This window comes from Osmerus mordax, chromosome 1, assembly GCF_038355195.1.
Source record: "Osmerus mordax isolate fOsmMor3 chromosome 1, fOsmMor3.pri, whole genome shotgun sequence".
In the NCBI taxonomy this organism is placed as follows: domain Eukaryota; kingdom Metazoa; phylum Chordata; class Actinopteri; order Osmeriformes; family Osmeridae; genus Osmerus; species Osmerus mordax.
In genome coordinates this window covers 12,127,034-12,195,134 of record NC_090050.1, presented here as the reverse complement: position 1 = coordinate 12,195,134, position 68,101 = coordinate 12,127,034, and the positions used below count along the sequence as shown (strand labels likewise).

The 68,101-nt window shown below is 44.7% G+C and overlaps 6 protein-coding genes across 7 annotated transcripts; 2 read left to right on the top strand and 4 right to left on the bottom strand.

The window, feature by feature from the left end:
- Positions 1-7,906: 7,906 nt before the first annotated feature.
- On the top strand, positions 7,907-19,809 carry mmel1 (membrane metallo-endopeptidase-like 1). Its single transcript, XM_067242151.1, has 24 exons — positions 7,907-8,005; positions 9,752-9,928; positions 10,194-10,238; positions 10,603-10,662; positions 10,960-11,121; positions 11,334-11,414; positions 11,611-11,706; positions 12,914-13,032; positions 14,051-14,116; positions 14,407-14,541; positions 14,862-14,951; positions 15,272-15,408; positions 15,601-15,694; positions 15,925-16,053; positions 16,395-16,493; positions 16,642-16,725; positions 17,073-17,176; positions 17,446-17,504; positions 17,971-18,090; positions 18,205-18,338; positions 18,450-18,515; positions 18,619-18,714; positions 19,315-19,391; positions 19,607-19,809. The coding sequence occupies exons 2-24, from the start codon at positions 9,772-9,774 to the stop codon at positions 19,704-19,706; spliced, it is 2,310 nt and encodes a 769-aa protein (XP_067098252.1). The 5' UTR covers positions 7,907-8,005; positions 9,752-9,771; the 3' UTR covers positions 19,707-19,809.
- A 3,426-nt stretch (positions 19,810-23,235) lies between these two features.
- Positions 23,236-30,383, bottom strand: prxl2b (peroxiredoxin like 2B). Its single transcript, XM_067238390.1, has 7 exons — positions 30,217-30,383; positions 29,316-29,520; positions 28,623-28,674; positions 26,797-26,860; positions 26,497-26,572; positions 25,596-25,714; positions 23,236-23,764 (listed from the first exon to the last, which is right to left on the bottom strand). The coding sequence occupies exons 1-7, from the start codon at positions 30,277-30,279 to the stop codon at positions 23,738-23,740; spliced, it is 606 nt and encodes a 201-aa protein (XP_067094491.1). The 5' UTR covers positions 30,280-30,383; the 3' UTR covers positions 23,236-23,737.
- A 1,581-nt stretch (positions 30,384-31,964) lies between these two features.
- On the top strand, positions 31,965-37,962 carry slc45a1 (solute carrier family 45 member 1). Of its 2 annotated transcripts, XM_067241948.1 has the most exons (9): positions 31,965-32,406; positions 32,607-32,699; positions 32,900-33,124; positions 33,397-34,277; positions 35,045-35,198; positions 35,506-35,682; positions 35,863-36,068; positions 36,393-36,618; positions 37,805-37,962. In XM_067241948.1, the coding sequence occupies exons 1-9, from the start codon at positions 31,965-31,967 to the stop codon at positions 37,831-37,833; spliced, it is 2,433 nt and encodes an 810-aa protein (XP_067098049.1). In that variant the 3' UTR covers positions 37,834-37,962. The 2 variants fall into 2 exon arrangements, with proteins under 2 accessions (XP_067098049.1, XP_067098039.1); XM_067241938.1 differs by lacking the exon at positions 37,805-37,962 and having other exon boundaries at positions 36,393-36,817.
- Positions 37,963-39,334: 1,372 nt separating this feature from the next.
- On the bottom strand, positions 39,335-42,698 carry si:ch211-222l21.1 (parathymosin). Its single transcript, XM_067240799.1, has 5 exons — positions 42,371-42,698; positions 41,688-41,777; positions 41,115-41,244; positions 40,692-40,840; positions 39,335-40,374 (listed from the first exon to the last, which is right to left on the bottom strand). Exons 1-5 carry the CDS (start codon positions 42,419-42,421, stop codon positions 40,300-40,302), a joined length of 495 nt encoding a protein of 164 aa, XP_067096900.1. The 5' UTR covers positions 42,422-42,698; the 3' UTR covers positions 39,335-40,299.
- An 8,820-nt stretch (positions 42,699-51,518) lies between these two features.
- odad1 (outer dynein arm docking complex subunit 1) lies at positions 51,519-55,984 on the bottom strand. Its single transcript, XM_067245788.1, has 14 exons — positions 55,918-55,984; positions 55,663-55,762; positions 55,322-55,511; positions 55,052-55,165; positions 54,716-54,829; positions 54,499-54,566; positions 53,856-54,043; positions 53,511-53,651; positions 53,300-53,382; positions 52,992-53,160; positions 52,319-52,482; positions 52,053-52,156; positions 51,855-51,945; positions 51,519-51,599 (listed from the first exon to the last, which is right to left on the bottom strand). Exons 1-14 carry the CDS (start codon positions 55,982-55,984, stop codon positions 51,519-51,521), a joined length of 1,674 nt encoding a protein of 557 aa, XP_067101889.1.
- A 1,200-nt stretch (positions 55,985-57,184) lies between these two features.
- tas1r3 (taste receptor, type 1, member 3) lies at positions 57,185-61,503 on the bottom strand. The gene is made up of 8 exons (XM_067244119.1): positions 61,298-61,503; positions 60,678-60,978; positions 60,149-60,505; positions 59,522-59,956; positions 59,185-59,388; positions 58,848-58,968; positions 58,028-58,398; positions 57,185-57,763 (listed from the first exon to the last, which is right to left on the bottom strand). The coding sequence occupies exons 1-8, from the start codon at positions 61,501-61,503 to the stop codon at positions 57,185-57,187; spliced, it is 2,574 nt and encodes an 857-aa protein (XP_067100220.1).
- Between the last annotated feature and the right edge of the window lie 6,598 nt (positions 61,504-68,101).

The following is a 68,101-nucleotide window of genomic DNA, read 5'->3' as shown; positions in this document are numbered from 1 at the left end:
GCACTGCAGGTGGCAGAGGGTCACAGTTATAATGATATGCCTGCTCCCCTGTCGAGCGGCACGGAGCGTAACAGATCAGTGTGGGCGAGCTGGTACTCTGTATTCCAGTCACGGCTGGTTTGCATTGAGAGGTGTCCCATCCAGTCCAGAGTGATTAGCTGACCACAGCACTGTGGAGTTGCACCCCATTATCATTAAATGGTGGCAGTCATGAAGTCATATACTCCTCTCTGTCCCTGTAATTACTCTCCCACGGTTGGGCTCCAGGCAATTACCGCCTGCTGCCGGAATGCCTCATCGTTCATTAGCTGCTGATAACGTACACTGAAACAACAAAAACAAAAAAACGCAATTACACAAGATTTACAAACATATCATTATTAGAGCCAAGCACAAAATGAACTGTTTGTTTAGAAAGCGCTGGTTCATTTGGTAATGGGATTTATTGTCATAAGAAAATGTAATGTCTAATTTGGCTGGGCTGGGCTGGATGGAGGGTAGCAATCTTACGGCTCATTGTGTATAGCTATGAGAGCCTGGCACTGAAAGCTAGGTGTTGTCCTCGCAAGTCTCACGTCTTTCACAATCCATTCAGACCCTGTAGAGGGCGATGTATGACTTTTAAAGCTACCTTTGTACTTATGGGGTACAAGTACGTTTTGGATGTCTCACTGGTTTAATAGTATTATTTTTATTAGGGTGAAAATGTTATGTGTTTTAGCCATATTCTGTCAGAAAAAAGCAACAATAGAATTCTTGAGGTAGCCTATATAACGTTCTCTCATGCATAAGCAAAAAGATCTCTGTGATCAACTCAGATTGAATTTATGATGTGTGGCAAGTGGTTCTACATGAATCCTATCCTGGACTAGATAATGACTGTCTTGACCTTGCAAGTCCAAGGGAGCAGATCCGGTTTTTAAATGTAGTTTTACATGATCTCTGTTGTTGTTTTACCTCTCTTCAGCCTTTTTCAGTTTCTCTGCTTGAGAGCTGCAGTCGTCACTGAGGGACTGTTGGGATCAACCCTCCTCACAGCCCATGCAAGAGAAAATAAACTCAAGCCTACATAAATACACCTCAAATATCTGTCAAAATCAAATACAAAATTTGCTGTCTAGATATATTCATATTTCAGATAAGCACAGGCCATTCTGGACCGTTGATTGTTCCAAAATCAACAAATATCAGGGGTTAAAAGTGTAACATTTCATACCTCAATACTTCTTTATGTGAGTCAAGACGATATGAAACAGATTGTACTTACAGCTTGATATTTGTAATATGTATTTCCAAAAGGAACCCTATTGAGGATAAATGTGTGCGTAGCAGACCACTAGCATGAGATTACCTGGACAGTAGTGAGGGATCATTGAAAGGTTCAAACAGAGAACAGGGGCACCTGTCAGAGGAGCTGGCAGTGTGGTATTGAAGAGGGGGTGGCTGTGCTGATAAAGAGACAGCAAGAGTCAATTGTTCCCGCGACGAGTGCGATAGCAGGGAGATGCCATTAAGATAAGGAGGATTAGGCCTGCTACAGGGATAGTGCTGTCCTGGCTGCCACCGACTGAGGGACAGGTGGAGAGATCACGCAGGCTGGGAAATGCCATAGACAGGAGGATGCACGGCGTCACTCTCAACCTTCACTGCACACGCCACGGGAGGTGTACGTACGACACAATCTGGCTGGATGGAGGGCAGCGCAACATCACGATGCTAAACAGTGGAAGGCGACTGTTAATGTATAGGTTACAAACACACGTATAGTATGTAGGGACTTCATTTGTCCTTATCACATGGACTGCGAGAGCAATATTCTTCTTGTTAAAATCCACGACCTAGCGTCGCAGTTCCAGTCCGTTCCTTTTACTGAATAGGAGGTTTGCATGGTGTACTTTACCAAAGACAGACAGAAAGAATGTAAAGCCCCTCGTTAAAGGAGTCACCAGAACACCAGGAGAAGAGAAATGGAACGTTCTGAGCCAGGTTTACTGTTGGTGTGATAAACACTGCTCTCCTCTCATAGCTTTCAACAGGTCATCCCCCCTGGTGGTGAAGTGAGTTTGCTATGCAGCTTTTGTTTTTTTTCATGAAGTTGACACTCAGTTCTCTAACTATCGTCACCAGGATAACAATGACAGAACGACTCCAGAGTACACGCACGAGAGACAAAATAAGGTGCTGCAGTACGGGCCCGTATAGATGAGTCATTCTAATGGCATATAGTTAGTAGAAACAGCATGGCTAAGAGTATACTGTAATCATATATTGTGTATGGATGTTGAACACTTAATTGTACATCATAATAGCCTTGCTTAACTCCCCAGATTAGCTGAATGGTAATTTACTGTCAGCAACACAGATGGAGCTCTTAAGGCAACATTTTTACACACACACACACAGACTTATGCACTCACTCGGCGAACATTATCATCGCTACCTCATATGCCCCACAAGTAGACTATTATTTTCTGTCTTTGAAAACGGCTTTTCTTTTTTAAGCAACTTATCACCAAAGCAATTATGCTCAGGGGCTTTGCATGAGTGCAGGTGGAGACACCAAAGACGTGCTGATACAGGGTGTCTATGAAGAGCCAGCTCCAACACAGTAAGAACTGTGCTTCACTAGCAGTCTGTCTCCACAGGAAGCCACCAATCTACCCCAGCGATGACAGCCAGATTAGAGACCAGGACACAGAAACAAATCATTCAGAACTGAGCGAAGAGGAAATCTGTTCCTTTAGCATTGAGCAGCTAATATACGAGGGTCTCTATAGTAGACGACATGTCCGTCTGCCCCTGGCTGTGTGTTTATTCAAATGGAGTTGTGAAACCAGGCGGTAAAACCAGGCGGTAAATCTAGGCAGTAGGCGCAGTTAATCTCAGCCAGTCACTGCTCCGTGTGTAAGGCCAGCCCATTAATCCACAGACTGCTGCAGAGCCGACAGCCAGTCTGTTGGGAAGACTAACGCTGTCACACTACACAGAAGGATGACCACGGCTGCCACTCCTATCTAACTAGAATCGATGCCTCGGTATTTCACCCAGAATCCCCCCCCCCCCAATCCCCATTTTGGGTTACATAACCTCAAACACTTGTTTTGGGTTCAAGCAGAAAAGATGCAGGGGCCCTATTGTTTTCCTACTGTGGAAGAAATTGGGATTTCTTGTGTGCTTACATTATTCACTAATCAATATAACTAGTCATTGGATACTAGTTAGTATGTTCTCATGTGAGCTTGCTATTAATACAAGTAGATTGTGTCTATTAATAGATGTTCGGGGTCAGGAGAAAGTACTGGGTAAACGTGCCTTCTCATGACTACAAGGAAAGCTCCAACTATAATTTGTATTTTATTTATCATTTAATTTTTATTGTAAAGCTCTGCCAGTATTTTGTTGTACATTTTATATTGTTTATTATGTTTACTGTATGCACCTGCCCACCAAAGTAAATTCCTTGTTTGTGACCACTTACTTGGCGATTAAACACTATTCTGATTCTGATGATCTCTCTCGTCTGAGAGTGGTCCTGGGTTGGGAGCTGTGAATCTCTTTCTCTGAGACTGTTGTAATGTCATTACTGCCTGACTGTCACTATCAATGTTTACATTCTTGTACCCTATAAAAGATGGTCCGCCGGCCTTCAGGGCGGTGAGAGACATGATTGAGACCTAAGGCTGGTGTTGTGTTGTCATTTATTGTCAGAGTTCTGGTTTTCTCTCCTAATCTGCAGATTGATAATACTTATTAAAATCCAGAACTCAACTCCCTCCGTTTATGAAGAGACGGACAAAACACTTTCTTCATCATTACATATTATTATTACTATAACAATTCATTTCCTTCTGACCAACTCAGTCCCTGAGCGGTCCATTTTCAACCTTTGGCTGGTATGTCCAAACTGATGAAGAAAGTGTTTTGTTTATTACATAAGTCATTACAAGCTCAATGGTTGAGCCAGTTGTCATAATTGTAGGCCTAATTTGCCATACAGTGCTGCATGTACAGTTCTGCCTAAGTGGTGTTTGCTATGTTTAAATTAACATTTGTGTTTTTCTCTTTGAGCTTTGCAAGACTGTAAAATGGTCTTGTATTTTCAGTATTTTCAAATAATGATGATATTCACCTCTTTTTGTTACCTGGGTCCACTTAAATCTCCCTCCCTTGGTGGATGTCCAAACACTCCAAATCAAGCTTAGTGTATTAAGGAAGGCCCCTGTCCTCCCAAGCCTCTTTGTGTCCTCCCCAGGGTCCTAAAGGTATACAAATGATCTGTTCTCCCTACCTGTTCTCCCTATATGTTCTCCCGTACTCTCCAGGCTAAAGGCATACCAGCTACACCCCTACTTTCCATATCCATAGTCCACATCCTTGATGCTCATATTGTCACGTCTGATCACATTGCTCACTTCAAAATATTTTCTTTTGAAGTCATTTTTGTATTACTTTAGTAACAGTAGCCTACAAGTTAATTTGGATTCACATGTTGTTTTTTCTGACTTTATGTGAATGAAAAGATACAAATGTGTGTTTTTTCATTGGAAATACACATTCAAAATATCAATGTCTTGGTCACAAAAGCAAAGTTTGTGAGAAATAATAACCATTTGATATACTTTTGAGGCATAAGCAATTAAGAAATAACATTACCCAGGAAAAGATTGGGTTACATAATGTAAGCAAATCATTTGGCTGTCATACTTATCTTCATAATTGGGTAGATTTAAAGAATAATATCATTTAAAATGGTCACTGCTCACAACTTTTGCAAAAAAAAGAAATGTATAAAGTAAAGCAACACAAAAGGTTATGGAACCACTGTTTAAAAAGTGAGCCTACTTCAGACACTGAGATCACCCAAAACCTCCAGGCTCTGATTGCTGGCAGCTTGTATTTATTTTGGAGAAAACCAAGTTTAAAAAGGTAGTTTGGATGAGATTTTGGAAATAAATTGTTCTCTTTGATGTGAGATGGTATCAGCTCATCAGTAGTGTTACGCAACGGGATTCATACACAAAATAATGCCAATTACCAAGTTATGCAATACTGAGACCCACATATGGTAACTTGTCTCAGAACTGAAATTAATTGAATCCATGAACATATTTGTAATGATGTATTAACAGTGTTAATTTAGTGGAAAATCTCACAATAACTCCAAATATGGAACTCAAGATTGGAGTCGTTTATATCAAAGAAAAACATTAACATTCATATAATTGAAGCCACAAAATATATGCTAGGACATGCTAGTGGTATTATTTAAAGTAAAAGTAGATAATCTGTATGCAACCAGGAATTGAATCCTTGACATTGAAAGTACACAATCACACATCTGAAGAACCTCTTCAGACCTCCAGCCCACAGACACTTTTCATGTTTCCTCTACAGAGACCTCTCAGTGTTTTCAGGGACTGTGCTTTCCAGAGATATTCTGGTACATGGCTTTTAGTAAGTAAGTAGTGTTCTTTTCATCAAAGACATGGACTCATCAGTAATAACATTATTAAAAAGCTTTCAAAGCTTGTTTTTCAAGCCTAATCATAAAGGCAGTAAAGTATTTCCTCCTGGTCTGAAAGAGTCTAAACACACACACAGACACACACACACACACACACACACATGGCACTGCTTTACAAGCATGCTGCACAACAAATACATCTCGAATGATTGTATTTGAACTCCTTCACTTAAACAATTAGACATGTTCTTGGCGAGCACAGGGGTGCCGTAAGAGTTGAGCACCCAGGTGTTTGACAGCGTTCAGACATCAAGCCACATGGAATAACAAATGTGTAGAGACAAGTCAGTAAACATTTCTGTCTCAGTCGCAGCAAGAGAGAAGGAGACCACAGGATAGAACATGTGGGATAACAAGCCGAGGCATCTGGCTTCAGTGACGCCAAAGGCGCGGTCCAAAGCAGTTAAGAGATCTTGAAGAGTTTGTTCTGAAGTTCTCCTTTATGGTTCATTGTAATCGACTGTGTAGCAACACGTTCAACAGGTTCTTCAATGGGACAGTGAAATACGTTGGCTGTGCTGTTACAGTGAGGTGTTTTTTGTTTGCAAACAGGCAACAAATGAAAGTAAAACCAGGTAGCTGTAGCCTAAATAAGCCATCTCTGGTCTTTACTGTGCTCCCCACTTACCTGTCATATAATTTGACTGAGAAAGTTACTTATCCAATCCATAGTGTTTTGCAATTAAACACATCCCATCAGTTACTGTCCACAACTAATTTCAACAGAACTTGTTGGCAGTGTAATCTCATGGTTGTTTCTTTGTGGAGTTTAATGACTTCAGGAGTTGTCCGGTGAACTTTCCTCCAAGCAAAATTAATTTGGGATTATGAACAGATTTTGCATGCCTCAACTGCCTTATCTTAAGGCTTTACGGGAAGCTAATATGGCACGAATAGTCTTTTTTCTTGATCTGCAATGTGACAGTGAGATTAGCTGTCACACTCGCTCAGTCACTTGCTTTTTATTTTAGACATTTAGACATTGTCATTTAGCAGACGCTCTTATCCAGAGCGACTTACAGTAAGTACAGGGACATTCCCCCGAGGCAAGCAGGGTGAAGTGCCTTGCCCAAGGACACAATGTCAGTTGTGCACGGCTGGGAATCGAACCGGCAACCTTCTGATTACTAGCCCGATTCCCTAACCGCTCAGCCACCTGACTCCCTTATTTTATATAGTCTGGAATAGTTATATAGTCCCTTTTTATATAGTCCTTTTTTTTAAACCTCCTTGAAATACAGTGTTTTACTGTACATAATTGTGATTGTTTTCTGCTAAACGTGTTTACAGTCATTTAACCCCCACACACGCATGCTTACTGAATATGATATTTATTCATGTGTTGCAAGCAGCAGGACCTCCTGCCTCTCACGGACAGCTGGGCTGGAGAAGGGGCCGTTCTCTGGTCACAGTGGCTCCCTCCCTCTTTTTCTAATATCAGTTCATTACTGCAGTTAATCAGGCTGTTGATGAGCCTGGGCTCCAAGCCATTTTACCACTCTGACACAGACGGGGGGGCTTGGGATGTTGAAGGGGAGTCTGGGTCGGTAGGATGGGCTGGGGCTAGAGCTGGGGCTGTAGATTTGAGTGAAAGCTAAAAATAAAGCTAAAGCTGGGGTGGGTACTGGGGCTGGGGTGGGTACTGGGGCTGGGGTGGGTACTGGGACTGGGGTGGGTACTGGGGCTGGGGTGGGTACTGGGGCTGGGTGGGTACTGGGGCTGGGGTGGGTACTGGGGCTGGGGTGGGTACTGGGGCTGGGGTGGGTACTGGGGCTGGGGTGTGTACTGGGGCTGGGGTGGGTACAGGACTGTTCCTGGGGCTGACAGTATGACAGTAAAAACCCTAGCCTAGACCCTAGTCACATGGCACAAGTCAGTAAATACTTCAATAATCCATACATTCCATTTGCACATTTCTCGGAGCACAGGACTTGTGTCTGAGGCTTCCAAGAGACCCCTCCTCTGACGGCTTCTCTCTCTGCTCTTCACTGAGCAGCTGGGAGCATTCAATAGTAACCCCTTTGACAAAATGAAAAACGGAGAAAGAAACTGATATAATTGCTACACCCTCTTCATCCCCCTCTCCTCTCCTCCCCTCCCCTCTCCTTTCACCAGTCCTTTCCCTGTGATTTCATTTCATCACCATCACTATCTCACAGGCAGACTCCTTCCACATTTTCCTCCTCCCCTCTCCTTCCTCGTCTCCCATCTATTTCTTCCAACCCTTCCTCCCTCTCCTCACCCCCCGTCTGTCTCCCCTCGCCTCTCTCTCTCTCTCTCTCTCTCTCTCTCTCTCTCTCTCTCTCCCTTTCTCTCACTCCCTCACACAAGCTGCGCCCGGGGGACCAGATAGTCTCTCCTGCATCCAGCGGAGCACACGCTCATTTCTCCACACACCAGCTCTGAGTGAGAACTCAGTAGGGGTGTCTGGGATAGCTGGTAAAGGGACGTTTCTGGGATTGCTACCAACCAGACACACAGGTAAGGAGCGCTGGGCTCTTACACACACTAAAGAGGTGTAGGACACCTGTACACACACATACACCTCAGGACTGTCAGCATGTCACAACCGATACTTACAGCACATTTCCAGGTGGAATTAGGTTATCTGTTACTACATGCAAGATGCATCTGCTAGCCAGACACACACAAGTGAACATTAGTGGTTCTCAGACATAGATTGAGTTCCTCATATACTGTATGTGTCCAGTAGGGAAATTCACATGCATTGTATCTTGGATGACACTGTAACTACGTGGTGCAATGTACTTTGTAGCGTTTTTGTGCATTAAAATTTTGTGCAAAATTGACACCTGTAGTTAACCAATTGTTAGTGTGAAACTCCTCTGGTTTCTACAGTTGCAAGTTGACTTAAAGACTTATTGTTTGTGTTGAGATCTGAGGCACATTGCTCTCACATATCACTCACCCTGCTGACCTCACAGCTAATCCCCTCAGGGGTCTGGCACACACAGTACCAGCCACCAAACAACACAATTAGCTACATGCAATCACAAAAGTAAAGGGTTCTACAAGCAAACATGTATCCATTCTTGGTCAGCCACACACACAGCCCAACACCCGGGTTCCTTCTGTCAAGCATTTTAAGATCATCAAATTACATATTTGCAGTTTTTAGTTTTACCTCATGTAATTCTACACCCTAACATGGCATTATAGTTGTTATTTACATGTAGAACCTGTGTTTTCTGCATAAGTCAGCATTCGGGGTTACATCACTTTTGAAAGAAAATGCTGTGGAATTTAATTTAAACTGCTTTACCGTTTTCTTTTTTTGCTCAAGGCCTATCAGTCATTTCCTGAGCTCTAATTAACTTTTAGCTATAAGCCTTCACTCGATTTCTTGAAATAAGAAACAATAGAAACGGGCATAAAGGCATATAGTTAAATTAACTCATTAGGAAAAGATACGTCTTAAAGTCACCACAACGACAGAGACATGATCTCGTCTGTGCCAGTCTTTCCACGCGGTGGAATACCTTCTCCCATCAGCGTAACCTTTCTGCCCCCGGCTCATCCATCACAGCGGTGGCACTGCCAGACGTGTGCCCATGTGTATTCATCAGCCGGAGGTAATGAGCCCTAGCTGCATGCGTGCTGATTTACAGCACCGCTCTCCTGTCAGTCTTAATGACGGTGCAACAGGCCGCCGATGGAGGAACAGGTGCCTCCTCCTGAATATAATGCTGAGTGATGCCGCAGCTGAACGCCATGGGTGATTATGTTTTGTTCCCCCACAAGTGCTCATTTGCAGTATTGTGAAAATACAATATCACGATGAATGGGTAATAGTGCTCTTGGATGTATGGCTCAGACCTCATGTTAGGATATCTTAAAGGGGCCTTATTCCATACAGCATGCAGTCACAAGATATGCCTCACTCCTAACAGATGTGGGTGCATGGACGCACAATTAGCCTACCGCGTGGACACACACCACAGTCGGTTATTTGACCGCTTTGATTACAAGTGGGCTACGTATCTCAAGCACGTAGGCTAATGGATATACCGGATACCGTGCGTCCGGACACAGTGTGTAGATACAAAAACACATTGTTTGACACCAACGGGTGATTTTATGCACTCAAGTCCCTAGGCTCGCTCTATATCACTGAGGGGAATGCTGCATCACGCACTGCATAACCGACCAGTCACGGGCGCTTACGCTTTCTACCCTTCACAAATCACGCTATAGTTTTTTTTTCAGAGAGCAGGGGAGAGACAAGAATGGGCAAATCCGAAAGCCAAATGGACATCATGGAAAAATCTACCAAACCAGGAAAGCGCCGTTGGACTGTTGCGGAGATCGGACTATCTGTGTTGTTGTTGCTGGTCAGTTGCGCTCTGGCCGGTCTTATAGTCCTGTACACATCTGCTCTGAAAGGTAAGAACGTGTGCAACCACGGAGCAAGTCATCATGCTTATCTGATCCAAATGCTGTTAATTACAATAGCATATTGAAAGTAAATTTTAAATAGAGTAATTTTGACTGTTGGAATGCATCGATGAATTGATCCATACCAGCCACTGCTAAGTAAACTTTCTTAATGCGTAACAGGCAGTCGATTCTGTTATAAGCTCGTATAGAATTCAGTAAGACGCTAAAGTAAATGTCCTCCCTGTTTTGTTTTTGATCGTTACCAATGCAGAGCGAAGTAACAGACCAGGTGTGTCCAGGAACTCAGTCTCTGAAGGTGAGTCTAGGCACCTGGCGTTTCCTCCACCCACTATGTGGCGTCAGAGTAATTCTCTGATCCATGTGTCCCCTTCATTCTCTTCCCTGCCTCATCAGCAGAGTCAGACAAAAGTGAGAGTTAAGGATAGTGCTGACTCAACCCATTCCTTTCTGTACCAGACAGGCAGACAGACAGACAGACAGACAGACAGACAGACATACAGGCAGACAGACATACATACAGGCAGACAGATAGGCAGACATGTTCAGCTTTGATAAGACCACATGCTAATGAAAGCACAAGCCTAAATTGTGTTTTTAAACCAGTAAACCACGGACTGGTTGCTACTGTATCTAATGCCTAATGGCTTTTTTGTTTCCAGGGCAGCTGTATCGCTCCAGCATCAACAATGTGTGCACAACTCCGGAGTGTGTGACAGCAGGTGCCAAACATAGCGTCCGTGCCACTGGTCAACAACAACATTTCTGTTCTCCATTGAGCTAAACCGCCTCACACATAATGTTCAAAACACAATATCAAAACAAAAAATGGCCACGATATAAAAACAGAATATATCGGTTCGATCAACCTCCCTTTTTTCATTCTCTCCCTCTCTCTGTCCTCGTTCCACTTTTTCCACCACCTCTCATTTCTTCTTCTCCTCCTACTTGCTTCTCCTCTTTTTTCTCACCCCCCCATCTTTTTGCCCCCTATCCCATCCTCTCTGTCTGTCACCCAGGTGCCCGTCTCCTGCAGAACATGGATGCCACTGTGGAGCCATGTCAGAACTTCTACCAGTACGCTTGCGGGGGCTGGCTGGAGAGCCACGTGATTCCAGAGACCAGCTCTCGCCACAGTGTCTTTGACATCCTGAGAGACAAGCTGGAGATTGTGCTCAAAGGTCAGTCTGGGTGAGTTGCCATAGTAACCCTAAGGTCAGCTGGGCAGGGGCCTGGGACATCTAAACAGAGACCTGCTGGTCAGCTGTTGCTGTGTCTGAAGTGAGTGGGCTTTAAGGGGAGTTTAAAGTAGAGGTGTTGTCTCGTCTTTCATTTATGAGATGGATGAAAACGATCTGTCAGTGCAGTCTCTCTTCTGCTTGGTTTCTACCAGGTGTTCTTGAGACAGAGAACGAACAGGACCGGGAAGCCATAAGGAAGGCCAAAACCCTCTACACCTCCTGCATGAACGAGAGTAAGTGGTGCACTTGTCAACCTGACTCTGGACAGCAGTACTGACTCCTGATGGTCAAAAACGCTGACTGAGACGAGAATATCTGTATGCGGGTGTGTATGCACGTCTGTTTGTGTGTGTATGTTTGTGTATTCCTCTGTCTGTGTGTTTATGTTATTTATGTTTGTGTGTGTGTCTGTGTGTGTGTCTCCTGCAGGTCTGATTGAGCAGCGTGACTCCCAGCCCCTCCTCAGGCTCATTGACAGTGTAGGAGACTGGCCTGTTGCCTCGGAGAACTGGAACAGCACCACAGGTACTAAACACACACACTCTCCGTCATCTCTGACAACACACACGCCCACAGACGTACACACAAACACACTGCGCTTTGAACCACATGAACACGCACATCGAGTGGTTGGCACATCATGACAGACTGACACAGAGAGAGAGAGAGAGAGAGAGAGAGAGAGAGAGAGAGAGAGAGAGAGAGAGAGAGAGAGAGAGAGAGAGAAAGACAGAGAGAGAGAGAGAGAAAGACAGAGAGAGAGAGAGAGAGAGAGAGAGAGAGAGAGAGAGAGAGAGAGAGAGAGAGAGAGACAGACAGACAGACAGACAGAGAGAGAGAGAGAGATAGACAGAGAGACAGAGAGACAGAGACAGAGAGAGAGAGAGAGAGAAGAGAGAGAGAGAGAGAGAGAGAGAGAGAGAGAGAGAGAGAGAGAGAGAGAGAGAGAGAGAGAGAGAGAGAGAGAGAGAGAGAGAGAGAGAGAGAGAGAGAGAGAGAGAGAGAGACACAGACAGACAGGCCGAAAGACAGAGTGACAGATAGGCCGACAGATCTTTAAGGCGATAGACCTGAGCTGAGCATTCAGGTGTTGTGATTTGGGGCGTGTTGAGTGGGCAGAGCAGGTTCTCCATCAGGACTGTGACCGCTTCTTAAAATAGCGTCTCCTGACTGCTGACTGTGTAATTACATGTAATCATAAGAGCATGGCTCAAACAGAATTAACTACGCATCAGTGCATCTGCAGACACAGATTCATGGTTGCTGAGGAGCAGCAGGAGGAAGGGATGCTCTAAATTCGAAGTCTTTGTTATTCTTGTTAAATGGGTTGCACAATATCGCATTAACGCCACTGTTGTACCTCTAAGTCAACTGAACATCTCCAGTCTGTAAAGCATTACATTTATGCTTAATTGAATCGCAAGTTTAATGCACTGAACTCCTGTTCTGTCCTCGCGAGTCATTATCCTTTACATTTACATTTAGTCATTTAGCAGACGCTCTTATCCAGAGCGACTTACAGTAAGTACAGGGACATTCCCCCCGAGGCAAGTAGGGTGAAGTGCCTTGCCCAAGGACACAACGTCATTTGACATGGCCGGGATTCGAACTGGCAACCTTCAGATTACTAGCCCGATTCCCTAACCGCTCAGCCACCTGACTCCCCTTTATTAGTACATGACTCTGAAGGTGTGCTAGTGTGAGGGTGTGATGTTCCTGGTGTTTCCCTCAGAGGAGGCTTGGAGTCTGGAGGACACGCTGGTCAAACTCACCTCTCGCTTCCACAAGAAGGTGCTGCTGGACATGTACGTGTGGACCGACGACCGCGACTCCAGTCGCCACATCATCTACGTGAGTACAGCACAGGGTCTGTGTGACAGTACAGCACAGGGTCCGTGTGACCGTACAGCACAGGGTCCGTGTGACCGTACAGCACAGGGTCTGTGTGACAGTATAGCACAGGGTCCGTGTGACAGTACAGCACAGGGTCAGTGTGACAGTACAGCACAGGGTCAGTGTGACAGTACAGCACAGGGTCCGTGTGACAGTACAGCACAGGGTCTGTGTGACAGTATAGCACAGGGTCCGTGTGACAGTACAGCACAGGGTCCGTGTGACAGTACAGCACAGGGTCAGTGTGACAGTACAGCACAGGGTCCGTGTGACAGTACAGCACAGGGTCCGTGTCACAGTACAGCACAGGGTCCGTGTGACAGTACAGCACAGGGTCTGTGTGACAGTATAGCACAGGGTCTGTGTGACAGTATAGCACAGGGTCCGTGTGACAGTACAGCACAGGGTCCGTGTGACAGTACAGCACAGGGTCCGTGTGACAGTACAGCACAGGGTCCGTGTGACAGTACAGCACAGGGTCAGTGTGACAGTACAGCACAGGGTCTGTGTGACAGTATAGCACAGGGTCCGTGTGACAGTACAGCACAGGGTCAGTGTGACAGTACAGCACAGGGTCTGTGTGACAGTATAGCACAGGGTCCGTGTGACAGTACAGCACAGGGTCCGTGTGACAGTACAGCACAGGGTCAGTGTGACAGTACAGCACAGGGTCCGTGTGACAGTACAGCACAGGGTCCGTGTCACAGTACAGCACAGGGTCCGTGTGACAGTACAGGAAGAAGCTGTTACTCAGAGCGACAGCAATGAGCCACAGGTCCACCAACAATCAGTATTTATAAGTCAGTTTGCAACTGTAGACACTGGAGGAGTTTCACGTGTACATTTTGCCAGGTGTTGATTCTGCACAAATCATTCAAATGCACACAGACAGTTGACTGCACACAGACACACCTTTCTGTGGGCTACTGTCCAGAGTAGTATGACAGTGGTGAGCTGACCCCTGCTGTTTTGACAGATCGACCAGCCCGGACTGGGAATGCCATCCAGAGATTACTACTATAACGATGGAAACTACAAAAAGGTAACTTTCCTAGTCTAGAGTTGAGTGTTGTTTCATTTTAGCAGAAACTTTTTGTCAAAAGCAAAGTACAAATAGTGCATACGATAAGGAGAGCTGAAAATCAAGGACCTAAAGGGCACAGGTCAAACTTTATTTGTCTGGTTAGCGTCACTGCATTTTGATCCGACACAGTGAAACAATAACATGAAATAAAGTAGGATTGTTGAAGTGCTGGTTGTTTATCACAGTGACTATCAGACAACGGGAAAACAGGAACATCACTATGCGTTTGTGTGTGTGTCTGTATTCAGGTACGAGAGGCCTACTTACAGTTCATGGTTTCCATGGCGAAGATCGCACGTGAGGACCGGAACTTGACCCAGGATGACGAGCGCGTGTGGGAGGAGATGCTGCAGGTGCTGGAGCTGGAGACAGATGTTGCCAACGTGAGTATCCTGTCTCCTTGCAGCCTAACAAAAGCACATTTGTAAGACGGGACAAAGAAAGAAGACATCATGACAAGATGACACATCTAGCCCCTCCCCTTACTTAACCAAGTAGAGACAGTATGCTTGTTAAAAAAGAGTAATACAACTCTGTAAAGACATCATATATGAATGACATAAAGAATTGGTCTTTATTCTCCAATGAGAGTCAACAGAACTTGTTATTATTGATCTCTATACACAAGATATACTGTACATCTCTGTATACAAGGTATATCGGACGTCCTAGCATGTCTGCGGTGTTGTTGTGTGTTGTCAAGGCGACGTCCCCAGCCGAGGAGAGGCAGGACGTCACCGTGCTCTACAACAAGATGACCCTCAGCGAGCTCCAGGACACCTTCAGTCTCAACGTAGGTGCAGTCTGCTCCCCTCCACCCCGGTCACTGGCCCTCTGCTCCCCTCCACCCCGTCACTGGCCCTCTGCTCCCCTCCACCCCGTCACTGGCCCTCTGCTCCCCTCCACCCTGTCACTGTCCCTGGAGGTCCTGGAGAAACACTTACCCCTGCTGCACGGGTCAATCTGGCAATCTAAATCGTTTTTTTTCTTTGGTCTCTGTTCAGATCCAGTCTGTAGTATGTTCTGCATGAGGACACACTAAGACTAGATTTTGTTGAAACTGGTCGTGCCTGGTTGCAACACCTGGCTCAAACGGAGCTCTGTTCTGTTAAGGGCTTCAACTGGACCCGCTTCGTCCAAGGAATACTGTCCAGTGTGGACATTGAGTTGCAGCAGGACGAGGAGGTGGTGGTGTACAGCGCCCCCTACCTTGAAAAGATGAACAGCGTTCTCTCCAAACACAGTGTCAGGTCAGATGGAATAACTCAGCGGCAACATGCTGTGTGGGCTACAGAACGGGCCAGATGATCATCACGGTCACGGTCATTTACGTGTGTGTGTGGATGGGTTTGGATGGATGTCTACATGTGTCCACGTGTGGTTATGTGTGTGTTCATGTGTGTGCGTGTATCATTCATGAGAATATGAATGAACTCCTACAGAACCATGCAGAACTACCTGACGTGGCAGCTCCTCATTGAGAGAGTCAGCAGCTTGAGTCGGCGCTTCAAGGACGCCAGGTCCCAGTACAGGAAGGTGAGATGAGACGTCCCACAGTATTAGGAGGAAGGCGTCCTCATTGGGAACATGTTACGACGCGTTCGTTTTCACAAGGCATATGGTGCTGGGGGATTGGACTTGACACTTGTGACTTGTCTCTGTGTGTGTTTGTGTGGGCGTGTGTTTCTGTGTGAGTGTCCGTGTGTGTTTCCGTGTGCCTGTGTGTGTGTGTGTATCTGTGTCTGTGTGTGTGTGTACTTGGCCAGGCTCTGTACGGGACCACTGTGGAGGAAGCACGTTGGCGGGACTGTGTGCGTTATGTTCAGAGCAGCATGGAGAATGCCGTTGGAGCCCTCTATGTACGGGAGACCTTCGCTGGGGAGAGCAAGCGCATGGTGAGTCATGGTCCCGGACAGGAGGCAGACAAAACAGGAAACTCTCCCTCTGGCTCTGCCATCACTGTACAGCACTGCCACAACACTAGCTTAGTATGCTGAAAGGGAGCCATTATTGTCAGCAGCAGGGAGGTGTTTGTCTGTTCAGCTTCACGTCTGCCAAATAAGAAATGTGAACAATTTACAGTTTCAATACATTTAATTTATATGAATACATTTTTACAAGATGCTGTACAAGATTAGTCACGCGATGTATATTTTACTTGAAACATCTGTCATTTTTTACTTCATGAAGATTTGATTTGATTCGATCTACATTTGAACTTGGCTGTTGTGGGCAGGTGAGTGATCTCATCAGTAAGATCCAGGAAGCGTATGTGGAGACTCTGGAGGAGCTGAGCTGGATGGATGGCCCCTCCAAGGAGAAGGCAAGAGAGAAGGTACAAACAGCCCAGGGGGAAAACTCTCAAACTGGGAAACAAGAAAGTTCAACAATAAGCAAGTTTCAACAATAAGCAGGTCTGCCCGGAAGTGCCTGTGTTGTTCACTGTGTCTCTGAGCCTGGCACTCTGCTGCTTTCTCATCCAGGCCATGGCCATCAAGGAGCACATTGGATACCCGGATCATATTCTGGAAGACAGCAATCAGAAGCTGGACCAGGAGTATGCACATGTAAGACCGTTTTACACACCTCTCACCTCTCTCCTCCACCCAAGGATTACCTGAGTTTATTTTCCCCTTTGGGATTGTACAGGTTTTATGACACCATATCACAGAGCAGTTTGGAGGGAAAGAGGAAGGTGTGTATCAAGCAATAATTCTTGTTGGGTAGATAAGGGAAGATGTACATGGATACGGAAAGTGTGTTGATTTAAAATGGGGACGGACACTTTATTTCATTTTCAAAGGGGGGCCTGATAGACCGAGCTTCAGAAGTACTGCCGTAGCGGCCATAGAGAGGTGCAGGTGATCTGTCATCAAGTGTTTTTTGGATAATCGGGGTTCCGTCCTTCCTTCAGTTGAATTTCAGCGAGGAAAACTACTTTGAGAACATCCTGGAGAACCTTGAGGCCGAAGCCCACAAGAGTCTTAAGAAGCTTCGTGAGCCTGTGGACCCTGACCTGTAAGCTGCCTGGCATTGTTGTCAACACTGACAGTGCACAACACAAGAACACACTCCCAGCTTCCCCCTACATGATTACTTGGGGAAGCAGCCAGTCTGCTCATTGGGACTTGTCTGAGGGTAGATGCTTTGCTTTTGGGGAACAGGGTATCTGGTTCTTATATCACACGTATCATCAACTCAAATACATGATCCTACTTCAGTGCATTGAGACATGCAGAAGGGAGCGACAAGACACTGACTGTGGCGTTCTTTTTCTACTAACCAAGGTGGATCATCGGTGCTGCCGTGGTGAACGCCTTTTACTCGCCAAACAGAAACCAGATTGGTAAGACTCTGAGACCACGCCGCACACAGGCTGTGCATCAGAACCAGATTATTTGAACTGATATGAGTCTGCTTGTGTGTCAGACTGAGTGCCCCAGTGCTGCTATCACCTCATTCAGAACTATGATTGCCAGTAATGACATCCTTCCACTGTTGATAGAATAAACTAGTTTCAGGCTCCAGTGAACGCCACCTCTGTGGTTGAGAGACAAGAGAGGTTTTGTGGCGCCACAATGCATGCGATTCAGACAATGTTTCAGTAATACTGCACTGCTAGTTTGACGATAATATGCTGTGGTGATTTCAGGCCAAAGCTGGATCTTGTTCCCTTCATTTGCTGGGTCATGTGTGTGTGCGAGGGCGTGTGTCTTCCGGGGTTGTGTGTCTGTGCATGCATGTGTGCGTGCATGTGTGTGCGTGTGTGCTTGCGTGTGCCACATCTACACCATGTCTGATTTGTCATCCAGTCTTCCCAGCTGGAATCCTGCAGCCTCCCTTCTTCAGCAAGAAGCAGCTTCAGGCTCTCAACTTTGGGGGGATCGGGATGGTGATTGGACATGAGATCACCCATGGCTTTGATGACAATGGTGAGGCATCTGTAGTAGTGCAAAGCACATTCTGGAATTGATTAAAAGTGTGCATGCCTTGCCAAGCGTTCACATGCTTGTGTAATGACTCCAGTCCTCTATTCTGTGACGCAGGGCGTAACTTTGACAAGGATGGTAACATGCTGAACTGGTGGAGTAACTACTCAGCGGAGCACTTCAAGGACCAGTCACAGTGCATGGTTCAACAGTATGGTAACTTCCACTGGAAGCTGGCGGGGGGACAAAATGTAAGTTCTCAGAGTTTGAAGACTGTTGTACGTGTGCGTATGCATGCGTGTGTGTGCGTGCGTGCACCTGTTTGCGCGTGTGTTTGAAGACACGTCTGTGTGTTGCCTCAGGTCAGTGGAATCAGCACCTTGGGGGAGAACATCGCTGATAATGGAGGAGTTCGACAAGCCTACAAGGTCGGAGGTCCACACAGTCATCCTGAATCGATATCCCCATCTCATAATCCTGTTAGACATCGCTTTGTCACCCAAACAAACCAGTGTCTGTGTGTGACCACAGGCCTACCTGAAGTGGGTCGAGAGAGAGGGGGAGGAGCCTCGTTTGCCTGGTCTGGACATGGACCATAAACAGCTGTTTTTTCTGAACTTTGCCCAAGTGAGTAAAAAGACTTGAAGTAATGAATGACCTACTTTTTTTTTTTATCACAACAACCAATTGATGCACCCGGCAGGCGTCCTGCTGGCCCTGCTGTTTGTGACATCTCATGAAGGGCACGGGGGAAGTGCTCGAAATTCTTGGTTTTCTGAAAATAAACAACTGTGCAATGGGGTTTGGCAACATACAATTCAAACAACCGCCTATCATGATTTTGGATGGAGGCTACTTATGTAAGGGTCAACCATTTCTTCCAAAATAAAGAGAAATGTGGTGCCAGACAAAATATACAGCCCAGAAAACAGAGTGTGTGGCTGTGTTGGACACTGCAGCCAAAGTAAGTCAAAAGCCTGTTACAAATCGGTACAACAGCCACACAGAGTTCCTGCTGGGATTATGGACTTAGGCAGCCGTGCAACACAGCAAAAAGCTTGCTCTCTCAAGCATATTATCTTCACTTTATGGGAAGAATTTATAGGGAGTCGTATCCATAAAATATTATTCCTTAAAGGTTCAGTTTGCTCACTTTATGAGGAGTAGCACAAAACAGACAGAATGGTCTGCTTTGATCAAACCTGAACTAACCGTTGTCTCCCCTAGGTGTGGTGTGGTGCCTATCGGCCTGAATATGCCAGCCAGTCTATCAAAACAGACTCCCACAGTCCCCTAGAATACAGGTATGGACCTACTGTAATTGAAGAAGGATTCTAAAACACAGCAACGTATTTAGAAAGTACATTTTAGTGTTGGATACTTCAAATACTTAATGTGCCTAAATGTGATTTCCCTGTGTAATATAAACACGTGAATTGCCCCAGGAGTGTCGATTCTACTGCAGCTGGAAGAGATGTTGTTGACAGAGGTCTGCTACTGTCTCTCTCTCCTCTCACAGGGTACTTGGCTCCCTGCAGAACTTCGGTGCTTTTGCCGAAGCATTCCAGTGCAAAAAAGGCACTCCCATGAACCCTGAGTCCAAGTGTCGGGTGTGGTAGTCCTCTTCTGCCCTCCCTGTGGTATTTCTTGACAGGGGACAGTGGAACACAAGAGAACAGTTAGCTACCCACCAGTGTTCCACACACCTCACAGACATGTCCTGCCTCAGAGCTTGTCTCATTTATTTACATGGCAGGCAAGGGGGAGGGGGGGGGGGGGTTACTGGGTTAAATACGGAGACATTCACACCAATGTGCAAATATTCAGTATCAATTGACTGGTTACTGCTTGGATTACACTCCAGCTTCATGGCTCCAAACAGACTCAAACTGCAACACGGCAGGAGAACACCTGCTTGAGTGTGTGTGTGGCTTCTCAACTTAGAACTTGTTGCATGTGGGTGAATAGTTAACTTGTTGGCAAGTGGATTAGCTGTGTACTGTACCACTGTGGTTGGTGCCTGGTTTATAGGACGTGTATGACAGGGCACCTTCTAATCGGGGAACATTTTGACCTTGTGAAATATTGTACACTTTAGGGCTATTGCCTGACTTTAAATGTTTTGACCGCCTTTAAAAATAAATCACGCCCTGAAGTTATCCAACCTACTTGGGCTTTCTGTCAAGTCATAGGGAAATACTCAATCCTTTGAAGTCCACAAGTGGCTAACAGTAGGGTTAGGGTTAGACAGTAACAGTAGGTCTTTGTGCTCCAAAACTGTTGTTGTGCCGACAGGAACGAAACATCAACACTAGGTCTCTTATAACAGCACAAGGAGGAAGGCTGGAGTGAGCCGGAGCTGGACAGAGTCACACACGCTCGCTGGGCTTTGTTCAGTTTACCTGAAGACGTAAAGACTGTTAGAAATCATTTGCAGCTTTAACCTTTAATGGACATGAAAACTTAACATTTGGAAATGTTTTTTTATTTGCTACTGTGTGACTCGTAGACGATACAGTGTCTATCGGAGATGTGCTTGCAAAGATATTTAGTGTTTGTTTAGTGAAATAGCCTTGAACTATATAATTTGGAATTTGTTCATGATGTTCAGCCAAGGAGAGTATTTAATTCATGATGGATACACAATACTCACAATAACCTCAAGATCCATGTTGTGACAATGTTGAGGTAGATTTACAGCTCATTTCATAATTTAGCTGGCACCACAAATACTGTCAGAGAGGGCATTGTTATCTAAAGTCCAAGTCTATGAAACATTTTTAATATTCCTTGCATAGAGAGAAAACAGACTACCCACAATGTAATAGTTTCTTTTCACAGGCATCACTTGGTGTGTGTCTCTGGCTGTAGGGTAGAGGCCACCTGTCTCAAACAGATGCTTCTCTGACTTAGCCTCAGCTGGTGTCACAGCTGCAAAACAGGACTCGTGATCCGAAACGAGATTGAAGTTGGAGATTTACACACGGGCACATACACACAGACAGACAGACATCCACACAAACGTACACATCCACACGCTCACACACACACACACTCGACTCTTTCTGTTTTGAAAACATCGTCTCGCGTCATTAGTAATGTCTGAGTCTGTGTTCCTACATAAAGACCGGTGGCTGTTACTTTGACCTGGACCAGATCTCAAGAGCTCCTTTCACTGTGCTCTTGAACATGTTCCTAATGATGGTTCTCATCCTGTGTGAGCTATCTTGGGCTGCCAGAGACAACTGATAGGGGCTACTTCACACTTCTTTGGAGTGAGAAATGGAGTCAGAAACATGTCACACATTCTGAAGGTATTTACTGAGCTTCGGGAAAAAAATGGATGTATACATAAAAGCATCAGCCGTGATTGAACACATAAAACATCCTTTGAAAGAGTAGCTCCATTCAGGCTTCAGGCTTGAACTAGACTCTGAGAGCTGAGGATCGGAACACCACTTACATGTTGAGTTAGGGATGTGTAGAGAAAATGATTGGGGAAAAAAACCCATAAAGCTTGTGAATGAGAAAGGCTGTCGACCGGAGCAGGGACTACTGGGTAAACACTTTGGGGAGGAAAATGGCTTCTCATTACAGGAGCGGTCAAGGCCAGGACTGTTATTTTCTACCTTGATGAACCAGTAGTGAAAGCAAAAACTGAAGAGCAGAACATGAGAGTGGGAGAAAAGCTACCTGGCAGCATGTTTAAAAGGGGGCCGTGTTAGATGGCCACCGCTTTGGACATAGAAAATGTTGTTTTGGACAGCGATCTTGGAAACATAAGAACAGACAGTCACTGACATCGATGTTTCTGGAAGCCTTGGTCACTTGAACATGACTGTTATGTGTCTCATTCGAGACTGATGAATGTATATAATATACAGTATCTGCCTTTGAAGTTTTATCTATATTTACTCTTAGCCTGTTTACGTATTTTACTGGCTTATACTGTTGTACCGTGCAGGGGATTATTACAGCTTTGTGACTAGTGACTGTTTTACTTGGTCTGTGAGTGGTGAAAAAAAGCCTGTTAACCAGACCTGGGTCAAATAGAATTTGTGAGTGTTTTCCTTAAGTGGGCATGGTGGTCCTGGCCATGGGTCTGCCTCTGGGCACGTTTATTTGCTTTCATTGCGTTTGAAACAGTGTCCATTGCGCATAGGTAGAGTACCTGCAGATATTTGCCCCAGGCTGGTCTGCTGCCTGCTGTGAAGCAGATATCCATGGGGTGGATGAGGAGTTAGGAGATGTAACTGCTCCATAGGGACAGCGACAGCTGAGACTGAGGTTTAGGAGATAAGCAACACAGCGTTTACGATTTATGCTTTGATGGCTGGGGTAAATACAAATCTGAATCATTTACTTTTGAAATATCTACTTTGTTGTACGTGTATCACCCACAGAATAATGTTATTAGGGCTGTGCATCTGATTTTAAACCTACATATATTGCACAAAATCACTTAGTAAGTCGTAAATAATGTACTTCAGTTCACATGTTCATTTGAACTATAACAAATGAACAGTGTTCATTGTTTAAAAGTAAGTAGTAGTAAACCAGATTAATGAGCGCAAACCACAAGGCCCCATGAAACGCAGTGTAGTACGCCCCCATTCCACAGACTCTAGTCATCTGCTGCCATGAACAGAACCAGAATGTGGTCCAGGAGGACAGTCAGTGTCTGAGAGGAAACCACAGTTACCTGAGGACAAAAACCACTATTTACATAGTGACATCAGCCTGTAAATGTTCATCTAAAGCTTTATATTTTTGGGTTTGGTCAAATGATGCTATATTCAGTCAAATATCAAGTGCAAATATGTAGACTAACAGCTATTTTTGCGACTCTGCGACAAATCTGTATGTAGAATTTTGCATTGATTGTTCACTGGGAGGATTCCAGTGTCTGTGCCCATCACTGACAGCCCATGCTCATCTTTCAAGGTCACTGTCTCGTTTGACATGTGACCCTCTCTTGATACTCTGAATATGTGCTGTATTTTGTGATTAAATGCAAAACAATATTGTGTAATGTGTCATATGCAATTTGTTAACCGATATCTTGGTGTAAAAACTATCCAGTATCGTGGATTAAAATATATTGTCTAAGCAACAAAGATGATAATTGTCTTGTGCCAGTTTTTTTTTGTATATTTCCATTTATTCACACTCTCACATTCATACAATGGAAATTCAGCAATTACAATCGTATCAGACAGATTGTGAACAAATCAACATAGGTAAAAATATTTTCATATTGTACCCATTACAATGACATGATATGTAAACAGGTGTTACAAATTGTTTAAAAATCTTTTTAATTTAAGAAAGTAAAAGAAAATGACATTAAATGTATTTATTAGAATGGGGAAAAAAAAACGATTGATATGAGAAGGAATGTTAAAAAGATATAGTATGGAACACATAAATAAACGCACACAAAAGATCAAAATGCATGTACAGTGCAAATTAAAACAAAAGGAATGAAAACTGACTTTGTTTCAATAATTATATAGAACATGAAGTATCATTCACCCCTTCCAAAGTATTAAAGTGTTATATTTGGCTATGGTGACTGCAGGCTCGGAGTCCCTCTGTCATTTTCCCAAAAAGCACTTGAGGTTTCAAAGGACGGGAGAACATTTAGGCTTCATCTCGTACAGACATCATCGTTACACTGGGAGAAAACACCACAGACACTGGATGAGAGCAGGGCTAGGCCAACCATTCTACAGGCAGGGTACATATCCATGAACTCTTGAATTTCCTACTGGATTAATAAAGTGAACTGAGTTGAATTGAATTATGAGAGACCAACATGTCACCTTTCAAACTTGGCTCAGTAACATTTTACTGGGATGTGATGACATTTTAATGTTTTAATGGTGTATTACTGGGTCTGAACATACTGTAGTTGGGATTCAACCGTGGAGTCTGGCTTCACCTACATTGTTTTCATTTCCTTTCTTATCTCGTGCCCTCTGAGGTCTGTTATGTTTGGGCAAGTTTCGTAGGAAAAGATGATTCTGTTCTAAAAATATGGGAATTGAAAGACTGGAATGTGGTACACACCCAGTAGATTCTGAGTGGAGCCATGGCTGTTGCAAGGAAACTGGAACATTCTGCAATAGTAACACCTCTAATTCCATAAAACATGGACAAATGGACTCCATGGAGCCAGCCCTGCCTGTCGGGGCTTGGTCCTTCCTGCTGAAGGGGGTGGGACGATGACCCTGGAGCCCTGTGGGGCCCCTGGCTAAGGGAAAGCTGCTGAACAGCCGGGCCCCTAGGGAACAACCTAATCATTTCCATCTCTGATGCAGACACAGATGAAGAGCTTGTGATTGACACGGAGACTGACAGGTTCAGCCCAGCCCAGTGAGTACGCGCGTGTGTGTGTGTGTGTAAGAGAGAGAGAGTGAGAGAGATAGAGAGCTATGTGGGGCGGTATCTCCTTTCAGTAACAATAAAACTAAAAGGAGACAACAAACGGTTTGTTAATCTGATGTGCTTATCAAATGACCTCATCATCTAGGACACCTCATCAACCGGACAGCCACAATTGTAAATGTACCATTAGGCCTATTTGTGAACTTCAGTGACGCCAAAGTGCCCCCCCCCCCCCCCCCCCCCCCCCCTGTAAGCCAACATAAGGTCTGCTCTGTTCTGGGACATCTGGATGTTCTCAGCAGTGTCACGGGAGAAGGAAGCCACACACTGCAGCGATGGCTGGGAGGCTCTCTGGGCTGGTTGAGAAGGGAGGAGAGCCAGGTCCCTGCCGGGCTACAGAGCTGTGGTTTAGCACCACATGCTGGGCCTTGTGGGCCTGCTCACTGGGCTGTCAACCACAGAACTTTCTCAGGCTGCGGCCCTCCTATCCTGCTGCCTAGGGGACAGTCAGACTGGGTCAAATAGCAATTGCGGATATTAAAACGAAATCCGATTTGATGTGCTGTATATATTATCGGTTTATGAACAGACACAATGTAGGACCATTCCTACACGAATACGACTACCTGCAATCGATCTAATGAAGTTGAATGTGTTCATTAACACCACGACCGTCGCAAACTTCCCTACGGTTCTCACTGATCTGAAGCTACCAAACGTCAACAACTTAGAGAAGACAATGTTGGCGCTTGTTCTGAGCACATAACAATCAGAATATTTCCTCAAGCCTGAGAACACCAGCACACCACGTCCTTCCTTCAATGCAGTCTCACTATGACTAGGTGAATGAGTGCCCCCTGGTGGCTCATTAAAGTCACAACCAGAATCGTCCACCTAAATTTGGTAGATAAGATAGCTACTACAGTTACAGATTTCCGACCATTGATCAGTAAGGTGGGACAGAGTGTTCTTACTGCTGTTGCAGGGGCTGGGTTTAGTTCAGTGATATTTGACTGCAAATCAAGAGGGCCCAGGTTCAAATCCCTCTGTACCATACTTTGGATTAAAGTGTCAGTTAACTGAATACAAAACAATACATTACTGCTCTTCTTTTTTACCTGCGGTTTCTCTCCTGCCTGGGCGCTGGTAGTGATGCCCAGGGCCTTGGATATGTCCTCCAACGGCACAAAGTCACCCGGAGAATCTTGGACAAAGTGCAGCAGAATCTTCTCTCCACCTGTACCACACACACACACACACACCAATGAATGCACGATCACCAAATAATAAAGCACAATAAATGACTAAAATGTAAATGTAAATGCAATAAAGAGCAGCAGGAATAGTGTGATACATGTACCATTTTAGAGCAGAACAGAACATTGACTCGCAAAAACAGTTAATTGATTATTTTCCCTCATACAATGTCCAGACAACTGATGTGCTACAACAATGCCCCCTGGTGGACTTTGCAGGATATAAATGCCATATAAAAAGAGACCTAAAACAGACCACGGTATTTCACAACACTTAAAAACAAGAAACATACAATCTCCTACACCACAGCTGTTTGATATGCGTGGTTTGTAACCCAGTTCTATTGCTAACATGTATGAGTATTGTTCATGTTTTTCAAATTTTCACCATGAAACAGAAATCTGATGAAAGGCTTTTAAACTTCTGAGCACCTTCATCACACTTGTTTGAACTTCCGAGCACAAACTTTCTGAAGATACAATCTCCTTGGTTGGGGGCGGGGGGTACTTACATTTACATTTAGTCATTTAGCAGACGCTCCTATCCAGAGCGACTTACAGTAAGTACAGGGACATTCCCCCGAGGCAAGTAGGGTGAAGTGCCTTGCCCAAGGACACAACGTCAGTTGGCATGACCGGGAATCGAACTGGCAACCTTCGGATTACTAGCCCGATTCCCTCACCGCTCAGCCACCTGATTCCCTTCCGAGCACAAACTTTCTAAAGATACAATCTCCTTGGTTGTGGGGCGGGGGGTACTTACCTTTGGCCACGATGAGCATGCCTCCGCTCTGAAGGAGGTCTCCAGTGAAATTCCCCTGGATACCCTGGGCATTGGCCTGACAGCCGAAGGAGAACAAAAACAAGCAAAGCTAGTCAGACATCTTTCACATTCCTGTCAGGCAGTGTGTGAGGTACAGGCCTTTCACAGTCCTGTCAGATAATGTGTGAGGTACAGGCCTTTCACAGTCCTGTCAGATAGTGTGTGAGGTACAGGCCTTTCACAGTCCTGTCAGATAGTGTGTGAGGTACAGGCCTTTCACAGTCCTGTCAGAAGGATTACCTTGGCTGTGACGTCTCGTACTTTCTTCCCCAGTGCAGCAGGGACCACGCTCAGAGCATTGTACCTGGTGGAGACAAAAACAGGTGGTGGGATGTGTGTGTGTGTGCCTGTGTGTGTGGGCGTGCCTGCGTGTGTGTATACTGCATTTAACAGTATAGTGGGACATGTTCTAGTCTAGTCACACCAAGCAAACCACTGCGATCAATACATGACTCACAAATAAGAGATAAAGACGTCAAATATGGAGGACCAAACCTGCCATATTTACAAATGAATGAATGAATAAATAAATGTCCACATCCATGCATTTAGACAGAAATAAACGAATATATGTATTAATTAATGCACAATTGTCAATCAATAGTTACATATATTTTACATTTATGTATGTATTTATTTTTGTATTCATTTATTTATTGATTGATTGATTGATTTATTTATTCATTTATTTATTCATTTATTTATTCATTCATTCATTCATTCATTCATTCATTGTTCCCAATATGATAATGAGAGGAGGCCAGTAGGCGTGGAAACTGACGTTCAGACATTGCAATCAATCCAGAGCCATAGATTCAATCTAGCTAACGCCTGGGACACACTGGCTGCGAAGCGCCCTGAAGCGCCACAATCTGCTACGAATGGCGCGATGCTGTTCACACTAGACGCGCATTTCTCCACGCAGGTCACCAAGCCTTTCACCTTCTCTGAGCTTTCCTTTTATACATGGTACATAAACATGGCATAGGCTACAGGCTAATTAGGCAACTTGTTGCTCCAACAACCGTCGCAACAGCATCCCATTCCCAACATAACGTGGCAATGTTTGGCTTTTGTTGCCGTAGTCTTTGTAAAATACGTGCTGTGGGGCATACAACTCCATGTAGGACTCAGCTACATTTCATCTTCGATGATTAACTTTGTGTCGTCAGTCTTCACAAATTTCTCTTCTGCTTGATTGGGGGCGATGACAGATCGTCTATCTCGCTCTTACACACAGGACAAAAATGTTGGTTTGACAATCAACAATCAGGATTTTTTATTTTTAAATGTTTACATTTTGAGAATTGATCGGATATCGTTTTTATCGGGGTAAACACATGGTTGGCCGGTCAGCGTAGTGAAGTTGGGTGTTAAGTGATAGCCCACAACTAACGTAGTCAATTCTTTATAACATGTTTGTTTATCCAAATCTCATATGGTAAATTCATTTATTTATTCATTTATTCATTCATTCATTCATTCATTGTTCCCAATATTATAATGAGAGGAGGCCAGTAGGCGTGGAAACTGACGTTCAGACAAATTAAATCTTTGTTTTCAACGAGGTCGGCCAGCCTGGCCATGTAGGCTATGTTGTCCATAAAAACGATATCCGCTTCGCAGCCAGTGTGTCCCAGGCGTTAGCTAGATTGAATCTATGGCTCTGGATTGATTGCAATGTCTGAACGTCAGTTTCCACGCCTACTGGCCTCCTCTCATTATAATATTGGGAACAATGAATGAATGAATGAATGAATGAATAAATGAATAAATGAATAAATAAATGAATAAATAAATAAATAAATAAAATAAATCAATCAATCAATAAATGAATAAATAAATGAATAAATAAATGAATAAATAAATGAATAAATAAATGAATACAAAAATAAATACATACATAAATGTAAAATATATGTAACTATTGATTGACAATTGTGCATTAATTAATACATATATTCGTTTATTTCTGTCTAAATGCATGGATGTGGACATTTATTCATTCATTCATTCATTTGTAAATATGGCAGGTTTGGTCCTCCATAGTCAAAGAGCCAATTCACCTTTTAAATCCCAGATCCTTGTACGATTGCTTTTTCTCATCAACGTAAATGTCTGTAACAGAGGTGTACATGAAAAGTAAAAATACTTGTCATCCTATAGGCTTAGGCATATATGTTACATCATAATTAAGCCGAACCCCTTAATTAAATAGGCCTAGACATCTAATTAGTGTAGTTAATCGTGTGAAACTAGAATAGACATGTGTGAAATTGTTAACGGACAACAAAGAATTATAGGTTAGAGTCATAATGAAATATAATTTCAACATCAGTGTCTGTTTACTCTGGGCTCCATTATGTAAATTATTTACCCTTTACAGCCAGGCATAGTAAGGATAACAGCTCTTTTATAACACTGGGCTCTTTTATAACACTGGGTGCTAGAGCAACCGCTTTGACACGCCCTCGCTAGCCAGCCGTACTAAAGTTGTGTAAGGGTGACAAAGCGTTAATACTTTGGTTGACTCTAAATGACTAATCTAAAAGCCCTATCATTTTGCAAACGGTTTCTGACTAATCGTACAGAGATGAAAAACACAGAACAAAGCACTATGTCATCTCTGTAGTTCTTCTCTTGCTATCTAGAATGTTCCCCAGTATTAGAGAATTCAACATTCCATTTTACATTCTGTGTGAACACGTTCCAAACTTCACCTAGCCAGTAATAACACCCAAAGTTGTGATCCTGCTCACCTCCTTTGAAGAACCCCCCTTCCTTGAACTCCTTCAGTCCTGTCTCCTCGGGGCCAATGCCCACCAGTGCCACTCCGCTGGCTTTCAGGTCCGGCTCCAGTTTACTGACTTCTGCTGCCGTCCAGCGACACACCTGGCAGCCAAACCTCCGCAGGAAGAAGAGGATGGCCGGCTTTTCACACCACAGAGACTGGAGCGCCACGCTCTGGAATACAGACAGGGAATCGTGGCATTCAATTGTGTGTGTGTGTGTGTGAGTGTGTGTACTGCATAAGACATGGGAGAACGGGTGGTGGACGGGTGGTGGAACATGTTGTGGTCCAGTCATGTATGAACTGACCAGCATCACACAAAGGCAAAGATTAGACATTAATACAATGAATCACGTGTAAATTATTATTTTTTTACATTTAAATGAACACTGAAAACTGAACATGAAAATGAGCCAGGTCACCTTAAGAAATCCAAACTTACTGACAAACTCACCCTGTCCTGGATCAGCCCTTGCATTTACAAAGCATACCTGGCACTCCCTATAGAACACTGGTAAAGGATTATCATCCTCATTATCGCCCCAGTCTGTAACTGAGAGTGCCAATTACACATTATTAAACCCGCTATCAAGATGCCAACTAATGGACGGTTTAAGATTTCAGATCTCAGCATGCTTCTCAGGGGAGTGCATTACTATCAGGAAGCCGTAGGTGGCCGAGACGATAAAATAGGCCTATACCAAAACCGAACGAGCTGTAGGAACAATTCTCGATAAACTGCATAGGCAGAGCGTAATTGGGTTACAATAGCTTTGGCGAGAACTTCTCACCCAGAAACCATTTAAACGTACAATCGAGTCGCTTGTTTGCTTTAATGTTGTTAGCCTAATACGAAGCCTTTAGCCTACCTCTCCAGAAGCAGCACTCTTCAATAAGTTCGCTCCCACTTTTGACAGGTCAATCTTTGCCATTATAGCTGGAGGTAAAATTAATGTGTTGACAAAAATGAGAACTCTATAAATAGATCTCTTCTAAATTTCTCGGTTGTAGTTGAATGAATGTCTGTTTATGGGTTACACCCCTTCAGTTACAAAACATCACTACTCTAACCGCGCCCCTTCCAAACTACCGTCCAATCATAATTTAAACAACATGGCAAGTCAACCAATAAACTAAAGATTTGCAGCGGAGGGGCGGGTTATGTTCCATAATTTGACAACTTTGAGCATGTGCATTTCTAGTTTCATAAACTCTGACTGTGTGACAGCTGGAACAACTACAGAGGGCTGCTTACATTTCTCAATAATCTATGACACCTTTATTGTCAAAGTGAATCACTTTGCACATAGCCTACATCTTAAACATAATGCGGTTATTTTATTACAAATTGCATAACCCACAATGGTGCTGACAGAGGGCAAAGGTTGAAACTCATCATGAGGACATTTCCTCATATTCGTTTTCCTTTTTTGTCTTTTTTGTGCTGGGAGCCTGGTACCTGACCTAGGGGTTTTCCCTTTGACTCATGGATACAATTAAGTGATTAGTAGTGTGTTATGGTTGAACTCACGAGGACCCGAGCAAACATCAGTAGGCTACAGGAAGGTGCCATTGCCTCCTGGAGATGGTGCTGATGTTGCAGGTCTAACAAGCGCATACAATCAGGAGGGGTGATGTGACGTCATGGGTGACCGGGGGACAGGGGAAGGGAGGGGAAGAGGGAGAGAGAGGGGGAATGAGAAGGGACGAAGAGAGAATGCAGCGGGATGACTGCATCAGGGAAGAAACATGTATCTTCTCATTTGTCGCACATTTTGTAAAGCATAAATATGACTGACTTGTTCATCACCATTTTGTTCTACAGTAAACGACAAGACACCTCAAAAAGGTAATTTTCTCTCACGTTTCAATTTGCACGCCTTATCCTTTTAAAGCACAGTTCAAACCTATTGTAGAATTCACCTTGCAAACAAAATGTCAAATCATGAAAGAAAATAATGGTAGATTATCCGCCCATCGACATCATTATCGAGCTTGTCACAATTGCACGTTCTGCACGATTTGGTAGTGATAAATAGATGTTTCATGTCGAATCCGCGGGTTATAAATAAGTATTACACGTATATTTTTAATGTCCGTTTCATATGCCCCAATGCCTGCCTTACGCCTCGTCTTGCATTCATCCGATTTTTATGTATTCTTCCATGAAAAATTAAAATGGAAACAGCTTCCGTATGAGACACGGTGCCGCATACTGCTGTACTCAGCTACACCGGGCACATGGTTTTTGCGCACATCACACTGCTACATGCGCATTGGATGCAGTGCGTCGTGCCCACGAGGAGAATTTGCCATCAGCTCACACTGGTGATGGCCAAACTGTCCTTAGCTGGTTACCATGGCATCCTTGACAACCTACTTATTGCTGCCTAACTTGAAAACAATGTAAGCCGCAGTGATATTGAATGTCCTCTAAAAACACTATGGTTAGTTACTCTACACATTTGCATGTTTTTGCTTAGTAGCCTACACACGTGTTGACATAACCGTTGACTCCTTTCAATTCCTTCCCCTCGCTGAACATAAATTCCTCATTACTGTTCTGTGGTTTTGATTTGACAAGGATCCCCCAGCGTATGCAGAGTGTACCAGAGTGATGTCGTCTCCAGGTATGGGCACCCCTAGTGACCCCCTCCTCACCAGCCCAGTGGGGGGAGGAGGAGCAGGGGGGAGGTCATCCTGTGCCACTCAGGATGGCCTCTGGAGGACCTGTCTGCCAAAGACCGCCAGCTTTCCATCATCCACCACACGACACCTGAGTCACCGCGCCAACAACTTCCAGAGACACCCGAAGCGGCGGAAGTTGATCCGGCCGTCCCCTCCCCCGCCCCCCAACACCCCCTGCCCCCTGGACCAGCTGGATCTCAGCGAGCTTCCCCCCCGACGCACTTTACCCGAGCTGCTCTTCAATGGCTGTGTCCTGTTTGGCATCGAGTTCAGCTACGCCATGGAAACGGCCTACGTCACTCCCGTGCTGCTGCAGATGGGGCTTCCAGACCAGTTCTACAGCTTGGTGTGGTTCATCAGTCCCATAATGGGTAAGGAGGGGACCAAGGGAGATATGGATACTGAGACTATGGCCAATAGTCCAAGTATACATAATATGTGATGCGGCAGTGTGTGTAAGCATATGAATGGAGCTCTGGGGGAATAGGTTAGACGGGTGCTTTGAAATTATAATTATCACCACCCCCTCCTTCTAGAAGGCCCTAAACTCTTCTCTCCGTTGGGCTTGTAGGGTTCCTCGTCCAGCCTCTTCTTGGAGCCTGGAGTGACCGTTGCACATCTCGCTTCGGCCGAAGAAGGCCTTTCATCTTTGCCCTGGCCATAGGTAAGTGTCAGGAGAACTGAACATTGCTATGTGCTAACACTATAAGCTAAAGCCTCTGGTTTTAGGTTTGGGTACACGTCTTGATATCTGACTGGCTTATTCATGGCCCCAGGACACTTAGTCAGCCTCCCATCTTGGCCTGTTGTCGTCACTTCGTACATCCACCATGATGCTGTGTGTCTGATGTTGCCTCTCTGTAGGAGCCCTGCTGGGTTTAACACTGGTGCTGAACGGACGAGACATCGGCGGGGTGATATCAGACACAGCAACCAATCACAAGTGGGGCATTATCCTGACCGTGTGTGGAGTGGTACTGATGGACTTCAGCGCAGACTCGGCCGACAACCCCAGCCACGCCTATATGATGGATGTGTGCAGCCCAGAGGACCAGGACCGGGGCTTGAACATCCACGCTCTGCTGGCAGGTCAGTGGTGGTCATGCTCCCTGCCTGCTTCCATCTGAGAGGGTTCATAGCCGCACACCAAACCCCATCATATCTTCTAAGATCTATGTGGAAGGATAGATTAATTCATGTTTCAGGGAAGGGTAGAAAATGTGAGCACTCTATACTGGCTGATTGGATTGCAAGGCTTTAACCGTGCAGATAAGAATGTTTCAAGCTGAGTGATTGTGAATTTGTTGAATGATAATCCGTTATTTCCTGGTGAGACAGTATTTCCTGTTTGTGATGTGCAGGACTGGGAGGTGGGTTTGGGTACATTGTCGGCGGAATCAACTGGGACCACACGGAGTTCGGAAGGTCTGTGGGAGGGCAGCTTCGGGTCATCTACCTGTTCACCAGTGTCACCTTGGTGGCTGCCACGGCGATGACCCTGACGAGCATCCCGGAGCGGCCCTTGCCAAAGACGCAGCCTCAGAAGAACCCCAAAAGCCTCCTGAAGAGCCCAAGTCACCCCCTCCCTCCCTCTCCCCCTGTCCACCCCGCTGTGGCCCTGGAGGAGGAGGTGGAGGAGGAAGGCCTGTACGGCTACCAGTTCTCCCACCAGCACCCTGACCCCCTGGCACATTCCTGCAGTGCCAACGCGCGCCTCTGTGCCGGCCTGACGAGCCCCATCTCCCCCCTCAGCCCGCTCACTCCCAAATACGGCAGCTTCATCAGCCGAGACAGCTCCCTCACCGGCATCAATGAGTTTGCCTCCTCTCTGGGCACCTCCTACATTGACAGTGTTCTTATCGACTGCTACACAGGACAGCATTCACCACAGCTTCTGGACCCCAGCGGTGCAGCCAGGCCCTTGCCCCCAGGTGACAGTCCGCCTCCACAGGGATCTCAGCCTGGGACAGGAAACCAGCCTGTGGGTGGGCCTCAGCCTGCAGGTGGGCCTCAGCAGGGAGCAGGGTCCCAGCCTGGTGCAGAGATCCAGCCTGCTGGAGTGGCCCAGCCTGCTGCAGAGACCCAGCCTAGGAGGGTGTCTATGCCTGGGGCAGGCTCCAAGCGGGGCTCCTCTGCTGGCATCCTGAAACGCCCCCAGAGCCTGGCTCTGGTGGAGGAACCTCTGATGACTCCAACTGGGTTTGAGAACGGCAGAAGGAGGACAGTCACTTTCAGCCAGCAGGTACATCTGAACTCCTTTTTCTTTTTTGATAATTTTTGTATTGTTAAAAATCTGGCAGTTCTTGATAGGAGTGTTTGCGTCTATACACTTAAGCTATTACTGCTTATTTTAAAACGATAGCGTTATTATTTGAAGAACTAACGTCATGAGAGGGTGGGAAAAGATTGTATCAGGTGATTGGACTGCAACAGGGTATTATCCACAGGTCCAGAAGACTGTAATTAGAAATGACTGGTCTCAGTCTCCACCCTTAGATGCAGCTAACAGATACTAGACTAAAGACTACTGTTCCTCCAAATCCTTCAAAAGCATTTTCTCCTTCAACTCCAACTACAGTAAACTATTATCCACCGTATTAGTCAGAATAGGGGCTGCAGTCGGTTCTAAGATAAATGACTACCAATTCAACCAGTTTGAAACATATGTATATGTACATGCATGTTATAAGTATACAGTATATGCATATTATTACTTAGATGTAAAGGTTTCAAAATTCTTTCAGTTTCAGAATTGTAAAAAGACTTTATAATCATGGGGAACAGTCAGATGGCTGAGCGGTGAGGGAGTCGGGCTAGTAATCAGAAGGTTGCCAGTTCGATTCCCGGCTGTGCAAAATGACGTTGTGTCCTTGGGCAAGGCACTTCACCCTACTTGCCTCGGGGGAATGTCCCTGTACTTACTGTAAGTCGCTCTGGATAAGAGCGTCTGCTAAATGACTAAATGTAAATGTAAATCAGTGGTTTGTTTTGTTGTTTGTTGCCCTGAAGGTGGCGAACATCCTGCTGAACGGAGTGCGCTACGACAGTGACCTGAGTGAGCACGTGGAGACGGCCGACTCCCAGATGTCCATGAAGCTGCTGTGTGTGGCCATCTACAGGATGCCCCCCTCCCTCCGCAGCTTGTGCACAAACCATTTTCTGGGTAAACTGGCACTCGTATCACTAGTTGGCGTGTGTTTGCTGAGAGCCATTTTCCCACTAACACCTCACTAGATTAAATGTCTGCTGCCCAGCTTTGTTAAAGTCAGGGATAGTGTAGGCCAGGCCATGTAAACCCACAAACTTTGGTACGGAAATCTGCATTCCTTGACGATTCCCGAACTGTTAACCCACTCTGTCCCGCCCCTCATTATACTTTTAAAACTGGGGAGAAAAAAAACTTTGACCAGTACTAATATTACTATTTACACTTTATGCTTCAAGCTAACCCCTGTGTCTGCTGTGTTCAGGTTGGCTGTCCTTTGAGGGAATGCTACTGTTTTACACTGACTTCATGGGGGAGGTGGTCTTTGAGGGAGATCCCAAAGCCCCTCACGACTCGGAGGCCTACCAACGCTACAATGCCGGGGTCAGCATGGGCTGCTGGGGCATGTGCATCTATGCATTCAGTGCTGCCTTCTACTCAGGTGAGTCCCCTCACACACACACGTACACACACACACACACAGATCCTTCTTCTCTCAGCATAGGACATGAAACTAAAGCAAATGCCCCCCTCCCTAAACACAGACATGGACACACAAACAGTGTCAGTTCTGCACAAAGCGTCTCATTCCCCGTTCTCCGTTTGGTTGTCTTCCTTCCAGCCATCCTGGACAAGCTGGAGGAGCGTTTCTCCCTCCGCTCGCTCTATTTCTTTGCCTACCTGGCCTTCGGTCTTGGCACGGGTCTGGCCACGCTGTCCACCAACCTCTATGTGGTGCTGTCTCTCTGTGTCACCTACGGGGTGCTCTTCTCCTCCCTGTGCACTCTGCCTTACTCGCTGCTGTGTGACTACTACCAGAACCCTGAGGTACAGTACATCCACAACACTGGAGACACACACTTAGACATAGACTCTCTGGACAGAGATACTGAGACATAGACTTAGACTCTCTGGACAGAGATACTGAGACATAGACTTAGACTCTCTGGACAGAGATACTGAGACATAGACTTAGACTCTCTGGACAGAGATAAAGGCTTACGGAAACTAGGTAATAATGATAGTTCAGTTCCTGATTCATTCATGTTTCTTTGCGTTTCATGTTTATTTGTAATTCAGAATATTTGTGGACTGTGGATGGGGAAAGGTACTTTATCTTACTGTTTTGTGTGTGCGTGTATGTGTGTATAGTTTTGTGGCTCCTCTGAGGAAGGGACCAGGAGAGGGATGGGCGTGGACATCTCTCTACTCAGCTGCCAGTACTTCCTTGCTCAGATCCTGGTTTCCGTGGCAATGGGACCTCTGACCTCGCTGGTGGGCGGGGCCCAGGGAGTGATGTACTTTTCGAGCGTGATGTCATTCGTGGGCTGTCTGTACTCCTCTCTCTGCGTGGTGTACCAGCTGCCCCCCCCTGAGGGTGAGCCCCCCGACAGTGAGACCCAGCCACTACTGGTTCACATTTAGAGCCCTCACTTTGTCTCACACACTCTCGCTGAACAACACCACACCCGCAAAAACACGGTAGTTTACACCCTTACCTAACTTCGCTTAGAGACAGCGGACATGCACGCTGTGCTGTACAGTCACACCGTACAGCTCGTAGGTATACTGTTAAACCTCAGCTCAGATACACTCAGAACTAGTCGACAGACAGATAGACAGACATTGGCCACCGACAGTGTGTTTGATACAGAGCGAGTATGTATGTGTCCTTGCATTTTCTTTCCAGATCTTTCCGGCATTTATGTGATTGTGGTACAGGTGTGAGTCCGAGTGTGTTTGTGTGTACAGTGGCCTTTTGGATTGTGTTTGTGAGCTATATATATATGACTGGTGTGTGTGGTCTTTCTGCTGGAAGTCAAACCTCTCTCCTCATCTCTCCTTGCTCGTTCACATCTAAGGTCGATTTTTGATCCAAAGTAATAACAGCTTTAGTGGCTCCTTTATCTCCTGTTTCTAACCAGTCAGTCAGCGTTTGCATGTGCTTCAATGCCTTGTCTAAGTGTTTGGTTTTAGTTATATGGCCAAGGAATGTCTACCTGCCTGTTTCTCTGAGTTATCTGACACACTATCATGTAACTGTAGGAGAGGTTGTAGTGACTGACTGAATGTGCCTCCATGACCTTTTGCTTGAAGCCCCGAATGAACACACACATACACAAAGACATACACTCAAATCTGCACACACAGACTCTCACACTCACACAGAGGAACACACACACACACACACACACACACACACACTCAGTCTCACACAAACACACAGATGAACACACACAGGATATCGTTATTTATTCACTTATTCTGTGTAATAAAATGCACTTTTCAGCGCTAGACCGAAGCATGTGCACTCTTTCTCATGTGACTCACAGCATTGTTCTGGGAAACTCTTCCAGTTCCCCAGGTTAGCATAGCTATAAGTTACCTTCAGACATCCAAAACATTATAATTGAGTCAGACACACACGCACACACATACTGGACGTGCGCACACACAATAGAAGGATCATTCTGGACCCTCACTAAGCCATGGACAGCACTCTGACCTGTCACCCTGCTGATGGGGGGGGGCCTTGTAATGACAGTGATTCTTGTCATTATCAGGAAGAGGAGAAGTTGAAACTGGGGTGTGATTCAGCATTCAGTTGGAAACCGAAAAAAGACACCACCAAAAAAACAAAACACACACAAAACAAGAAGAGCAACGAAAGAGTTGTTTCGCTGGCAAGAAAGAATTCAGGAAGATGCTGGATGGGAGCTGTGCTTGTGAAGCGTGGCGGCCGAGAGGAGGCACTTCTGGGGGGCTTTGCGACGTGAATCCCAGCCAGCTGCAGGTGCTTCTTCTTTCCACTAGAGCGCATGTTGTAGGATCGAGCACTCTCTCACCACACTTGACCCAGAGGGGCCTGGAGTGTGGTTCCTCTCACGCTTGGGTTAGGTCTCCACCACCCTCGTACCAGTCACACACACAGCATCAATTCCTTCATCCTTCCATTCTAGAACCTTCCATCTCCACCGGGACACTAATGAAAATCGTTTGTTTTTTCCTGTTTCAGTTGTTGGAAAGACAACTGAAACCTATCAAATTAAATCTACAGCGCGTCATTCCAAAGTAGTTTGCCGTCATTTGCACTGCTCGGGCATTATCATCACGCGATACGACTGACACAGAGAATGCTCTCAGGCTCTTATCGATCTCCGACATCACTTGCCTGTTTTTCATAATGTCATTTCCACTGGAATCACTGCCCCTGATCATACCACTTTGGCCCAGGCCAGGTGGGCCCTGTGTTGGGGAGATGGACATCACCCCCCCCCCCCCCCCCGATGCCTCCAGAACAGACTGGACAGGCGCCATCGTTCTGTTTCTGAGGACTTTCACAGAGGAAACAGGGATTGTATGGAGCATGATGTTGCAGCGCTTGAAATCTGACAGACATCTACATTGTCAGTCCGTCACAGTAACTTTATGTAACAATGTCATTATCAATAATTCTTATATAATATTAACAGTGCTACTGTAACAGCTACTTTTACTTCAGGGTTGAGTTCAAGAAAAAAATTGAATTTTGCCATTTTGACTGCTGTGTCATTCTTTCTCTAAGTATCTCATGTGCATAGTGATCCTTTCATTAAGATCAACATTAGAATCTTATATTACAAATGTGAACATGAACACTGATACAGACAGTATAGTAATACAATTACAAACAATATTATATAGTGGATATTGAATGGCTTCATTTGTTGTGTTTATCATTTCATAACACCGGAGTGCCAATTCATGTCACCTAAGATGACCTCTGTTGTCGCACCCTCAACACAACACTAGATGGCGCCAAGCCTGATTCTTGACGAACAAAAGATGTTTCTAGCCTGTTAACCTCTTGTTCGAGGTCTTGTGAAACTGTACCTTTTTCATGTATGTCTTCCAGTGTCAGATAAAACTAGGCCAAATGCCCTCAGAATCTCCAGTCTAGAAGGCTCACAGAAACATTCATGGTTTATCACTTCAGTGTCACACTAAGTAACTGTTAAGCCTCCCATTAAATAGAATTAGAGCACATGCTTATTAAGTAAGGTTGAGCACTGAAACCAAAAGAAAATCCCACAAGTATAATTACAAAACACTGGTTAAAAAGACAGAGTGATTTATTTAATATCAAGAACCAGAAAATACAATACACTGGCCAAAGTAACCAAATGGCAATCTGGAAATATTACTGCAATAGGAACGAAGATCCACATCAGTGTAAATATGTTGTTTTGATGGTGGCAGTTGCAGACACAATTCTTTCGTTACCCTGACACACGTTTATAATAAAGAACTAGTCGAATCCAAACACAAACTGTATTCAGAGTACAAAATGGTTACAAACTTGTGTGAAATGCGTATGGAACAAATGACCAAAGTCTTAAGATTAAAGAGGGGTTAATTAACTTTGCAGAAGAAGCCAGCCTCCCAACAGGGGTCAAACTATCTTTTATCTCAGAAGATGCGCCCCCCTCCCCCTCATTCATTTGGGCCATCTGTTACCAGACCAACCATGCAAAGGATTAACATACTAGCAGCAGCACAGAGAAGGATTCTATATATTTATATATATAAAAACAGACAAATAATGCTAACAATCGTCTATTAGCCCCTGCTTCAAACTTCTCTTTGGTCCTTGGTGAGTGTGAGGTCACGGCCATGACAGCGTCGGGGCTGAGAGGAGCTGTGTGCAGCTGCCTGAGTAAAGGGTCATCTGGTCGACAGGAACATGGTCCAAAATGTGCTTCCATCCAACTCATACTGGCTAAAGAACACACAGTGATACACACCAAAGAAAATTCTAATCTGATCGTGTCGAGGCCCTACATATACGAGTCAAAAGAAACAACCAAAACAAGTTTGAGGGACCAATAAATAACATGTCATTCCCCCGAAAAAAAGTGGACGGAGAAGGAGGGGCCACTATGTTCTAGAGACTCCAGTGCAATGTCACATCAGCATGAAGCAAACACAACCTGTAAAACAAACAGAAAGCCCGGGCCCTACATTGTGAAGATGAGCGCGCCGTCAGAGAGCCGGGCAGGAGAGCACAGTGACGGGGCTCCTAGGCCTCCACCTCGGCCTCCTTTGAGTCGCCGTTTCCATTTTCTGTCTTCTGCTTTTTCGTCTCCACTGTTTTCTGAGGGCAAAGGGATGCAGCGTTTGTTAGGACACAGCCATTACTTTTTGGGTTTATGTAGGATAACATCGAATTAATTCGTTTTCAAATGCCTTCCATGAAATACTACAGCTGTTCAGCTTTGCTTTCTAATTGTTTTGAATCAGATGTGTACTTTTATATAAAATAAAAGTTGCTTTTTATTATCATGTGTATTTAAGGTTAGAGTTACTGCAAACCGGCTCAAATATTTGTGCTGACTGATGCATATTATGCTCCAGGTAAGATTTAAGCTCTTGTGAATTCTGTTTTGTTTACAAATGTGCCGTGAAACCCACCTCCTCCTCAGCTGGGCGCTTCACAGGGACTGCATCCACCACCTCCTCTTTCTCCTCCTCCTTCTCCTCCACCTTCTCCTTCTTTTCCTCCTCCTTTTTCTCTTCTTCCTTCTTCTCCTCTTCCACAGTTTCTTTTTTTTCTGCTACTTCTACAATCATTTTATGAATGAAGACACACAATGAGACAATGAAAACTCTCTATCTAATCTATTAACCTCTTTATGTATGCGGTTCTGACAGGGTAATGTACATAATTAAATGTGTATGAACTGAGTTCAGGCCGATGTTCAAATTATCATCTCTTGCTATGGGCTAACGTTGAACAAAACACTGCCAATGCAGCAAAAGCCTCGTTTGGTGGTCATGGAGAATAGTATGTATTTGGTAAAAAAAAAAAAAACATAGTTCAATATGAACCCTTACCATTCTTCTCTTCCTTCTCTACATTTTCAGTATCTTTGTCTTCAGCCCCATTGGTCTTGTCAGCACCATTAGCCTTGTCAGCACCATTGGTCTTGTCAGCACCATTGGTCTTGTCAGCACCATTCTTGTGCTGCAAGGGAGCAATAAGTGTAAGTTTCATAACATGTTTGAGAAAATGTCACATAATGATGTAAAACAGTAACAAAAAGATTAATGTATGTCTAACTGCGTAAACCCCAGGACAAACATATTTTTGTACATTTAAGCAATAATCCTTCCAGTAATCTGGTTGATCTGCATAACCTCCATAGTGACATTATAGCACTGTAGGTCTATGTTGTTGGACAAACTTTGATTCCCTACAGAGTCAATTCAGAGGGCCAATTGAGCTGTCTTTCAGAGGCAAACATCTGTGCCATTTCACAAACAAAACAAAGCCCCGTGTGGAAAAAGAAGAGGACTGTGAGTAGCGGGGGCGGAGTCTGCAGAAAAGCAGCCGGCGGCACCTGCGTGATGTGGGGGCGCCAAGACAAAAGGCCACGAGGCTCAGAGGACTAGGGTTCTCCAACTCACTGTTCCATTTCCATTGGCAGATGAGTCGCTGCTGTCGTTATCTTTTTCGGCTACTTTCTCCACAACGATCTCTTTCTTCTCCTTCAGATCCTAGGAAAAAAAGTTCGTTCTCGATTAATTAAATGATCGCTCAACCATACCCTATCCCAATGAGTTATAAACTATCACTTCACAATGGGGAATCTTGAAAAAGCTAGCAGTATGCCTATCTGTTGGCAAAGTATAAGAAACATTGGCGACTGCTGCCAAGTATTGACTGAAGACAATGGGAACTTCTGTAGATCACGCTGGAGACGGTCTTCCCGCCTACAGTACCCAACACAGCACCACAGATACCTTCGACTGAAACTGAGGTTATTCTCTAGATTACGCAGCAGAGGTCAAAAACCAGGCCAAATATTTACCTCAGCAATTTCTGTACGTTTTATTGAATCAGATTTGGTCCGTCACTTATGTTAGGTACTGTAGCCTATGTAGTTTGCAGCAGTTCTTGTCACCGTGTTGGTAAATTATATACCAATTGGCATCTGAATATATTTAGAGAAGTGTTATATATAACCGTATTTTTTTTCCTCATCAAAGCTAGCCGTTTAAACGCAGAGATAAATGAGTAGCTAATAGTTGGCCAGTTAGCCATTGTTACACGGAGAATGGAACCAGTGAAAAAAATGAATGAAACTCACCTTTGCCGTAATCTCTGTAGTTGTGGTCGTGTCTACTGCGCTATCAGCCATGGTTAATTTGCTAAAGGTCCTCTTGAAATTAAGGATGTTTGGGCTTCGAAGCCGGGTGGTAGGTAGTTTTATTGAAGGAGACGAGGGAGACTTTACACGAAGGATGGAGAATGATGTATACCAGTTTCTTCTGTTTCAAACTCTTTGTAATCCACTAGTTAGAAAAGCGTTAGTCGATGGGAAATCTGATTGGACCAGGCTCAAGTAAGAAAAAAGCGCTACGGCTTTTCATTCGAGGATTTGTTGTCAGTCTTTAAAGGTTGTCCCGCCTTTCAGTTTTTTTCAAGTAATGTCTTTCCTCATTGGTTGAATGTGTTAAAGCTCCTCGCTCGAGCTACTCTGACTTCGCTGTGATACATTTACAGGAAATAAATTACAGGCTATTTCCAAATGTTGTTTACTTTTTCACATCACGGTAATATGAGCGGTTGTAGTTGTTGCATACTAAACGTTGAATAAAAGACTGTAGGCTGGAACAAGACAAAAAGTAGCCTATAAATGCCGATGTTGTAGCCTATGTTCTTTTGTGTGATTGATGGATGAAGGCATTTGAAAGTTCTAATTGTTCGCATGCGGTTTTTGTCGATTGCGTTGAGGAATAGTGGCATACAGTCTCTATCTCTCTCACCAAATATTTTTTTTCTCTTGGTCTTTCCCCCCCCTGCAATCTAGAGGTATCAAGTTACAGGAGACCGTTGACGATGAAACCAGTTCCTTGCCACTCCTATTGTGGTTTGGGAAGATATTGGCGGCTATTTATGAATGGGTTTTGGAACAAAATCCCCTTTGTTTAAACATGAAGAAGCCTTCCTCGCACATTCCAGATGCTGGCTTTAAATGTAAACTCACAAAAAGCATAAGTGGTTTGGGTCTGAATGCCGAAATCTATACAATTGACGAATGTAGCTATTGTAAATATTCATGGATTCTAGTGCCTGTAATGTTTAATACTGCCATAAGCAGGACTTTTATATTGAAATGCACTTGAACCGGAAACCAGAGATTGTACCATGCACGGCATGAGAAATAAAGCAGTCAAGATACTCCCAGACATTGTGTATACCGGGTGATACTTTATAAGACAAGTACAAGTCACAACAGTGCCAACAAGGGTTTTTTCTATAATAACAAACTCAATGGTATCATACAGGCCTTCTGGCTGACAGTGACTTAAGTTAATTAACAGCATGTAATCAAAATGTTGAAAGTCACCCACTGTCAGTGTTCAGTAAGTTATTCAAACACAATGCATACATGCTGAGGACTGGTCAGAAATCAGAGCTTTGTTTGAGGACACATTTTCATGGCACAGAACCATAATGGCTGAGGTCATAGGGTCAGCAATTAATGTGTGGCTGTCTGCTTTGTGAGTCTGACAGACTAAGACAGCAAGGGGGAAGTGGATGGGGGGGGGGGGAGTACTTCCCAAGTAAAGATTGTGAGTGGATTTAGAGGAACATTACACAGCATGCAAACATGTAGACAGGCATTCAGTTAGACAAGTCATTGTTTTTGACTATTGTTTTGATAATTAGGATGCCTCTTGTTGATCAAAGTATAGCCTACAAGCAGTCTCTTCCAATTTATCTAAAGCTCCATCTCTGTCCATCTTGATGTGGATTGCTAAATAACGGTGACTTCCCTCATTAGTTTCCTTATTGCAGACCTATTAATCTTTGAGAAAGAGAGAAATAGTGGCTTGTAATAGTGCACCATAGCAGATTGCTTTTCCTGTCCCCCATAGAACTGTTTGAGATGAGACCGCCCTCTTATTCTGTCTATCATCTCACCTCACAGGTAGCCTTTAGGGAGTGGCTACTTTCTCAAACTGGTTGAGTTCTTGGGGAATAAATACACAATCTCTATACTCTCAAACTGGTTCAGTTATTGGGGAATGAATACCTCTGAATAGAAATCTGAATATTGTTAAATGCACAATTTCACTGTAGATGTGCCTTTCACATATAATGCTATCTTCAAATGTATCTGTAATGTTAAAAATGTATTTGTGTGCACAGTGAACCCTGGGTCTCATTGGTCCTATTTGTTGGCCCTCCTGAGACTGAAAGATGAGACTATTCTTCTCACCAGCAGTGTACAACTGCAAAATCTCTGTATACCACTTTCAACGGAAATGAAATTACGATGGGTGGTAACCCAGGGTAATTACACACAAACAGCTGTATGTCAGTGTGTGATGACAACATGATTCTTAGTCTGTGGGAGTTTGTCTCCGCTGTGTAGGAGGATGAATATCTGTCCTCAGTGTAAGCGCTTATACCAAACAATGAACTTTAAGAAGGCTCTTTCGAAGTGCTAAAACATCAGGCACTAAATCTAAGTCGCTCTGGATAAGAGCGTCTGCTAAATGACTAAATGTAGTCAGTAGTGTGTCTATGAATGGGAGACAGCACTTAAAAACATTTACTCATCAGGGCAAAGTACCTGTGGTTACAGGACTGCACCCTTTCATTTAGCAGATGAAGACCACATGGAGACTGCAGACCATACAAACAGTCAACTGTAGTCTGTCGCAGTCAGCTTGTAACCCGGATTCAGTGAAGATACAGTCAGGCAGCTCCATAAAAGCAGACGGTCCAAGCATTACTCACTTACTGTAACTGGAAAATGGGAGCAATCCAAGAGAGGGAGGGAAAGAGAGAAAGAGGGGGAGTGTTTGTGAGATCATTTCCTGTCAGTTTTTTCTCTCTCCAGTGCTCGCTACCTCAGTTCATTTCCATGAGTAGTAATTCCCTCACCAGCAGTGTGAGGGAACCTTTAGTATATTGACAGAAGTTGGTGATTAACTACAAAGAGTTGAATCAAAGTGTCAAGTTTCCATTTGTACTTCAAAGCCTTCTGGCTCTATACCTGTTTATTACCATCCTACCGTGCTACAGATAAATCAAACCGTTTTTCACAATCACACCTTAAAAACAAAGACAAAAGAATGCAACCCGACCTATGGAATGTCACGGCTGGAGGGGAGAGCAGTGAGGGCAGCCATTGAAGAGCAGAGGTCAGGATTATAAGGGGGGGAAGGGGTTGGTCTCCTTAATTGGAAGACCTGATGGGGGTTAACTAAGTTATTTTCTGTTGAACAGCGGTGTTCTGCATGCTCAGAGAAGCTTTCCATAAGTCTCAGGAAGAACATGGGGACAATATAGATGTTGACTTCTCTCTCAGGCTGCATCAAACCTGGTATATCCCACTGAACCCATCTTGGTATGGTGTCAGCCTGATGTCACTTTGTTGTCCCAAGTATATGTGTTTGTGTGTGTGTCTGCACGTGTGTGTGTATTTTTGCATTTGTCTCTTTGTGTAAGTGTAATTCTGTGATGTGATAAGATAAGACACCAGGACCTTAAAATTGCAGATATCTATCAACGCTGGTAATGACAAAACACTTGGACACAAGGACCTGGCTAGGAAGAAAATTAAATAAGAATGGATTGACTTAACTGTCTTGTGCACCCCATTCATCAGTGTTGACAAAATCCCATGCCTGAGTACACCTCCTGGAATGTGGCTCTGTGGCCCTTAGTTTGAATGATTCAAGATGTTTTTAGGTGACGAGGACACTGAAGCATGACATTATTTATTTAAGTGAAGGAACATCTTGTCAGATCAAATTACCATAAAAGATAACATATAAATATGACATTTTATCACAAACATTTGTGCCAGAACACCATACAGATACGTGATTTAACTGAAGAAGGAGGGTCACTGATTCTACTTTTCTTTTATATTCTTGAGGTATTCTTTAAAAGAGGGTAATGTAAAAAACAAGTGTAATGAATTGAACACAGGGCTACAGAGATCCGGGTAGTAGCAGTAAAATGACAAGTCATTTCAGTGTTTCAGATGCAAATGGGAATTTACCCGTGCGGTTTCAAAAGCTGCCTTATTTCACCTCATAAACCCCACCCACACTCCTGCCTTGACACAAGGAAGTGGAAATTTCCAGTAGTTCATATATGGGTTTCTTGTGCTGCTCCTCCTTTCTCTGAGTTTCCCGCCTCCCGTCTACATGCCACTCCATCTAACCTGTTGAAATGGAGGCTCTGAGAAATTCCACTGATAAACCACCTCACCCTATCATTTAATATGTTTATATAGGAATTAAATTAATCTCCTCAGTCTTTTGTAATCTGAAATTATTTCCTCAATAACAAAGCATTATAATATTTTGTCATTGTTAAATTTTGTCTTTGTATTTTATAGTATTACATCATCAACATCCTATGTTTAGCATGCGATGAATATCTTGTTGGAGTTTCATGTTGTAAATATAAAAGATAGCTTATTGGCAGGCAAATCGATGACAGTGCCTCCTGTTAGGATGAATGATGAGCAAAGGCTGTTGCATGAGATTGCAGAGCAGATGGTAGATTTGCATTTCCTTGCAGAGCAGATCAGAAATGTTGCCTGTATTTGTATTTATACCGTTTTACCACAATTATGTCTACTTATCTACATACATGTTTAGATTTGTTTTGACATATATCCACGAGAAATCAGTAAAAGCAAGTGAGTTAGTAGTGTCAATCAAAAAACTGTCAAAGTCACAGCCTAAGGTAGTTTAATTTAAGAGGAATCTAAGGGGTTAGCTAGTGTTCAGTGAGAAGGCTCCATTAAATGCAGTTTGTTCAGGAAACCCTATTTACAAATCGTTGTCAATTTAGCTACCTATAAAATAACAAGATAGCAACGCTAGGAAATGGATGAAAAACAGTGGAGCCGAGTGTCAGTGTGGAGTGGAGGAGTGTGTCAGTGGTAGGGCCCACTCACACTCTGACCTCGAAGCTCCATTGTGAAGCCTCAACAAAGAACCATCTGCACAGCCATCAGAGCTGAGACGAGGGCCACAGCTAGGGAAGAGGTTGGGGGCAGGGAGAGATAGGGACCTGGCAGGGTTCAGAGAGAGAATTGGGCGAGAGGTTAGGGAAAGTAACAATTCAAGGGGTGATTACCAAATCAGACAGATTACCACATATAGTCAGAATCACTATATAATCTCCTGTGATTTTGATGAAGCACACATATTGGCTGAAAGTTAGTCAAAGACTAAACAAAGACTAAACAAAATGGAGGACCAAGCCCCAGTGGAACGACAAATGGAGCACAGCCTTAATAGCCCATTATCTTTTCATGTCAAGATTAGGTCAACCGTCAGTCTAACTGGTCAAACTGGCTCATCTTTAACACCTTTTAACTTGCATCTGTTTTCGGCTACCTCTGGAAACTCACCATCTCAGTTACCAAAATTGAGGGTGTAAGTTTGTACATTTAAATGGGAGCAACAGTACAGGTTTTGGTCATTTGCGGTAGGCAGTTCTGGAGAGAATGAACATGTTACAGGTAGGCCTACATTAGGGAAAAATTACTTGATCTACAGTAAGTAGGACCTGGAAACCAAGATTGCTTAGCAACAGAAAACACTCATTTCTTGTCTGTGCAGCAGCTGTGAATCAGCTCCTATCAATGCCCAGTGGCCTTTCTCTTGCTACAGCAGAAGCATGGAATGAGGTTTGGAGAAATCAAAATATCAATATAAAAAACAATGGCTGTGAATACAAACTTCCTAAATATGAAACATGTAATGATGGTATGGAAAATAATTCTCTATCCTGTCTCTATCTACCATTTAAACGTAAACACTGTTGCCTGATTGGTCAGAGCCAGCTCCAGACCTCACAGAGGGTTGCCTGGCAACAAATATCAGTGGGAGAAGGGGGGGCTCTTCAGGGGGAGGTTGTATTCTGAAGCTGCAGGCAGACTAGGGAAATACCTGGCACTACGCCCAAATAAACAAACTACGAGAGAGACGAGTACATAACCTCAGAAAAAACCTTAAATGATTGCATAAAACATAACATACTCTGCCCTATGATCGGACTGATTGAACTGTCCTATGATTATGCACTAATCACTTTAAGGACTAATTCATTTTTACCATCACATAATAACAAGAGAGAGAAAGATCTCTTAAGGGTCTTCAAAAGTCAAACAGTTTTGTTTATAGATCATTTGTTACTAATTTGCACTCCTGAAACATGTTCTGTGTTCGATGCTGACCCAAATACGGCATGTAAACACTGAAGACCAGTGGTGAGAGGTTTCACTTTCACAGAGAACTCGCAAAGGTTACAGCACAACAGTAAAGTGAACGTGCCATACACATATGACAGGCCAACAGTGCAGTTCATGGTAAAGGATATGAAAACACAGGATTAAGATAGAGAATGGGCACTTGGAACAGGATGCAGACCAGTGGGTGTAAAGCTCAGATAGAAGTATGAGGACTCTGTTGATGTGTGTTACTGTGTTCATGTGGGTGGGCTTGTGTGTGTTAGCGTCTGTGCACAGGTTCTATGGTGTGGGTGTAAATGCCCCTTGGACACTTACAGCTTCAGTTCGTTCCACACACAACCTTTTTGTCATGGGTCAATCGGACAACTGTCTCAGACAACCAAAAAGAAGAAGGTGAAATGTTCCAACAAGACAAAGTGAGGCAATAGGTGGCGGAAGGCAACTGTGTAGTAGTAGAGAAAAATAAAACAAGAAGGAAAAATTTACGAACAAAAAAGAATGCAAGCAACATTTGTTGTAGAATAGTGGCAATTCTACCACACTTACACTTACAATCAATAGGGAATTTTACTGATCAAAAGGAACAGAGATGTGAAGAACAGGGAGGAAGAGAGAGAAAAATTGAAGCAGGAAAATAATTGTAGGAGAGTGGTGGAGGGCTGGTGGTGGTGGGCAGGGCATCAGGGAGGAGGTGGGCCTTGGGACTGGTGCACGCTGTCTCCCAGAGCGATCGGGAGCCTTTGTTTGGAGCAGGAAATGAGGTTCTGTTGTGATTAAAGGGAGAGTTTCTATGGCAACAGACCAACAAACCGTGTGCACAGAACGTTTGTCGGGAATGGAGGGGGGCTAACTAAGGGTTGGATTTCAAAGAAAATAACCTCCTCCATCTCATGTCTCCCTCTCAAACTTTCTTCATTGGACCCTTTTATCTTTGATAACCTATTTTCCTTCACACAAAATCTGGCCAAAGAGGCTTATCTTGAGCATACTGGGCCATACAATCTAGACAAGTAACAGTTTCACTTCCTCACAAAACTGCTTAGAAAAATCTTCCTGCTGTCGTGCACGTGCACACACACCTGACCAATAGTCATATTTGTAGTCATGTATCTGGTAATATACTTATTGACCAAAACACGTCTACACTCCAAATAAATACAGTATATATTTAGTTAATGGTGGACACTAAAGAAGTAGATAGGCTTTGTAATTTCTTATTGTACTTAAGTACCTTTTTAACTTTATGCAAGACTTTCCATTTAGGGAAACTTTTTACTTTCACGTCACTACATTTCAATCAGAATGGGATTTAACAGGGTAAAGTGTCCTACTTGTGACTCCACTACTGTTGTGCGATACCTGTTAATACTTCTAACTTTGATTGTGGAGAAAAAGGATTGCCAACAGTCATAGAACTATTATAAAGTAGACCAAGCATTAAAGAGGGAATCCCATTAGTTCCTATGGCATGTGCCCAGTGGAGCATTGAGGCTCTCCAAGATATGGTCAGCGCCATGTTGAACTTCCAGCTCGTCCGCTCTTGCGCAGTAGCGTGGCTACCCGCGCTCCACCACAGTAAGCTGTGTCCTTTGATAAGGACATATCTGAATAACTTGAATTATTAATGAAATGGCAACGTGCTTATAATGGATGCCATTTTTAAAATATATACAGTATATAAATAGAGAAGTTTGCCTACTGTATTTAAAAATTATGTTTGTGATGTCCGCAAACTCTGACAAACATAACCATACTAAATAATAATACTTTTACTTTTGATACTGAATTCAAAATATCAGGGATTTTTGTACTTCGCCATAAATAAAATTTAAATTGAAGACTTTAATAGAATAATATTTATCAAGAATATCTTTACTTTCACAAATACAGGATTTGTGTATTTTGTCCACCAGCCATGGAGTTCCTGTGCAAGCCAGAGGTGTAACTATGGCCTTTTGATCCTCTGATCTTTCAAACCTTTAAATAGCAAAACTCAATCTTAATTGTTCAGTAGGTTGGATAGAAGAAATGAAGAAATCCACATGATTTCATCCATCTCAGAAAACTCTTAAAACGTGATCTATGAATGAATAGGTGTTTTAATTCATTAAACTAGACCCTAACAAAGAATTTGTACATACAGTTTTATTTGAATGACAATTGTAGTCGATCAAAACAAAAGATTTATTAGATGCTGATGCTGTATTTGAGAAAAAAAATATTTACACATACATCTGCGTTATATTTTAAATCTGTGAGCTAGTAAATTATAAAAACAGATTTTTAAACATTTTAAAGGGCAAAATATGTTGTTTCTAGGGTTTTCAAATAAAATGTACTGTTATATGGAGACTCACGTTAAGTTTTCGCACACTAATTATCGCTCTGGATAAGAGCGTCTGATAAATGACTAAATGTAATTAGAATATGCTCAAGAACACAGAGGTGCTGCCCCCTTCTGTTCAATTGAGAAACCTCAACTGGATGAAGCATTGTTCTCAACACTCAAGAAGACACTGTGTTGTCTTGCATCCTTCCTATGTTCTATACACTTGTGAAACAGCCATCAGTGAGCAATAATGGCCATGGGTCATGGCAGATGGAAAAAAGACGTGAAACACCCAGTAAGCTAACAGACTTTAATAGATCCCTTCATGTCTCCTCACCTAATGAGTTCAAGCTTACAGTAACAAATCCCAGTATTGTAACAGACCGTGATGAGGCTTCATAGTCTAAATAAATTTTAGTGGAAGACTACACCTAAAAAGTGAAATCATACCTAAACAACGAGGCCAAGATGTATTTCCACATCTTGTCCCTTTGTGACACATAGTTTCTATCGTTGAGGCCTTAATGTTCTACAAAAAGTATTGTGTTTCGATCTAAATCAATTCCACTTCTACAGGGCCTATCAATAGATGGAGGAGGGCTGAAAGTGCACATGAACTGTGCTGCCCACCTGCCCTGACAGGCTCCTGTACAGCCAGAGTTGCATGCAGACTCAGGGCACCAGGGAGCGGTTCCTGTGGGCTTTGGTATCTCTCCCTCCAGCCGGACGGACTGAGTCCTCCTTACGCAGAACCTACACAGTCATTTGTACAGAGTGAATTCACTTGAGAACAATTCACTATGTATTGTATAACCAGTGTGGGGGCGATACTGCTGAACACACATGTGAACATACTTACTACCAAAAAATGATGCTACGTTAATGTGGTCATTCTAATTCTATGGATACAATAAGCTCTGGGTATACATGAGTGAGTTAAGTGAGAGGCCCTAGCATCGTCTGTACAGTACGTATGTTTATCTGAGAGAGAGTGTGTTTGTATCTCACCCCTGTTAAGATCCTCTGGCGTATTTCACTCTTAGAGAGAGGTCTCTCCTCCTCATCCGTCAGAAGAGACTCCTCTGTGTCATAATCGACCCTGAGGGCCACACACACACAACCACACAACGTCACAAATAGGTTCAAGATAATTATCTTTTCAAAGTAACCACTCACACAGCCATTATAACCCAGAACAGTACCGACCCGGTGAGTAGGGGCTGAATGACAACGTTCTGTCTGGGCATCTCTGGATTCTGACCCAGGAGGAACCGAGCCAAATCTTTCGGGTCATAATCTCTCTCCAGGTCCTGTGGAGGACAAGGCAGACAATTTAGCACGGCACAGTGGTGTATGTGTGTGTGTACAATTCATCCATTAATCACCAAGCAATCAAACAAACTATTTTCATCCAGCTTCATCCATCCACCAGACGCGTGTGTACAGGTGGCAGGACCGGGTCAGGGGCTCACCCTGGAGCTGAGGAAGGCCTGGATGGTGAGCATCTCATTGGTCCTCTGCTCCACCAGGCTCAGGTAGCTCATGATGTTGTTCTCCCGGATCCCAGCTGAGGAGCCCAGCATCTCCTCAATGACGGAGCAGTCACAATCCATTTCCTGGAACAAGCTGTTCACTCCTAGAGTAAGCAGACAACACAAGGTAAGGGAATGATGCATTTGTGTGTGTCTGTGTGTGTCCAGCACTGCACATATTGTCCACTGTCAAGTCGTTAAGGTAGGTATGTGGGATTACATTTACATTTACATTACATTTATTCATTTAGCAGACGCTTTTATCCAAAGCGACTTCCAAGAGAGAGCTTTACAAAGTGCATAGGTCACTGATCATAACAACAAGATAGTCACAAAACATTGCGAGTAGCCAAAACATGAAGCACACATTGTGGCCAACCAAAATAAGTGCCAAAGGGAAGAACCATAAGAGCATGTAGTTAAACAAGTTACAATTAAACAACATGAACCGCTATAAGTGCAAGTGTACCTGTGAAAAAAAAAAAGCAAGCAACAATGATAAAAACAATATATCACAGCGAGTACAAAAAATTAAAGTCAGTTACCACTAACAAGAGGATTGCATTCCTCTTGTTTTGTCTGTGTGTCTGTGTGTGTGTGTGACTAAATATACCTGTCTTTATGTGGTCCAGGGTCTTGCTCACAGTGCTGGTCTGAGCTTCATACCCACGTGCCTCAGACTCTGAGGATTTCTGTTGCTCGTCTGTGTCCCTCAACAGAGCTTGATGCTCCGTGTCCTGCTGCAGTTCCTCCACTCCATACTGCTCCATCTCACCGTGGATCTGGAAGGTACACACACACAAGCACACACACAAGCACTTAACCAAATTATTTGAAAAAATATTTATATATATATAATAGTATTTGTAATGGTATAAATGCTTTTCCTATAAATAGTGGGATGGTGAGAATCATATAGACCTGTTTGATCTGGTCTCTCAGTGATTCTACTTCGTTGTTCTGCTCGTTTACGTAGTTGAACAGGGCAAAGTTCTTATCTTCGACTGGAAAAAGAAGAATGAAAGTTCCACATGTTATGCTGAAATTGTGAGATTTGTCAGTGTGTGGTTCTGTTTAGTCACAGTGTGCAGTTCTGTAATCGAGGTAGAACCTGTGTGTGTGTGGAACTGACCCTGGATGAAGCGGGAGACCAGCATGTCCAGGTTCTCCTCTCCAGTCACACTCTGGATCGTGTGGAAGACCTCCTCCAGCGACTCTATCGACTCCTCTCTGGAGTCCATCCTCTTCTGCTCTTTGAACTCTAAAAAGGCAACTCCTCATCATCATCATCATCATTAAAAGAAGCACAGTCCTTCAAAGTGCCCTACTCCTCATTTACCACTGGAGGATGCTGACAATAATAGGTGAGTGGTTTTATATTGGAAATTGTGAATTGAAATCCAATAGCATTATAAAACTCCTAAAAGCCATCCGGTCTGGCTGCTCTGAACCCCAGGTTGGGTTGCTGTCACCGTACCATGCCTGCGCCCCTGGTCCTGCCCTTCGTCCTGCCCACTTCTCTCGCTGCACTTGGTGGTCATGAACTGTTTGAGTCTGCGCTCGTGAGCGATCACCCTCTCCAGCTCCTTCATCTCTGCGCTGTACTGAGCCAGGTCCTTCACAGCCTTCTCCTTCATCACCGTCATCTTGGACTGGGCCTCCACTCTGAGACACAGGCAGAGGAGAGATGGGGGAATAAAGAATCTCGGGAGGTTCATGCACTGAGCTGGCAGATTCCAATCACCTGTTAGCAAGGTTCTTAAATTTATGTTTTAACATTTTATTCATGTAGCAGATGCTTTTTATTAACTGATGCTTTAGGAAGCCCTTTCATGGAAAGCGACTTGAAGCAGATTGTAGAAATCAGCTGGAACAAACACATGGTACAGTAGCGCTTTAAAACCTGTGCTTTTACACCTAAGCAGAACGCCCATACATTAACTCTACATCTATAGTTGGTTTACAGGCACTTACCTTTGCTCACACAAAAATACACATGACGACATCTGCAGTTAGTTGAGCAGCAACAGTTCACATACAGTCTAGGGGCCTTTTCCAGTGACTCTGAAACAAGCCATGTGTGAGGCATACAAGGACTCTTGTATGCCAGGCATTCTGACCTGGCATCGTAGGCAGCAGTGGAGAGGCTGATCATGTCTCCGATCTCCTTTCGAATCTCCTGCAGCTCCTGATACACACGGGATGCAGAAGAGAGGTCCTGTCAGACTCTTCCCCTACACCCTCCTCCAGAGAGGGCGAGTGACCGGGTATCCATACGGCCTCTCATGCGTGCCTCCCTCTGCTCCTGGCCTCTGACTGGCTCTTGGGCCGTCCCACCTTGCTCAGCCTGCGCTGCAGCTGCAGGAAGCGGCCTCGCTCCAGGCGCAGGGTCTCCAGGTCTTCCCTCAGGTGGCTGTTCTTGGTTAGCTGCTCGTTGAAGCGGATGAGCGCCTGCAGAGGTCAAAGGGGACAGGTTACTCATATTGTTTTCCGATAAGAGTCCCCAATAAAACATGACCATAAAAATATGTCTGTGTTCAAAGCTTGAAACAAAAAATCAATACATAAGAAATTGTAGGTGAAGAGGGTTTCGATGGTGTTGAACTTGCAGTAGCTTCAACCAGCTACTACAGGTACTCAGCGACTGAGTGTTCGGCGGCATCACCTACTCACTCTGTCCAGTCTGTATTCCAGGGTGCGCATGGCCTTCGGAGTTTGCCGAGGCTGGGACTTCTGGGTGACCTTCCCACTTCTAAGCTCTGTCAGCTTCCTCTCTAGGCAAGCTATCTGTAAACCCACACACAGCTCACGGCAGAGACAGAGTACAATGCTATATTCTGTGTGTGTGAGAAGTGTGTGTGTATGTGTGTGTGTGTGTCCTGTACTTGTTGGCCTAAAGTATGCAAGTTAGCGTGTCTGAGCGGAATCAAAGGTGCAGTCTACCTCCTTTGCCAGATCAGCCTGGAACTGCTTCTCTCTCTCAAGCTTGTCGTCCACCTGCTCCTTCTGGTCCAGCAGTGAGTGCAGGTTCAGGGCACTCTCAGTGTCCTGCTGCCGTCTGGATCCACTCTCAGACACAGCCAGGTCCAGCCTCATCTCTTCTTGCTCTTTCTCCAGATTCTCTATCTCATAGCTGCAGACACAAATATACATATATAAATATAACTTGTTTCGGGTATACAAATAGTCATGGAAGAAATGTGAATCATTCAATGAATGATCTATGTGTTTGCTACATGTACTTTTACCAATAACACATACACTCACATACACACTTAACCTACCGCTGTCTGCGGATGTGTTCCTGAGACTGAATGTTGTAGGCCTGCCTGTCTCCCTCCATGATGCGAAACTGCCTGTGAAGTTTTCCCATCTCTGTCTCCGCTAGAGCACAACACAAAATTGTAGATGTCAGCTAGTCGACATAAATTATGCACAAAAAGGTTTTAATTTGTCAGGTTGATGTTGTGGTACCAAATCAAATACAGACTGATCTGAAATGCTCCTCTTGGTATCTCAAAATGCATAGGTGGGCCTACCTATCACGTCAAGATCCAGTTCACTGCTGTCCGAGTGGACACTAGTGGCAGACCTTCCCCGAGGCATGTTTAGGCCACTGATTTTAGATCCGGTTTTTCCAATTTGATAGACGTCGATAAATGTGAACTTTGCTAAGTGCACAAAATGTATGACCACAAAGATATTGTATTTAAACTTTGCCAGATTTAACACATTTGATTTTTTTATTTATTATTTCCGTTAGCTAGCACTATCTAATTTGCTTTCTCTTACTTAAGAGATACCCTCCTTGCTCGCTCGCTTCTTCGTTGTTGTTGGCAACCGTTTCCAAGCACAGTAACGCGTGACAGACTCAGGACCTGAACGATAGTGGGCAGTAAAGAGACATGATATAATGCACACACAACTACACTTGTTTTACTGACAAGTAAAAAATATATGCATTTGTGGCCGGTGTTGCACCGAAAGCTGTGACCCATCAGAAACTGTGACCACATGATTATTCGCGGTAGTAACATTTTATCTGAAAGTAAATAAAATATATGAAGGTACATTTTCTCTGAAATGTTTCTAAACATGTATTTCTTTGTGACTGCATGCACGAGTTACATTTGTAATAACCTACCTAAAACTTACACGAGACCTACATTTAAAACTTTAAATAATCATATTCTACTGTAAAGAAAAGAAAAAACAAAATATGTAATGGACCAGCACATTGGGTAAGTTGTCAGAATATGGGACCCCACTGTAACTGCTTAATAAAGGAGTTAAACTTCCAAATATTATACACGCACGGGCAGACGATGTGCAGCTGCGGTCACAGTTTCTGATGGGTCACAGCTTTCGGTACAACACCGACAAATTATGCATTTTTAAGGCGATGGAATGTAAAAGATTTTTAAAGCTAGCAAAGGTGCATCCCAAATCGTATCGTAGCTAGACTACTGCTCTGCCCCTTACAAAGTAGGAAGGCCTAATGTTGCATGCAGTATGAATACCATGGTTCCTATACTTCTTAGCCTTGAACTTTGACCCTTGTTGTCGTCGTCGTCCTCCCCCTCTCCAGTCTTTACCTCTATAGCAGCAAGATTGTGGACTGGAATCATGAAATAACATCTGTGTTTGTATTTAGACCTTGTTTTTACAGTCAATGATTTAGACACAAAAAACATCAGCGTTTTCCGATTTTATTGATTTTTCATAAACAGAATACTATCATAAGCTATCATTCTGTTAAGCCATGAAATGCTCAGGAAACTAAAATAAGAGAGTTTTAATAAGCAGTCACTGTTGGTTCTGCTGCTCCTCTTGTTGGTTTGGTGAGGCACCCTCGAGGAAGGTACGGAAGTGGTCTGGTTTATTCAAATCGGGTTTCTTCACCAGCAGGTGACACTTCGGGAAGCAGTAGGCCCCCACCAGCCCCATGTTGCTCAGCAAACTGACAGTCACATGAGCAACAGACCGGCCCTTGAGATCAAATGCAGTGTAGGTAGGAATAAACGTCACCCAAACCACACAGTAGATGATGGTGGAGAAAGTGATGTCCCTGGCCAGGTTGTATTGGTGAAGAGGCTTTACTGCCATAAAGGTGCACATGAAGGAGATGAGAGCCAAGAGAACATTGAAGCCTTGCATCAAGCCAAATGCAACAATGGGCTCTGTTGGGCATGGCTGGAATGTGACCACAAAAGTCACCTGCATGTTTTCCATGTGGTTGGATAGAGATGGCACTGTCTGTATAAACATGCCCACGAGTCCTGCCTGCACTCCACTGCAAGCCAGCACCAGGAGCCAGCTTCCAAGGCCCCTCATCATGCCCAGATGGGAGGGGGCATTCTGGGGAAACTCGGTCACGTACACTATCTGTGGAAAGTGGGGTTTTAGCAAGGACACCAATATTTTTACACATTATTTTGACATATTATCTTTTATAACGTGGCTACAGTGGAAACTTAAACCTCGGCCTTCCATTTAAATGAATTATTTTACACAAAACTCATAAGGCTTTATCTCTAGGAGCCATTGCAAGGCTCAGACAGGTAGTCATCATACTCCCACCCCCCATTCGCTGCACGTGGCTTCAAAGCCCTCCATTACAACATCAAGGCATCTAATAGAAGGCCTCACCTGCAGAGAGATGGTGAGGATGGTTGCCAGGCTGATGGTGTGGAAGATGCAGGTGAGCGGCAGCTGTAGACGACACACAAGATCCCCCGGCTGACCCAGGAATAGCAGCAGGCTGAGGCAGCCCCCTGCCAAGCTGAGCAGGGACAAGCCCCAGAGGGCTCCCCCAGAGGCAGACACCATGGGGGTATCCCTGTGCTGGAGGAACAGGACCCCCGCCAGCCCCTGGCACCCCAGCAGGAGAGCCATACCCAGCATCAGACACAGCGACGCTGGCTCGACCCAGGTCATGTACTCAAAAGTCGGCTCGGTACAGTTAGTGCTGCTTTTCAGCGACCACTGACCCACGGGACACTTTGTGCACTGTATGTCGTCTGTACATTAGAGAGGGGGACAGTAGGGGTGGTACAGAGAGATGGGTTAGACTGACTGTGTTTGGGAGTTTGTGATTGAAATATTTGCTTTGCTGATGTGCATAGCTCGCTAGCTAATTCCTCCCTCCCTCCCTCCCTCCCTCCCTCCCTCCCTCCCTCCCTCCCTCCCTCCCTCCCTCCCTCCCTCCCTCCCTCCCTCCCTCCCTCCCTCCCTCCCTCCCTCCCTCCCTCCCTCCCTCCCTCCCTCCCTCCCTCCCTCCCTCCCTCCCTCCCTCCTTCCCTCTATCCCTCCCTCCCTCCCTCCCTCACAGGCTTGCTCATTCACTCATTCTCTTGTTTGATCACTGACTTTGTCTCTCACGATCTTGTTGACTTACTCATTCACTGACTCACTTTATAAAACGATATATAAATATGAAAACATATTATATAGAAATACAGTGACCCACCTTTGTTTTTTTGGTAGGTTCCTGGTCCACACTCAATGCAGTCAAAGCAGCATGAGTGAAACCCTTTTACTCTGCGCACCTGGCCATTAGCACACTCACTAGAGCAGGTTGACACAGGGACCTGGGAGGGAAACAGGTCCAATCAAGTGTTTGACTTTCATTGTTTAAGCTGGTTTGACTTGTGTACAAGTGTGTGGCTCCACTACATTTTGAGTATAATTTCAATCATGGACACCTGTGCACTGAAGAGGTTGTTTACATGGAGGCCACCTGTAATATAAGATTTTGCAATAATATGCCTTCTAAAATGAGGACGGTACTGGATAGACGAGCATACCTGGGAATTGTTTGTATACCATTGGATGAGGGATTGGTTGATGGACAGATTCTGTTTGAAGGTGCCAATGTCCACAAACTTCAAACTCATATTCACCCAGACCCACTGGAGGATGTCATATCCTGTGCTTGGGTTTCCTTCTGTGTCAAACTTGATATTATTCCCATTCAACTTGAAAGAAACTTTCTTCAGGTCCTCCAGCAGCTGCAAAGGAAGGTTTTGAATATCATGTTCAGGATCATATATTCTCATATTTAGGATCACTGTCTTTTGTGACTACAGGTCAAATTCCATTAATGGTGTATCACTTCCCTAGTCAGCATAATGGAGGCTTTACCTTCCAAGGGTATATTTTGGTTTGAGTGTTCCATTGACACTTGGTGGCATTACAGCCAAGCATTTTGTGAAGTCCTTGAGCCACGCTGTACACAGCAGCATACACTGGAAACGCAGCCTTTTGGACCTGGGGGTCTGTCACGAGGCTCAGGTTGGCCTCAGACAGGCTCAAACACTCTGGGCAGGGGTTGCTGAAAGATTGCATGTCTGGTGGGGTCTCTGAGTGTAGACTTGGAGGAGGTTGTGTGGCCCTCTCCTCGCTAAACTTCCAGAGAAATTCCCGTGTGTAATTGGTGAGCAAAGCTACAGTCTCTATCTCATCGGTGAAAGCAAGGATGGTGCCCACTGTGTTGATGCCAGGCAGGCTGAACACAGCTTTGTGCAGGGCCCAGGCTGTACTGGCCACCCAGACCCCAGTCATGTTTCTCCTGATCACCTGAACACATGGCAGCACACTCAATCTCTTATAGGAACGGATACGTAAGAAAAACACATTTATAAATAAAACTATGAAATATAGGCTATACATTTTTCGCTTTAGCTTTGATTTCCAGTAGACGTTTTCGCTCAACATTCTGACAATTCAAAACCGTACCAACTCAGACACAAACGAAACATTTCCGCTGACCTCTTTAAAGAAGACTGTAGCAGACTCGACAAGGGCGAACACCACCACCACCTTCACTTTGCTGCTTGTGATTTGGTCCAGTATTAGTTTGATCTCCGGCCCCGGGTCACTGTAGGCAGGAATTAACCCCTCGTATGCCACGCAGATTGCGCTCTCCGTAGCAATGGTGCTGAAGAGCCTCTGGCCTTGGCGTCCGTAATCCTCCCCGCTACCCACCACGGCCACCCAGTTCCATTTAAACCTCAACAGAAGCTGCACCATGGCCCCTGCCTGCAGCTTGTCGCTGGGCACCGTACGCAGGAACGACGGGTACAGTTGCTTATCACTTAGTTTCTCACTGGTGGCTCGGTAACTGACCTGAGGACAAGGAAAAGTACAACCCATGTAACCTAGAATTATATAAATTATATATATATATAAAATTTGGGGGTACCAATAGGTTTTGAGAATACGAAATGCATTCCCCCTCATTATTTAGACAAACCCAATGTTTGTGTGAAATGGAACCTTTTTCAATGAGCAAACTCACCTGTGGCATGAGGAAGAATCCAAGCAGCTTCCCGGTAATGGAGGCCATGTCGGAGATGCTGGGTCCGATCACGGCCACCACTCTGGTCTCATAGTTGGTATAGTTGCATCTGATGGCCAGCTTCCTGCTGGAGCCCTCAGTGAGGAACAGCAGCGTGGGCTTGACGATCACATCAGACTGCTTGCAGGTGTCATAGATCTCGTAGCCCAGCTTGATGCCTGGCAGTAGGTCTAAGTTAGCGTTGATCTCGTCCACCGTGTACTTCATCACCAGGGCCAGGCCCAGCCCTTCTTCGTTGATTCTGCCAGAACGGACACGCGCGGGGGAAAGAGGGGTGATCACAGAGAGGAAACACTGGAATAGCTTGCTTGTTAAAATGGGGATCCTGTGTGACTTATAGGGCTGATGTGTTTGTGATGGATTAACAACATGGTGGTTATTTCCCCCTGATTCCCTCTACATGTGCATACCAAGAGTCACTTTCAATAGAAGTGTACCCCTAACCCTAACAACAGAGACCTGAAATGATGTGTGAACAAACATAATGTATGTGTGACCAAATATAACAACCAGTGAAAAGTGCTGATGAGCATTGGGCCTCTTCCCATGGCCGTCCTCACCTGCGACACTCGATGTGGTCGGGCTCGTCTCTCTGGCTCAGGTTGCTGGTGAGTTGGTTGATAGGAAACAAACCCCCCAGCATGATGTCTCCCGTCTCATTGAACAGGTTAGTGGAGATGTTCTGGAACCAGGCGGGCTGACTCTCTGTCCAGCCTGGACCACTCAGCCAGCACAGGGCCAGCAGCAGCCCCAGTAGAGCAGCCATGACTCTCTGAGAGGAGGGGAACAGAACGGGATGAATGCCCTAGCAGGCGAGCTGTTGGTGGGATGAGGACCCCGAAAACGTCCTGGCTCCAGGTTTGTGTTATAAACACGAATGGCACTGTAGAAAAGACACATGGATGACGTAAAACATCTCCTCAGTAGTGGTACTGTATGCGATGCAACAGAAGACATATGAGGATTGTTTCCTGAGGGAATATGATGAGCATGTTCTGATGGCAGAGGAACGCTCAGCCCGGTGTGTAAAAACCTGGGTGCTGACTCACCTGGAGAGGGTGTTTTGTAGATGCTGGTTAAGAGACGAAGAGAAGCTCTCTGTCCGTGTCGTCCGTGTCTCCTGTGTGGTGCTCCTGGCCAGGTGAAGGAGGTCGGCGTCTGCCAGTCTTCTGTGTCACGCCAGGTGTGCTGGCAACATGGCTGATGGGACCCGCATTCAAATTGTGTGGCGATTATGGAGATGTTGGGAAGCTAGACGCCAGCCATCAGATCTCGCCATCTCTCTGCCTCTCCTTACTCACTCTTAGTGGCTCCCCCAGATATATTTCTCTAAAATCTCTAGGAAAGGTGGCTTTGGTCCTTATCGGCTCCTGCTCTGGTGGCTAATTTCAGATTGAGTGCAAATTAAGAATTTGTTTTTTTTATTGGACTACTGAATTCTGAACAGACTTCAGTGGTAGGTTTACACTGTATGTGTTAAATGACAGGACTTCCTGAATATTTCCCTGACATTTGCTTGTGGTGTCCAGGCCTCAATGCAGTTAATGTTCAAAGGCAAAAGGGTGTATCTTCCTGTGGTCTTGTCAGAGCAGGTCGGATGTCACAGTACACCTTTGGAGTGTTGTCTGTGTGTACGTGACAAGGTGCTGTGGTCATCTCATTGTGTCATCTACAGGGAAATTCAGTGCACTGTGACCATTGTGTGCGTTCCCAGACCTAATTGTGTCATCAGTCACGTTGTCTTTGTTGGTACGGTAACGATGCATAAACATTGTGTTCTGTGAAATAAAGTTCTAGAAAGGGGAGATGTTGCACTGCGCTGCACCAGTGCAATATGCCTTTATAAACAGTGTTAGTAGTTGATGTTGTGTAGTGGTGTAACAGGATATTTGGCAGATATATTAGGTTTTTGTGTGATTGTTTTGCATTCAGTTTCTTGGTACTTGATTGTTCACAGGGTTTGCATGCATGTTTGCATGTTATTCTTTTTCTTAATTTACATCTCAACCGAATGTTGGATTTCCTCCCAGTGTTTTTGCATGACGCAACAAATACTCCTTAAAGTGTTGCTCTTTTCGTTTTGTTTTTTTTACAAACACAACCCTGTAAATTGTGTAATTACAGATGCACTGTTATTTAACTTGTAGTTGCTGAATGTAGTGGACCTTCTTGCATGTACATGTACACTGTTCATTGGAGGTTAACAGGTTCACTCTGATGAGTCATTGACGGAAGTGCAGACACGTTTCTGGGGCAGATTTCTTCACGTGATCTACAATCTATCGCTAGGAAAATCTTGGCGTAAGCACACAAAAATACATACCAAGACTGGTGGTAAACCAAGCTATTTCCCTTTGGTGTCTTATCACTACCACACAAGCAAATATTTTTTTCTTTCTTTTATATTTTCTGCAGGACCCAGGATGGTCAATAAATGAAAATGTTAGGTTGCATAGCAATTAAAAAGTTGTTAAAATGTTTAGAATTGCCCCCGAGTTTTTTGCCAGTCTATGAATTCTAACCAAACAATCATATTGTTTGTGAATTGTAATGTGTGTGTTTTTTTTGTTAACTTTTAATTTGTATCGATGTTATTCTAGTGCTTTCAATACAGTTCCAGACAATCCTACAAAGTCATAAACACACACACACCTTTCTGAACAGTAACAATCACTAGGTGGCAGGTGTGAGCCAAAAACACATTCAAACTCTTTAGGAGGTAGTGGGGAACTGCCTCCCCACTACCTCCCCCTGTACCCTACCTTCCTGTACACACACTACCGTGTGTACACACACTACCTGTGTGTGCAGTGTCTGTGCTGCCAAAAACAATGTAATGTATCTTTGTACAGTGTCTGTGCTGCCAAAACCAGAAGTAGAGTATCTGTGTACAGTGTGTGTGCTGCCAAAACCAGATGTAGAGTATCTGTGTACAGTGTGTGTGCTGCCAAAACCAGATGTAGAGTATCTGTGTACTGTGTCTGTGCTGCCAAAACCAGATGTAGAGTATCTGTGTACTGTGTCTGTGCTGCCAAAACCAGAAGTAGAGTATCTGTGTACTGTGTCTGTGCTGCCAAAACCAGATGTAGAGTATCTGTGTACTGTGTCTGTGTTTCCAAAACCAGATGTAGAGTATCTGTGTACTGTGTCTGTGCTGCCAAAACCAGATGTAGAGTATCTGTGTACTGTGTCTGTGCTGCCAAAACCAGATGTAGAGTATCTGTGTACTGTGTATGTGTTTCCAAAACCAGATGTAGAGTATCTGTGTACTGTGTCTGTGTTTCCAAAACCAGATGTAGAGTATCTGTGTACTGTGTCTGTGCTGCCAAAACCAGATGTAGAGTATCTGTGTACTGTGTCTGTGTTTCCAAAACCAGATGTAGAGTATCTGTGTACTGTGTCTGTGTTTCCAAAACCAGATGTAGAGTATCTGTGTACAGTGTCTGTGCTGCCAAAACCAGATGTAGAGTATCTGTGTGTACAGTGTCTGTGCTGCCTAAACCAGATGTAGAGTATCTGTGTACTGTGTCTGTGCTGCCAAAACCAGATGTAGAGTATCTGTGTGTACAGTGTCTGTGCTGCCTAAACCAGATGTAGAGTATCTGTCCTGTTTGAGGTTGGAGGCCTGCTGAGAGAGATGCCTGGGGTCAGGGAGAGTCCAGTTTGCTGTTCCGTAGATAGCAGAGGAGGTTTTCAGTCAGGGACACTGTGTAGCTGTGGGTTATATACAGCTGATAAGAGAGTGAGTGTACCTGCCCACTCAGAACAAACATTTGTTGACCCGGCATGTCACTGACATCCCAGATGTCACTCAGCTCTAGTTGCCTTAAATTTCTCCAAGTTTTTACCTGCAGGGCCGCTTTCGTTACCCAAACAAACACACTCTTTACACGTATATATTCATTGCACATCATTTTATGATGGCATGCAATCCTCACTTTATTACAAATCTAATAAAGCTCTTTTTGTGTAATTATGGTGTCATAATGTTGTCTGTAGTGAATTATTGCAGTGCACTAAACAAGTTATGTTCCTTTCCCCATACACTGGCCTGCTGGTGTGTCAGTAGCAGTGTTGACATAGCTGGTAAACAGCCCTCCTGGCACTGGTGCCATTTCCTTCTGGTCATAAAGGGTACAGTAGGATACAGCCTGTACTGTCCCTCCTCTCACTGAGAGGAAGAGAGAGAGAGCAGGAGGGAGGGAGGGAGGGAGGGGGGAGGGGGGGAGGGATGGAGGGAGGGAGAGAGGGAGGGGGAGAGAGAGAACCAAAATCACAGCCCTCTCTCTTTCAGCAGCCCACTCTCACCCATTCCCTCCATCCATCCCCATTCCCTCCTCCCCTCCCGTCCTCCCCTTCTCACCCTCCCCCCCCCCCCCCCTCCCCTGCCACAGAACGGCCGGATCAGGCCCTCTCTAATCTGCTTCATTGGCCAGAGGAACACTGGTCTCGTTGTTGACATGTTGGCCTCCTACCCCACAGGGCTTGACAAATGATTAACCAGCCTCTCTGTGCTGCAGAGCCCAGGGCATCCTGGACAGTCAGCCCAGCCCGGGGCTCTGCCTGCGGGCCAGCTGGGAGGGAACACTGAGCCCTGCTGCTGGAGGCAGGAGCTCAGGCCATCTGTCATGATCAGCTCCATGGCCTGACTGTGTTCTGACTGGAAGGAAGCAGTGTGGGAACCAACCAGGGGCCCTGCTGTGCCAAGACGAGGGTGAGGGGGTTGGCCAGGGAGGCAGAACAGGCCATGCCAACCCAGCTGTGGTGTAGTGAGACGAGGTATCAGCTGTCGATAATATTGCTCGCTTTGAGCGTTAACCTGCAATGTGCATGCTGGGGAGGTGCTTGATCTAGTCTGTAAGGGTTAAACTGACGATTCATCCCCCCTTGCTGCCTCCCTTCAGTGGATCAACCTGTTCTTCTGGCCTTGTGTGTGTGTTTGTGTGTGCGCGCGCGCGCGTGTGTGTGTCGGCACGCTTGTGCACGTGTGCACACGTGTGTATTTGAGCCTTTTATTTACCTGCCACACTGTGTAGTACATGGCATGCATTGTTTGTTACACACAAAATTCACATACTGTAGGCAACCGATACATTTAATATGTCTTAGTCCCTTTGCTTGCATCAGACACACAGGAAGAGATAGTTGTTGTTTGAAGATCTCGTGTCAGCGCACAGCTTTTCAAGCTCTGTACCCATTAGGTAAAACTAAAGACCCAGATTCGCAGAATGCACCTTTTTTCTTCTTCTTCAAATTCTCTGAATGTTTTGTGAATGGCAATGAGGGTTCAAGGACTGCAACACATGGTGTTGACTGTTCAGAGTGAGTAACCTGCAATCGGGGGAGAAGACGACGGGGGCTGCCTCTGGACTTGGTTCCTGAAAACCCTTTCCAGTTCATATCTGGGACACTGTGAGTGTTTGACTTTATTTGACTGAGAGAGAAGGATAGACAGAGAGAGAGAGAGAAAAAGAGAGAGAGAGAGATAGAGAGAGATAGAGAGAGATAGAGAGAGAGAGAGAGATGTAGGCAAACTGAGAGGTGGGGGCTGTGTGTGTTAGTGAGTGGGTGGACAGAGGAGATATGCTAATGATTGACTTACTTGTGCCTCAGGCTTTGTCGATTCAGTTCGTTTGGAGGAAATAGGTTGTGAAATGTCTTTGCTATACCATTGTGTCTTATCCTTCAAGATGTTTCAGCTTGCATGCACCCCAACCTGCATGTGTGTTTCATGCGGGTGACTGTATGTGTATGTGTGTAAATATGGTTATTTGTGTGTGGGTGTGGGTGTTTGTGTGGGTGTAATTGTTTGTGCATGTGTGTGCGTGTATGTGTGGGAATATGCATGTGGGTGTGAGTGCTTGTGTAGTAGTGTGTGAGTGGGTGTGTGCGCGTGTGTGTATGTGCGTATACCTGTGCTTATGTGTGGGTTTGTGTGTGTGCGTGTATGTGCGTAGACCTGTGCTTGTGTGTGGGTGTGCGCATACACTGTGTCATGCCCCACAGCTACATCATTAAAAAGTTCACAGCTCTTATCTGTCACTCAGCCTCTGGTCAGTGACTCAACAGAGGTGTTTATCTGTGGTCTGTGCATGAGGCCTGTGATTTCCCATTGTGGCTGAAACCTGTTCAAACTGGTCAGCTGTATCCTATTGACTCACATTTGCCATTTATACCCAAAAGCAATTATATCCCAAGGTAATACAGCAGGTAATATAGCTAGGTTTCACAGTGGGAATCACAGTTCAGAGAGTCAAAGCTTGTCAGATGACGTTAGCATCAGTACCCCCATGTTAGCATCAGTACCCCCATACACCTGGAGACAGGTCTGGGAACAAGCACTGCCTGTCCACACAAGCATACAGTGTCCGACCATGTTTTTACAATTACATTTACATTTAGTCATTTAGTAGATGCTCTTATACAGAGCGACTTACAGTAAGTACAGGGACATCTCCCCGAGGCAAGTAGGGTGAAGAACACAACGTCATTTGGCACAGCCGGGAATCGAACCAGCAACCTTTGGATTACTAGCACAATTCCCTAACTGCTCAGCCACCTGACTCCCAATTATAATGTAATTATAATGTAAATTGTCATTCATTTAATTTAGAAAGATGCTTTTGTCCAAAACGACGTACAGAGGTGGGATTTGAACCTGCAACCTCTGGTCTCCATATGCAAGGGGAATGCTTTATGACTGAACCAAACCCATCCATGATCAATTGGAGCAGTGCCTTTCTGTCAGGTAGGCAACTCTGCACAGGGAGTCAGTTGGCTGAGCGGTGAGGGAATCGGGCTAGTAATCCGAAGGTTGCCAGTTCGATTCCCGGTCATGCCAACTGACGTTGTGTCCTTGGGCAAGGCACTTCACCCTACTTGCCTCAGGGGAATATCCCTGTACTTACTGTAAATCGCTCTGGATAAGAGCATCTGCTAAATGACTAAACGTAAATGCACAGAGTTGGGATGGCATTTTGGGCAACAGTAGGCAGGGCTAATGCCCCCTGGGAGCCAGCTCTACTCAGGCCTTGTTTCAGCTGAGGTAGCCCTGTCAGTGAGAGACACCCTGTGAGTGGGCGGCTAGTTCTGAACTCTGACAAGTTGTTGTCGCCACAGGCCCAGACCCAGTGAGGGAACAGGGAGCAGGCGCTGGAATTTTACCAGGTCAGACTTATGTAAGAGGCAAGAGTCACCATGTTGCACCGGCAGGGTGACAACATCTGCCATCTGACAAACAAGTGGTAGGGAGGGTGAGAGAGACACAAAGGAAGCGAAAGAGAGAGAAAATTATAGGGGGGAAGAAAGGGGTTGAATGAAGGGAAGATTAAATCACGAGTTGAATATACAGCAGACATGCAATG

Excerpts from the sequence above, each read along its gene's own strand:
- mmel1 (XM_067242151.1), top strand. The coding sequence starts at position 9,772 with ATGGGCAAATCCGAAAGCCAAATGGACATCATGGAAAAATCTACCAAA. Across the intron at positions 9,929-10,193 it reads GTACACATCTGCTCTGAAAG|AGCGAAGTAACAGACCAGGT; the intron begins GTAAGAACGTGT and ends TTACCAATGCAG. Across the intron at positions 19,392-19,606 it reads CACAGTCCCCTAGAATACAG|GGTACTTGGCTCCCTGCAGA; the intron begins GTATGGACCTAC and ends CTCCTCTCACAG.
- prxl2b (XM_067238390.1), bottom strand. The coding sequence starts at position 30,279 with ATGGCAAAGATTGACCTGTCAAAAGTGGGAGCGAACTTATTGAAGAGT. Across the intron at positions 26,861-28,622 it reads AAGGATCTGGGATTTAAAAG|GTACAATGCTCTGAGCGTGG; the intron begins GTGAATTGGCTC and ends TGTCTCCACCAG. Across the intron at positions 23,765-25,595 it reads AGGCAGGAGAGAAACCGCAG|TGTAACGATGATGTCTGTAC; the intron begins GTAAAAAAGAAG and ends GTTTTCTCCCAG.
- slc45a1 (XM_067241938.1), top strand. The coding sequence starts at position 31,965 with ATGTCGTCTCCAGGTATGGGCACCCCTAGTGACCCCCTCCTCACCAGC. Across the intron at positions 32,407-32,606 it reads GTTCATCAGTCCCATAATGG|GGTTCCTCGTCCAGCCTCTT; the intron begins GTAAGGAGGGGA and ends TTGGGCTTGTAG. Across the intron at positions 36,069-36,392 it reads ACTACTACCAGAACCCTGAG|TTTTGTGGCTCCTCTGAGGA; the intron begins GTACAGTACATC and ends ATGTGTGTATAG.
- si:ch211-222l21.1 (XM_067240799.1), bottom strand. The coding sequence starts at position 42,421 with ATGGCTGATAGCGCAGTAGACACGACCACAACTACAGAGATTACGGCA. Across the intron at positions 41,778-42,370 it reads CTACAGAGATTACGGCAAAG|GATCTGAAGGAGAAGAAAGA; the intron begins GTGAGTTTCATT and ends TTTTTTTCCTAG. Across the intron at positions 40,841-41,114 it reads AGAGAAGGAAGAGAAGAATG|AAGTAGCAGAAAAAAAAGAA; the intron begins GTAAGGGTTCAT and ends AAATGATTGTAG.
- odad1 (XM_067245788.1), bottom strand. The coding sequence starts at position 55,984 with ATGCCTCGGGGAAGGTCTGCCACTAGTGTCCACTCGGACAGCAGTGAA. Across the intron at positions 53,652-53,855 it reads GGACCAGGGGCGCAGGCATG|TTGCCTTTTTAGAGTTCAAA; the intron begins GTACGGTGACAG and ends GATGATGAGGAG. Across the intron at positions 52,157-52,318 it reads AGGCCTTCCTCAGCTCCAGG|GACCTGGAGAGAGATTATGA; the intron begins GTGAGCCCCTGA and ends TGTCCTCCACAG.
- tas1r3 (XM_067244119.1), bottom strand. The coding sequence starts at position 61,503 with ATGGCTGCTCTACTGGGGCTGCTGCTGGCCCTGTGCTGGCTGAGTGGT. Across the intron at positions 60,506-60,677 it reads GATTCTTCCTCATGCCACAG|GTCAGTTACCGAGCCACCAG; the intron begins GTGAGTTTGCTC and ends CCTTGTCCTCAG. Across the intron at positions 59,389-59,521 it reads CCAAAATATACCCTTGGAAG|CTGCTGGAGGACCTGAAGAA; the intron begins GTAAAGCCTCCA and ends CTTCCTTTGCAG.